Raw genomic sequence first — 60,948 nt, forward strand, 5'->3', positions numbered from 1 at the left:
GGCATTTAACCAACTGAGCCACCTAGGTGCCCCAGTCACCACTTGATGTTCTGATTATTGAAGTGTTCTGTGTCACAGAAATAACTGAATTGCTTTGTCAATTGAGTAATAGTCTTTTGTTATTTACAAAATAAGTTTCACCTTCAAGGAGATTCATAAAAAGGATTTTTTTTTTTAACAAACACAGGTTTTTGATATCTTTAAAATCATAAAACTGAAACAGGCGGAAGTTTCCAGAACTAACAGAAAAGGCTACATTCAAACCAAACAAGAATCAGAAATGTGGGACTAAATAAACTGGAAAAGATGATTATAATTTTGTGACTCTTGTTTGAAACATTGCTGGTTTTCTAACATTTGCTCTTCCAGATTAAGGAAATTTCCCCTTAAAATACATATGACTTACAGAAATGTTATAAAATATTCCCTTGTGAACAATTTGAAGCATTTAACGATTTTCTCTGCCTACACCCTCTGAAATTCAAACCGTCTCAGCAAATATTTTTCCTTTCATGGCAGTGATCATCATTTACATAAGTTCAATGAGAACCTGTTCTCCTTGTAACAGGACACCGTTGGAAACATTGGTTACTCTGCCAAGGCTTTGACTGGAATGTCATATTTGAGAGTCATGCATAGAGTCAGATATGACCAGACAGCTTTAAGGAACTAAGGTTGGCTTTCTGAAACGTGGAGCCATAAAGCCCCTTGGAACTATTGGCCGGATACTTTGCTTACAGAGTTTCCAGCAGCCTCCCCAGGTGATTAAAGAAGGTCACTTCCTGGCAGGTGCAGGAACCTCAGGATGCCTTGGAGACCTCGTGAAGAAGAATTCACCCAAATCTACAAGTATTGCAGGCATGCCTAATGGCGAGCACTTGGCTTGGCCTCTGGCCTAGAGAGCCTACTACAAATTCAATCGAATTTCCTTATAAAAAGTTCCAGCAAAGCAAATTGTAAAAGATTATATAACCAATCGCTATTCTTGCTGAGCTGATGTAAATAATTAGGCCAAGTTCTCTAAAACTGGACCTGTTTTACAAACCAATTAGTCTTGGTTTGGCAATCTCTGAAAATAAGGGTAATCCTGGAGGGAAAACAAATTATGTTTCAATAACACATCTTTGCGGATGTTAAATTCTAGTCCTGATTGTCTTTAAATGTTTGTTCCTTGCCTAAACTAGACAACTTGGGGTAAACCTCAGAGAAATTGTCGCAAAACTCATATATAGACAACCTTTGTGACTGTTGCTCTCTGGACCATCCAGAAGGATCACCACAGACGTTTGAATTACAAACCAGAAAAACCCATCTGATTCCCGCTACCTGTTCCCACTCTATCTGAGGATGCTTCAAGCCTGACATCTAGAAATCTCACTGGCAGCACTTGAGACCCAGACACTCAGTTTATAATTTGCTCTAACCATTAACCTATATGCTTTTGTTTCCATAAAAGTGCCTCTTATTAATTACCTGAAAAAAACAACAACACAATAGTGACTATATGATGGTTAACACCACCTACTACATAATCAAGGTCCTTCAATGACTCTCAAAATAACTTATTATTGAACACTAACTCAAAAGCATTAAACAGTTCTACAAAATGAAATGCCATTAGATGTTTTAACTGCTTCACAAGGTGGAACCTGTGCTCTCATAAAAACAAAATGCTGTATATACATTCCAGATGGCCACGAAAATATTTCTGAGTTTCTAACTGACCAATGCTCACATTGGCACTTTAAATTTTTTTTTTAACGTTTATTTATTTTTGAGACAGAGAGAGACAGAGCATGAACGGGGGAGGGTCAGAGAGAGGGAGACACAGAATCTGAAACAGGCTTCAGGCTCTGAGCTGTCAGCACAGAGCCCGACGCGGGGCTCGAACCCACGGACCATGAGATCATGACCTGAGCCGAAGTCGGACGCTTAACCGACCGAGCCACCCAGGCGCCCCTCACATTGGCACTTTAAAAAGATCCCTCTCTTTCTGTTAATAATTGGTGAAACTCCTGGACTAAAGAAAGATTTTTGTCAACTATCAAAGCACTCTTCCCAAACAAGAATCCAGGGCCATATTCTACCAAACTTTTAAAGAAAAATTAATACCTATTCTTTTGAAGCTTTTCCAAAAATAGAAATAGAAGGAAAACTTCCAAACTCATTTTACGAGACCAGAAGTATCTTGATTCCAAAACCAGACAAAGATGCCAAAAGGAGAACCATAGACCAATTTCCCTGGTGAAAATGGGTGCAAAAATTCTCAAGATACTAGCCAACCAAATCCAACAATACATGAAAATAATTATTCACCGCGATCAAGTGGGACTTATTCCGGGGCGGCAGGGCTGGCTCAATATCCACACATCAATCAACATGATGCATCACATAAATAAAAGAAAGGATAAGAACCACATGATCCTCTCAGTAGATGCAGAAAAGACATTTGACAAAATACAGCATCCTTTCTCGATAAAAACCCTCAAGAAAGTAGGGATGGATGGAACATAAGCAAGATCATAAAGGCCAGATACAAAAGACCTACCGCTGGGGCGCCTGGGTGGCGCAGTCGGTTAAGCGTCCGACTTCAGCCAGGTCACGATCTCACGGTCCGGGAGTTCGAGCCCTGCGTCAGGCTCTGGGCTGATGGCTTGGAGCCTGGAGCTTGTTTCCCATTCTGTGTCTCCCTCTCTCTCTGCCCCTCCCCCGTTCATGCTCTGTCTCTCTCTGTCCCAAAAATAAATAAACGTTGAAAAAAAAAAATTTAAAAAAAACAAAAGACCTACCGCTAATATCATCCTCAATGGGGAAGAACTGAGAGCTTTCCCCCTAAGGTCAGGCATACGACAGGGATGTCCACTCTCACCACTGTTGTTCAACACGGTGTTGGAAGTCTTAGCCTCAGCAATCAGACAACACAAAGAAATAAAAGGCATCCAAATTGGCAAGGAAGAAGTCAAACTTTCACTCTTCACGGATGACATGATACTCTAAGTGGAAAACCCAAAAGACTCCACCCAAAAACTGGTAGAACTGATACATGAATTCAGCAAAGTCGCAGGACATAGAATTAATGTACAGAAATCAGTTGCATTTCTATACACCAAATATGAAGCAGCAGAAAGAGAAATCAAGGAATCAGTCCCATTTACAATTGCACCAAAACCATAAAATACCTAGGAATAAACCTAACCAAAGAGGTAAAAGATCTGTACTCTGAAAACTGTAGAAAGCTTATGAATGAAATTGAAGAAGACACAAAGAAATGAAAAAGACCTTCCACACTCATGAATTGGAAGCACAAATATTGTTAAAATTTGATACTACCCAAAGCAATCTACATATTTGATGCAATCCTATCGTGGAGCTAGAACAAACAATCCTAAAATTTGTATGGAACCAGAAAAGACCCAGGATAGCCAATGTAATGTTGAAAAAGAAAGGCAAAGCGGGAGGCATCACAATCCCAGACTTTAGCCTCTACTACAAAGTTGTAATCATCAAGACAGTATGGTACTGGTGCAAAAGCAGACATGTAAACCAACGGAATAGAATAGAGAACCCAGAATTGGGCCCACAAATGTATGGCCAACTAATCTTTGACAAAGAAGGAAAGAGTATCCAATGGAAAAAAGATAGTCTCTTTAGCAAATGGTGCTGGGAGAACTGGACAGCAACATGCAGAAGAATGAAACTGAACCACTTTCTTACACCATACACAAAAATAAACTCACAATGGATGACACACCTAAATGTGAGACAGGAAACCATCAAAATCCTAAAGGAGAAAACAGGCAACAACCTCTTTGACCTCAGCCACAGCAACTTCTTACTAGACGTGTCTCCAGAAGCAAGGGAAATAAAAGCAAAAATGAACTATTGGGACTTCATCAAGATGAAAAGCTTCTGCACAGCAAAGGAAAAAAATCAACAAGGCTGAAAAGCAGCCAACGGGATGGGAGGAGATATTTGCAAATGACATATCAGATAAAGGGTTAGTATCCAAAACCTATAAAGAACTTATCAAACTCAACACCTAAAAAACAAATAATCCAGTGAAGAAATGGGCAAAAGACACGAATAGACACTTTTCCAAAAAAGACATCCAGATAGCTAACAGACACATGAGAAGATACTCAACATCACTCATCATCAGGGAAATACAAGTCAAAACCACAGTGAGATACCACCTCACACCTGTCAGAATGGCTAAAATTAATAACTTAGGAAACAACAGATGTTGGCAAGGATGTGGAGAAAGGGGAAAACACTTTTGCACTGTTGGTGGGAATGCAACCTGGTACTCCCACTCTGGAAAACATTATGGAGGTTCACCAAAAAATTAAAAATATGGGCACCTGGGTAGCTCAGTTGGTTGAGTGACTTTGGCTCAGGTCATGATCTTGCGGTTCATGAGTTCGAGCCCCACACCGGGCTCCGTGTTGACAGCTCAGAGCCTGAAGCCTGCTGTGGATTCTGTGTCTCCCTCTCTCTCTGCCCCTCCCCCACTCATGCACGCACTCTCTTTCTCTCTCTCTCAAAAATAAATAAACGTTACAAAAATTTTTTTTAAAAATTAAAAATAGAGTTGTTCTACAACTCAGCAATTGCACTACTTAGGTAATTATCCAAAGGATACAAAAATGCTGATTCAAAGGGGCACATGCAGGGGCACCTGGGTGGCTCAGTTGGTTGGGCGTCCAACTCCGGCTCAGGTCATGAACTCATGGTCCGTGGGTTCGAGCCCCACGTCGGGCTCTGTGCTGACAGCTCAGAGCCTGGAGCCTGCTTCAGATTCTGTGTCTCCCTCTCTCCCTCTGACCCTCCCCTGTTCATGCTCTGTCTCTCTCTGTCTCAAAAATAAATAAACATTAAAAAAAAAAACAAAGGGGCACATGCATCCCAATGTTTATAGCTGCACCATTGACAATAGCCAAATTATGGAAAGAGCCCAAATGTCCATCAACAGATGAATGAATAAAGAAAATGTGGTATATATATATATATACATACATAGTATGTGTATATATATATAGTATATATGTATATATGTGTATATATATGTGTGTGTATATATATATACACACATACTATGTATATATGTATATATATGTGTATATATATATATACACGTATATATGTATATATATGTGTATATATATATATATACACATACTATGTATATATATGTGTGTATATATATATATACACACACACACACACATAGTATGGAGTATTACTCAGTGATCACAAAGAATGAAATCTTGCCATTTGCAACAATGTGGAACTACAATGTATTATGCTAAGCGAAGTAAGTCAGAGAGATAAATATCATATCTCATTCATGTGAAATTTAAGAAGCAAAACAGATGAACAAGGGAAGGAAAAATAAGATAAAAACAGAGAGGGAGGCAAACCATAAGAGACTCTTAAATCCAGAAAACACACGGAGAGTTGTTGGAGGGGTGTTGGGTGGGGGGATGGGCATTATGGAAGGCACTAGTTATGATGGGCACTGGGGTTGATATGTAAGTGATGAATCACTCAATTCTATTATACTCTATGTTAACTAACTTGGATTTCAATAAAATTTTTTTTCAACGTTTTTTATTTATTTTTGGGACAGAGAGAGACAGAGCATGAACGGGGGAGGGGCAGAGAGAGAGGGAGACACAGAATCGGAAACAGGCTCCAGGCTCTGAGCCATCAGCCCAGAGCCTGACGCGGGGCTCGAACCCACGGACCGCGAGATCGTGACCTGGCTGAAGTCGGACGCTTAACCGACTGCGCCACCCAGGCGCCCCTTCAATAAAATTTTTTAAGAGAGGATTCTTATTTGGGCTTCTTTTTGTTATTTTAATCATGTTTTGCTGTTTTCTTCCATGTCTCTCCACCTGGTGCCAAGACTCCTTCACTGCAAGGCAAGAAGTTCTACTCAAGAAAACTCCCGGGGCGCCTGGGTGGCGCAGTCGGTTAAGCGTCCGACTTCAGCCAGGTCACAATCTCGCGGTCCGTGAGTTCGAGCCCCGCGTCGGGCTCTGGGCTGATGGCTCAGAGCCTGGAGCCTGTTTCCGATTCTGTGTCTCCCTCTCTCTCTCTGCCCCTCCCCCGTTCATGCTCTGTCTCTCTCTGTCCCAAAAATAAATAAACGTTGGAAAAAAAAAAAAAAAAGAAAACTCCCATATGCTATCAACTCTAGATACAGCTGCCTTAGCCTTTCCTAACTCCTAGTAAATTCTCAGCTGACCAACCTCGACCGGTAGGTAGGGACATCTCTATGCCCCTGTTCAGCAGACAAAGCCACAGAAGGTGAGACGTTCCACCTTCAAAAACCTTTAAAGATTTAAGGGTCAAAGTTGTTGGGGGGGGGGGGGTGGGGGAGGTGTCGGGGAATGATGAGAGAAACAAAGGCAAGAAAAATGTAGTTTAAATAAATCCCTTACGGCCTGCAGCCCACTGATAGATCCCAGACACCTGCAGCTCGTGACATCCCTCGTGACATCCCTCCAGGAATCTGTGGCTGCTTTAATGCCTTAAAGTTTACATGTCATTAAAAACTAAAAGCAACCTTATCTTGACAATAGCTTAATCTTCACGGTCCTCAAAGACCCTGCTTTCAGCATACAGAAAGTCTTCAGAAACTAATTTTATCTCTCTCCCCACCTCCACAAACTTAAAAGTACACAGTCAGTCCTCACAACCCCAGGGCAGCTCTTTCTGCCCCTGGGTCCTGTCCTCCCCTGCTTTGAATAAAATCATCTTTTTGCCCCCCAAAACGTCTCAAGAACTCTTTCTTAGCCCTTTGCTCACAGACCCCATTTCAAATTTCCTCAAGAGGAGAAAGAGTTCCCTGAGCGCTTTTCACAGGACACAGGACAAGGAAGGAGACTTTACTAAGGCAGAAGTGGGGGGCCTGACAGGAAGCACGTTTCTCATGGAACTGCCTTTTTCAGTGTCTGTCTTCCTCTCCCTGAACACCCTTTCTTCTCCTCTCAGGTTGGGTGACTGTTTTAACGAGCCCTCCTAAGTGCCAGGCATTTATCTGGTAATTTCTCAATTCTCACACCACGTGAGGGGGTATATTCTCCCAGATTACAGCTGAGGGGATCAAGGTTCAGTGGGGAGACCACTCTTGAACCCAAGTCAGTGTGTTTTCTTCCCCTACAGATGCTTCCAGAGACCAAGCCCAGCCCCCCTCCTCCTCCCAGGAGACCCCTGGCCTGGCTGACTGTGGCTCCTGGCCCTTGGCACAAACAGCAGTTCTGGGGCCATTATCCCCCTTATCTTTTCCTGCAGGGCCCTTGCCTTTCGCATGCTGTCAAAGACCAGCAAACGTCTGAAGGTGGTTCTGATGACACATTTGCACACGGGTGGGTCAGTGAAACCGGCACTGGCACCCCGCCAGCCGGAAGCAGCCTTCACAGACCCGCTTGAGGCTATGCGCATCCCCAGTGGACAGACTCATGGAGCTGCCACCCCTGTGGAGCCTGGGGACAGCTTGATGGAATGTCACCTAGGCAGGGCAGGCAGGCACCATGAGGGGTGTCTGGGAGAGAGCCCCACTCCGCGGCTCACCTCCCCTCTGGTCACACTGTATGGACTGCCCCTGCTCTGCCCTTGCACCACGCCGGGCCCAGTCCTTGGCACTAACGGGGGTCACCGAAGACGTGCTGGCCATGGCCCACAGGAGCCTTCCACTTAGCGGGGCAAAGGTAGTGGAGAGATGCGGGAGTCAGGGAGACCTGGTTCGGATCCCAGCTCTGCCGCTTCTTCTGGGCATGAGGTCACTTTCCTCATCTGAAAAATGGGGCTGATCCCATTCAGGGATGCGGGGGCCAGGGAGGCTTACATGGAGTGATTTCAACCTGCCACAGCGCTGGCCTCAAAGTGGGACCTCAGCACATGTCACTTCCCTTCCCTTCCCTTCCCTTTCCTTGAGAGCCAAGACCCAGGCACCAGAACTGAGCAGGTTCAAACACATCCCCAGGTGGGGGAAGGGCTTATCTCAGCCACTGACCACAGTGTGTTTGTAGATGAGCCCAAGGTCAGTGACCCCGCCTCTGCCCTGCAGAGCTGCTGCCACACTCCAGTCCTTGAACAGCCTCACCTGACTCTCTCCCCCGCCCACACACCCCCTCCCCGCCCCACCCCTCGCAGTGAGCGAGCTGAGTGCAGATACCCCACCTGGGGACCCAGCAGCAGAGGGAGCAACACATGGAGAGATGGCTACTGAGGCCTCTGCTGAACGGCGTCCCCCCGCCCCAGCCTGCAAGGAGGCCCCTGGCACGAAGGACAGTACCTTGCACTCCCAATCAGGTGAGACGTGTGCATGGGCACAGAGGTAGCAGGAAGGGGCATGGTGTGAGCCCCCTGTCATGATTTCCCCGGCTGTGACCCCTAGCTGGGTGGGTTTTCTTTCCTCCGTAACACCCAGCTGACGTTTGAAGGCACGTCCTTCTCCCTACTCCTCTGTTCTCTCCTCAAAATTCTAATAGAGGACGTGCCACGACCCTGCTGTTGCCATGAAAGGGTGATGGCCGTCAAGGGGGAGAGAGGACTGGCCACTAAGGCACACGGATGTTTCCTATTCCTTTCGCCTGCACAATTGGCTTTTTCCAAAAGCAACTTAGGATAGCTTCGAGCAAAAAAGTTTAACGATGCGGCTGATCGTCAACTTGACACAAAAAATCATGGTCTAGGGGAAAATACGTGAATATGCGTCTGAGTATCCTGGTCCCCACGGTAAAAGGAGAAGATCAGTTACTGGAAAGGAGTAAGCGTACTCATCTTCCATTTCTCCTCTTGGAGTTTTGTATAAGAGGCATTGTTGTGAAGGACAGAGTCAGTTACTCCATATTTATACAAATTCACAAGCAGATTGAGTCAGCCTATTTGATGACTCATAAGAGACTCTGAGAAAGCAAAGGATACGGTGTTAAAGTGCCGCTCAGTAAGGGTGAGAGTGTTGTCTGCTCACGGTTTCTGATCCTCGGCCTTGGCCCTGGTGTTCAAGGAGTTGCTGGTTTCATTTGTCCCAGTCCTTCTCAAACTTGAACATACACATAAGCTCCGGCAGACCGGGTTGAAATGTACTTCTGATTCAGGACTTCTGGGGTGGGCCTGAGACTCGGCAATTCTAACCCCCCACCCCCACCCCTACCCCCAGGCCATCACATGCACCACATGTGGAGCAAGGACTAACTAAAACCCAGACTTCTCCAGCTGTGTGCCTTTGCAACCACCCACCCACAACTGAAAGACAGTGTAATGCTACTATAGATGGATGCTTCTGGGCCCACCGAATGCTCCTACATTCTCACTGACCACCGGTGGTCTAGTCACAAGCCAAGACGCTTCATCTTACACAGAGTTAAGTACCTACTAAGTGCTAGTGACTCCCTGAGAGGAATGGTTTCTCCTGCCCACCCCACCCCCAGTCGTTATCCCCCTCCCCTTTTATTAGCACTTGCCTTTAATTTTTTTTTTTCAACGTTTATTTATTTTTGGGACAGAGAGAGAGCATGAACGGGGGAGGGGCAGAGAGAGAGGGAGACACAGAATCAGAAACAGGCTCCAGGCTCTGAGCCATCAGCCCAGAGCCTGACGCGGGGCTCGAACTCACGGACCGCGAGATCGTGACCTGGCTGAAGTCGGACGCTTAACCGACTGCGCCACCCAGGCGCCCCAACACTTGCCTTTAGAACCTTCTCCACACTCTCGTGCTGGCCAGTGTTAAATCTCCTGTGGATATACAGCTCATTTCACTGAGCTCAGAGGGCTTTTCCTCTTGGGAGAGCCCATGTTTCAACATGGACTCTGGAAGAGTCAGGAAGAGACTGGAAGAAGGCCAGTCTCGGGGCTCCTGGGTGGCTCAGTCCAACTCTTGATTTCGGCTCAGGTCATGGTCTCACGGTTCGTGAGATCAAGCCCCCGAATCCGGCTCTGTACTGACAAAGCGGAGCCTGCTTGGGATTCCCTCTTGCCCCCTGCCCCTCCCCCACTCTCCCTTTCTCTCTCTCAAAACAAATAAATAAACTGAAGAAGAAGAAGGAAGGCAGTCTTACGCCAGAGTACCAAGTTCTGGGGTGCAGGGGTGGGGGTCCCAGTGCCCTGTAAGCCGCGCCTTACAATGTCACACGATATTGGTTCAAAATAAGGTGCCAAGTGGTAACAGTCTGTAAACTTAAATCTGAATTGCAGCCTCATTCCCTCCGTCACGTCGGGGAGCAGCTCTCTGTGCCCGGAGGCTGGGAGGACAGCACTGGTGAGGAGCGCCCTCCCTGGGTCTGTAGCCCCGGCCCAGCAGGACTAGGTCCAGGTGGCCTGGCCCGCAGGCGTCAGAGCACATTGGGCACATAGCTTCTCGTGGCATCTCCTCATAGTCAATTAGGGTGTTTATTTTGTGAAATGGATGGGCTCTGTCCTAGCCTACAGATGCCGGATCGATCCAAGAAGCTGAGAGTGCACAACGTTCTTCTCTCTGGCCCAAGAAGGCAATGAACTCAGATTCTCTTCCTGGATACTGTTGTCTTCCTAGCCCAAGGGCTAGCCTTGTCTTCAGAAAAAAGGGCTACCTCTGGAGGCCGACACCAGGGGCTCTGTAAAGACAATATTTAGCAGCTCTAGGCCCAGACTTCCAACAGTGCATATACCAGGTCTGTCCCAGAACCATGCTAGCTCTGGGGAAGGCAAAGGAGGTGCTCTGGAGCCATGGGGGAAGCTTCCCAGGGATGCTGAAGGAGGTGAAGAAGGGTGAGAATGGGGGTACCTTCACTCAGCAACCCTGCGCCAGGCACTGTTCGAGGTACTGGAAATGCAGAAGTGAATGAGGCAGATGCAACTCTGGGGTGGGGGGGGGGGGCTCGCATTTCTGTGGGAGGGGACAGTTAATGAACAACAAATAGGAAAAGTGTGTTTGACAGCATGTTAGGGAAGAAACACTTTGCATCCGACTTCGGATCAGGCCATGATCTCACAGTTTGTGGGTCTGGGCCCCACATCAGGCTTTCCGCTGTCGGCACAGAGCTGGCTTCAGATCCTCTGTCCTCCTCTCTCTCCGCCCCTCCCCCACTCACATGCGTGCTCTGGGGCTCGCACGGGCTCTATCTCTCTCTCTCTCTCTCAAAAATAAACATAGGGGTGCCTGGGTGGCTCAGTCGGTTAAGCGGCCGACTTCGGCTCAGGTCATGATCTCTCGGTCTGTGGGTTTGAGCCCCGTGTCGGGCTCTGTGCTGACAGCTCAGAGCCTGGAGCCTGTTTCAGATTCTGTGTCTCCCTCTCTCTGACCTTCCCCTGTTCATGCTCTGTCTCTCCCTGTCTCAAAAATAAATAAAACGTTAAAAAAAAATTAAAAAAATAAACATAAAAAAAAGAAAGAAATAGGGCAAGGTACATGGATGAGGGGACGATGGGGTAGATCTCACTGAGATAATATTTCAGCTAGGAACTGAGAGAGGGAGAGAGGGCCATAGGGACGACCAGGGTCCAGGCAGAGGGAACGGCAAGGACTGTGGCCTGCCTGAGGACCCTGCCAAATCTATCTGAGGAAAAGGGAGGAGGCCATCCTGGCAGGATGGGGGTGAGTGGGAGGCGGGGAGCGGAGAAGTAACAGGATCTGCCCAACATCTTGAAAGGATGGCTCTGACTGCTCTGCCCTTGGCCTGACCAGACACGAGGCCGACGCAGAGGAGGTGCTCAGCCAATGCCAACATACCGTCCTCTCCCCTAGATCAGGACAGAGCTCATCTGCTTCCAAAAGTTTGCCTCCCCACCCCCAAACATTCAGGAAACATTTCTTGAACCCTCATCCACACCGGACCCCGTGCCAGATAAGCTTCCACTCAATGTGCTCCCAATCCAGGGGGAGACGGACAAGCAAAGCGCCAAAGGCCGACAGGGTGGGTGATGTCTGTCCACTTAAGGGCATTCAATTACCTACGCCCCGACCCTTTCAGGCCCCTGGGTGTTCTCCCGAGGAAGCGCATGCTTAGGACATTCCTCCCTCTGTAGCCCTCTGCCAGGCCAGCCTTCACCTCTCCAGCTCATGGGGAGCCCCACAAACAGCCCCACCAGGTGTCCTTGGAAGGATGCTGGGCAGATCCAAGGGTCCTTCCAAGAATGGCAGAAGACCTCTGAGTGCTTCCATTTCTCAAGCACGGTCTCCTCGTGCCGTCCACTGGCATTGCAGGAAGGATGCTCAGAGATGGCCATCTGCCAGATACTTAAAGAACACCTAGTGCGTGGGGTCACCAAAGGGGGCTAGGAACTGGTTCCTATCTTCCCAAAGTTTATAACCCACTGCAGCAGCAACCTACCATCCAAGGGCAGGGACCAGGCATGGGGCACCTGGGTCCCTGGCACATGGAACACTGTGTGGTATGGCAGGATTCCCTGAGTGTTGAACGGAAAAGGGACCTTTGAGAACTGCTGCAGGAGCTCAGTGGGTGTTGCCTTGGGGTAGGGCGGGGCAAAAGGAGGTGCGAGAGGATCTGGGCCTTGGGGCCTCGCAGCGAGAGCTGGGGACGCAGGGTATTCTAGGCTGGAGGAAACTATGGAGGCGGGGCAGGCTCTGGCTCTCTGGGGCGGATCTCAGGGCGGGTGGGGGTGGGGGTGGGGAGAAGAGGCCCTTCATAGCAGCCTTCCCACCAGGAGGAGGTCGCGATTCTGCCTCTTCACCCCTCTATTGTGCTCTTTGGGGTCCATTTGCAGGGCTCAGCCCCTTGTGTCTGACCTCGGGGCTCAGATAACTCCTCCCCAGGGCTTATCTCCCCGCCCAGCTTGGCTCCCCGGAGTAATCAGAAGCTCCTTATCAGGAGCTGAAGGAATATGCCCCCCAGGCATATTCTAGACCGAGTCCCAAGGTCTGGAAACCTCCAAGTCAGCCTCCCAGATGACGGACCCTAATGCCAACAGTACCCCACCTAACCAGAGGACCCTCACCTGTAAAGGGAGGGGAATAAACCAGCAGCACCTGCTGTGAAGTCGCAGGTGAGAAAGGGCTTCAGATGGGAGCACCTCTAGAAAGATACCCCTAAGGTATTCTCGCCTTACAGCCACCCACATGGGGGGAGGCCAGTAGACAGTGTTGGGGGCCACCTTTCTCAGGGGCAGGGGATTGTCTGGGGGCCCAGCAAGTCAAGACAGGAAGGCAATCTCCATTGTCCCCAGCAGCTCCTCCCAAGGGCCCTCCACAAGCTCCCAGGCCTTGAAACCTGAGGACTAGGGGCAAGGACCAAAAGTCTGCCCAATGAGTGGACAAGGGACAGAGAAATGCCAGGACCATTGTGCCTGGATGCTGCCTGCCTTGCTGAGAAGGGGCCTCTACTGCCTGCTTCCACTGCAAAAATGACGGAAGCAGGATCCAACCTGACACTTTGGTCTCTTACCATCTGTGCAAACCCGACCTACCACTCACCCCCGGTTATAAAATGGTAATGGATTTGAAGTGTCCCTCCGATTAAGGAAGCGGGACACAGAAGTCACTCTGGTCTCCGCGCCCTCATTGTCCTGGTTAAGTGGTGGCTCGGGAGTTTTGCACACTTGAGCCCCGGCAGGGAGGAGGGGAAGTAGATCAGGAAGGGGGCGGGCTGGCTCTGAACTTCGGGCCCGGGGGCGGAGGGTCGTAGGGTGCCGCCGCCCGGCTGCAGGGCCAGAGCACCCTGCAGCTCCCCGATTGCGCTGCTGGGGGCGGCGGCGGAGGCTGATTAGCAGGGGCGGGCTGGCGGGCGGCCACCTCCCCCGCAGGTCCGGCCCCGGGGGCGGGCGGGGCGCCGGGAGGGGAGGAGCCTCCGGGCCGAGCCACCGCCTCCAACGCGGACCTTCAGCCGCCGCCGCTGCTCCGAGCGGCGCGCCGGGTTGGTGAGTGACCCCCTCCGCCGCGTTTCGCGGGGCTGTGGGCTGCGCCCTGCCTGGGACCCCCCACCCCGCCCCGGCGGCTGCCCCCGCTGCACCCTTGCGCCACCGCCGCTCCAAAGCCGGGCGCCGCCACGCGTCTGCGGGCGACCGGGGCCGCTGGGACCGAGCCACGTGCGCCCGGCGACAGAGAACCCGGATCCCCGGTCCTCCACTGCGCGCCTGCCTTCCCTGGGGACGCCAGCAGCGTGCGCGGTGCCGGGAGACAGGGCCCGGGGACGCCCTGCCCGGGGCGGGACTAGGGAGAACGCGCGTCCGGACCCGGGTTGCAGCCTTGCGGACCGGCCAAATGCTCGGGTCCTCGGTCCCCGAGGCTCCGGCCGGCGGGTCTCAGGGAAGGGCGGGGAGCGGTGGGCGGGACCTTCCCCGCCAGGCCTCCCAGCCGCTTGTCGGCCCCAGAGGAGCAGGCCGACCGGGGCGGGGCGCCCGACCTTGGACTGGAAGGGGCCAGGCTGACCAGTGCCTGCCTCTGGCCACGAGCTCTTGCCTGGGAAACTCAACTCTCCTGCCTATTTCCCCGAAATGTGGGGGCAGGCTGCCCACAGGGGTGTGGTTGGAACTTTGGGCGCTCTGGGTAGATGAAAGGTACACTGAGCTAATGTCTTTGGGGCCCAAGAGGCGGAAACCACGGAGAAAATGTAGGCAGGTCCTGCAGAAGCCGTGGCAGAGGGCACCGAAAGGCCTCCCGGGTGTCCAGGGCCGCCTCTGAAACAGACTCTGGGAAGTGGGGTTCTGGAAATAGCCCCAGGGAAGTATTTCTGTCTATCAGAGTGCAGTGATGATATAATTAATAGCGGACATTTATTGTGCATTTATCTGTGCCAGGCAGCTTGCTATGCATGCACTGTCCCAGTTAATCCTCGGGCCAGGAAGGCACGACTGTCATCTTGTTACAGATGGAGAAACTGAGCCCCAGAAAGCATGGCTATTTGGCAAAGATACGCAGGTAGCAAGTTGCAGAAATAGGGATTTGTACACAGATTTATCGGACTTAGAAGCCCAGAGCCTGCCAGTGAGACCGACAGGCCATGTTCTCAGAGGTGGAAGCCCAAAAAATGCAGTGATGGGGTCCAGGATATCCACAAGGCCAAAAGGGTCTCACAGGGGTGTGCCCCCTCAGCCACCTGCATGGTTTGTTAAAAATACAGATGCCTAGATCCCATCCACCTGGACTGAATCAGAGGCTGCATGACCCTGCACCCAGCCAGAAGCACCTGGAGGACTGAGACTGTCTTAACCCATCTCTGTGCCTGTCTCTATCCCCGGTGGCCTGGGGGAATGGGGAGAGGGGTGATGGGGCAGCTGGGAGCATGTGCTTGATCATTGTCTGATGGAGAAATGGACTTAGGGGGGCATCGGTGAGGTATAGAAACTTTCCTGAAGGAGGCTTTGAATGATGGGCAGGTGGCCTTAGCCAGGCAATCTGGGGGGAAGGCCTGGAGTGACCTCAGAGCCAGCCCAGAGCTCATTCCAGGCCACCTGTTTACTAGGAGGTTGGACAGCCAGTCCCAAGCCTGCTGAGCTCCCCAGGACCTGTGGTCACCCTGGGATCACAGATGTGCCCTCTTCAGTTCATTTCCCTTCCTTGCCCCCTGGCCCTTCCCTCCTTGTGCTTATCAGAGTATTGGGCAGGGCTCCAGGTAATTAAACAGTGAGAGTTAAGGACTATAGTCCAAAGCTGCGCACCTGAGCCCTGGAGGGGGGGGTCAGGCAGCTTCAGCTGCCTCACGGTAAGTGAGAGCCCTTGGCTTTGCAGTCAGATGGAACCGAGTCTGAATCTCAGCTCTTCACCATGTGACCTTGGCCAAGTCCTCAGCTCTCCACACTTGCTTCTTCATCTACCTTGCTAAGGGACGCTGCACTTGATATCTCTATAAGACAGTGACAATAATACCTGCCTGAGGGATTAGTTGTGTGAAGTGATGAGTTTTAGGAGTGCAAAAAATATCAGATCCTTCCCTCTTCCCCCAGGATTTGAGTGTTAATCAGCTGGAGACCTTCTAGGCTCATTGCTCTTCTAGTCCGAGCCCCCTCAGTTCCCTAGAAAAGGTAACTAAAGCCCATAGAGTGGCCTCCACATCCTCTTCTATGTTTCAGAGATGGCTGCAGGGCTCAGGCCTCGAGGCTCCCTGCTTAGTGTCCTGGCCAGTGTCTTCCAGACTGGAAGGAAAAGTCTGTGCCTCCTGCTTCGTTCTCTGACCGGCCTGCCAAAGAACATTTCAGTGGCTGGGGTGATTTTCAGGCAGGTTGGGATGGAGCCGGGGAGCTGGGTCTGCAGGGATGTCTGGGCTCTCTGCGGCTGGGTCTACCCCTCCCTGCCCTCCCCACTGGTGTGGTGGCCACGTCTCCCTTGCCTGGGCGGTCCAAGCTTCATAAGATGAGCACTCCGTGAAATTGCTTTCTAGCATCTGGACTGAGGATGAGCCTCTTGATTTAAAACCAGGAAGCTTGCCTTTCAAAGCAGTCATTAAAACCTAAAGCCAAGCTGGCTCCTTTCCTCCCTGCCGGGGGGGCTGGAGGGGGGTGTGCTTCTTTTCCCACTCATATCCTGTCCTTGCCAACCCCGTTCCGAATCCAGGAGGCTGTGGAGGTTCCAGAACTTGGAGAGGGGAACCAAGGCGTGGGGAAATCACTCTAGGTGGTTTCCAAACATTGGACTACAGAACTCTCATTTCCTCCTGCTGCCCTCTGCGGCTGGGCCCGCCAGCTTTCTGACCTGTCCACACATCTACAGACCAGCCCTTCACATCCTTGGCATGCCATGGGCACTGCTTGGATTACACCTGAAATGACAGTCATCATCACTGAACATTCAGTTCCCCACCTGTCAGGCCCCAAGCGTGACATATCCATAAGCACATTTGAACCTTAGAGTCTCTTAAGGAGATAGATGTAACTTTCCCAAGTTAAACACGAGACTCCAATCCGTTCTTTCTATCCCAAACTTGAGAGACTACTAACTATATCTGCTTGTCCAAATTCTGCCTCATCATTTATTCACTCAACAAAGGGTACTGAGCACCGTCTTGGTGCCAGGTCCTCAAGACTGAGTCCCACTTCTGGTGGGATGAGTGTCCATGGTCATTTCTAACCCAGCAAAACCCCACACTCTCCACTTCTTTGTGTTTTAAGTTTTTATTTATTTTGAGAGAGCGAGAGAGAGAGAGAGAGCATGAGCAGGGTAGGGGGAGAGGGAGAGGGGGGAGAGAGAATCCCAAGCAGGCTCTGCACTGTCAGCGCAGAGCCCAGTGTGGGGCTCGAACTCACAAACTGAGATCATGACCTGAGCCGAAATCAAGAGACATACGCTTAACCAACCGAGCCACCCAGGCGCCCCCCTCCCCCCTTATTTCCAATTAGAAGTGAGGGGGCTCAGCATCATTGAGTCCCAGGTCCCACAGCTAATGAGAGCCAGGATCCAAAACCAGAGACGGCAGAGGGCGGGCGGGAGCAGCCACTGCTAACTTATGCAGGATCAAAAAGGCCTGTATTGTCACTTCAACCCCCTGGGCAGAACCCCCCAGGTTCCCCCTGGGGTGTGGAACCCTATCACCGGAGAATTACCTGCTGCTCGGCTCTTCCCAATCAGTCCGTCCTTGTAAATCACCACAGTCACCTGGCAGAATGTGCAACAGGTGGGCACTAATTGTCCTGCAATCAGGCACCAACTTCTTCCTACCTCGCCCTTCCGCTTAATGAGAGCCAGGTGGGATGGAAGCACACGTTCCTAAGCTTTCTAGAGCTATCAGATTAGGATAGCTCGGATGTTTAAACTGAAAAACAGAGCCCCAAGAGTATAATAAAATCAATCACGGGTAAATGTGAAGGAATTTGGGGGCTGGCAAACGGGCCATCTCAGTTCCCAGGGAAGACAGCGGTGTCCCAAAGCCGGCGTGCTGGGGTCTGTGGTGGCTGACCCTTCCTGGTGCTGTCACCCCCGATGCTTGTGGTGTGGCCATCAGGCCCGTGGGGAAGGTAGGCTTGTGATTTTACTGGAGGTGACAGTATGCCCTGCGGTCCGGGTGAGGTTCTCTCTGAAGGTGAATCATGCAGGCACACAGTGGGAAGGTGTTGGCTGGGACACGGGCCCTACAGGTGGAGTCTGCGCAAAGATGGGGTGGCCTGCGGCGTCAGGAGGGTGGGCCGTTTGGAATCCGAGGGGCCCGTGCGGGGACTGGGTGACCAGCCAGGCCTGTACGTGGGATACAGTGGGCAGGGTGGGGGAGTCGATCACCACTGCCCTGTGAGTCAGCCACAAACAACCTGGGTGCAGGGCTGGGCGGCCACAAGAGGTTAAGACCAGGCGCTTTTTTAAGACCAGATGGCTGCAGGGTGGCCAGAAATAAGGTAGTGGCTGGCCCTGGAAGGGAAGGAAACAGGCCGGTGCTGGGCGGGGCCGCCAAGGATTGTGTGGGGGGTTGGGAACTTCTAGCCAGGAAAGCCCTGCCCTCGCGGTGTTCCTGGATTGGAAGGCTGACAACGCTCTGTTGTGTATTGCCTCTTGGGCCTGTCGTCCTCCTGTAACCTTTGCTACAGTTCTTCTTGGATGTTCTAATCTAGCATGGCTGTGTGTGGCGAAGGGGGAGGGGGAACTCAGGGCACAGCTGAGGGCTCACTGAAAACCCCAGGAGACCGGGAACCACAGCTGACCTGGACCCCTGTGGGAACAGGGGGCGTGCTCCTGTCCACTCACAGCTGGGGGGTTTGCTTTCCGAAGAAAGTGTGAGTTCCTGACAGTACAGCTTCCTCAAAGGGATCAGAGACCACCCAGAAGCTGTGATAGGGACAGAGAGTGCTGAGCCCGCCCGAAGTATGAATCGGGGCAGGGGTGGGGGTGGGGGGGGTGAGAGGGGCCCTCTGGGACTGCCTGGAAATCTGCAGCCTAAGCTCCCCCGCCATCCCGTGTTCACTACGACCCCAATCCGTGTTCACTACCGTTTGAGAACACTGCCTGAGCCCCCGTCGGCCCAACAGGCATCTACGGGCCTCATGGCAGAATTACCACGAGCAGGGCGGTGTGGATGCACAGGGGTGTGGGACACCAGGTCTCAGCCCTTTGGAGAGCTCACAGTCTAAGTGGGAAGCTGAGTGACAATACACAGCACCACCAGGCAGCAGAGGGAGAAGATTCCAGGACAGCATGCAGTGAACGGTCCACAGCAAAACACAGGAAACGTGTAAACCAAAGCCGTCCTGAGATGTGGGTTCAGGGGCTTTCATTTTCACTGTTTTGCTTAATCATCAGAACAGAGAAGGAAAGGAGCCTGCCCAACGTCACACTGCTTACGCAGCTGAACCTGAATTCACACCTAGGTCTGTCTACCTAGATCCTCTGTGAACGCAGAGCCGGGAGAGACAGTTGAGGGGCTATGGGGGCTGGGAGGCGTCCTCAGTCCCCAAGGAAGGGGAATTTGGCTGGACAGGATGTCAAGATGTAAGGTGGAGGTAATAAGCTTTGGCAGAAGTGGGGGGGGTGGGTGGCAGAGACCAGAAAGAAGGGAATGAAAAGTGAGCTAAGGCAAGGGAAGTCTGTCGGTGTGCACTGGCCGACGCTGGACTTGGGAGATTCAGGAATACCCCTGCCCACAGGAGGTTTCTGGTAGAGGAGACAAGGCACTGGGCCACAGCAGTCAGATGGCCATGCAGGCGCTGTTGGGCTTGTAATAAGAGAATAAACCCGCCCGGGGCCCGGCCGTGCATATTCTGGTTATCCAAATGCCCAGGGTGACTCAAAGCTCCTGTTTTCCAAGGTCACCAGTTTTCAAACAAGTTGGAAGTAGTTGCATATACTTGTCCTAAGACTGGGCTTGGCATCATTAATGTCAATGATAAAAAAAAAGCCTCGAAAACTCTGACCTCCGTGTGTGCCGTCAGCCTGGCCCCCAGGGTCACTAGAAGAGCCACCAGCGGCAGGAAGGCACACGCATCCCTGCTTTGCCCTCGGAACAATACTGTCTCCTGTCTGTGGGTCCTTCCGTCTGTCTTTCTCCACACTGTGTGTACCGACAGGCAAATAAAGGCGACCATGAAGTCTTTGTTGGCACAAAATGCTGAGAAAACCATCACAAGCCAAGGACAGCTGCAGTGATTGCAATAAATTACCCCCACAGCAATTGATAAATTGCCACTTTCTGCAGCCATTATGTTTGGCTTTGTAATCCGAAGAATAAACGCACCTCTCTTTCTCTTTCTCTTTCTTTCTCTTTCTTTCTCTTTCTTTCTCTTTCTTTCTCTTTCTTTCTCTTTCTTTCTCTTTCTCTTTCTTTCTCTTTCTCTTTCTCTCTCTCTCTCTCTCTCTCTCTTTCTCTCTCTCTCACTCACACTCTCTCACACACACACACACACACACACACACACACACGGAGGTGGCCCACCCTGCATTGGATGACATTTATTCATTTTATGCATCCTGGGCTCTGCTGGCTGTCCTGCCTCAGTTCCTGTGGCAGAGACGCTGGAGTCTGAGCCACTAATTATTACCAGTGAGGTTTCCTCCCCAAACAGGAAGTATCAACCAGAACTGCTCTCTCCCAGCGCGCTCTGTAACCAAGCATCAGTCACCACTCCCCGGCCAGTCCCTGTGGCCAGGAGCTGGTGTGTAGGCTGAGGGGGGCAGCAGCACAGCTGTCCAAGCCCGGCAGGTCCCTCGCCTGTGAGGGTCAGCCTGAGCCCTGACTTCCAAGACAGAGTCAGGCTGCCCGCACACCGGAGGGGGACCAAGCAAGAAGCTGTGGCCTGGATCCCCGTGGGGCCATCAAGGGACTCATGCATCAGACACTGGCATTGGCCAAATGTCGCATCAGCCCGTTGTTGGTAAGTCTGGTTAGGGCACAGATCCAGGGTGGCGCGGGTGGCGCGTGGGCCTCTCCCACCAGCACCACCAACCCCTGGCCCGCTTACGGGTGCCCCAGTATCTCGGGGAGTCAGAAGAACTAAAGCTTCGTGACCTCGGTTCAGGCACCGCTCATTTGCAACTGGCGGCGAAGGGTGAGTGCGGTGAGATGGATGAAGTTCTTGCCAAAAGAAAGTGGGAAATACTGTCATCGGTACGTGAAGTCAGGAATGTTACTCAGAGTAAAGGGCTCGAGGGTGGATCAGAGAGTGCCTTCAGTTAGTGAGAGCGGCGGCTTTGTGGACTCTGGCGGGTCAAAACAAAGATGTTCGTGTTTATGATGCAATTCCGTGGAAGGCTGGCTCAGTGGGAATCGTAAATTTTACTTATTGGTAACCATTTCTGGGTTGGTTTAGCACAGAACTGCGGCTCTAAGTAATCGAACCGGATTTTTCTAGAATAATTTTAAAAAATCTAGATGTTTGGAAAAAGCCCTATCAATTATTCATTCACTTCTACTTTGCAAAGCGGTATGGCGAGAAACCTCTTTTTCCTGTCAGCCTAAACTTGCACGTAGATATATTTGTGTGTGGATGGGCCTGTGTGTGTGTGTGTGTGTCTGCCTGCCCAAGCTTTTTGTATTCTCTTTTGTAGGAATTCTCAGTCTTTCTTTTAAAAATATAATGATTTTTTTATGATGTCGAAATAACGATTCCAGGCAGTAGTGCAAGAAATACAACAGTAAAATGTTTGTAAGAGTCCATCAGCAAGGAAAAATGCCCACAGAGAAAATAGAAATGTACCAATTAAGACGTGTGCGGCTCTAACCCAGCTTTTAAACCCGGATTTGAGACTGGCCTCCTCTGTCCTGTCCCTGCTGAGGTCAGCTGTGAGGGGTCTGGGGTGAGTGCCTGGACCCAGGTGGAGCCTCCTTCTTGCCTCTCAGACCCCTCAGGGAGAGGGAGACGGAGGGCCTGGGACCCGTGCTGTGGTGGTTTGGAATCCAGGATAGAGGGCAGCCCCAGATTTGCAGAAACAGCTGAGAATGAGAGGCTGGAAAGTGTGAGTCTGGGCAGCCCAGCAGGGCAGACGGAAAGGCGGGAGGAAGGGAGCAGACCACCCCAGAGCCCCATGCAGACCAGGTGACTGGCTATTATTCATGCCCCAGCACGAGCTGCCCGCCCTCACCACCCAGGAGGCAGCTTGAATGCAGGGACTAGCTGGGACTCAGGCAAGAGCCAACTCTGGGACCTTAAGGAAGTCTTAACTGGACCTCAGTTTTCTCATCTGCAAAATGGAAGTGATGATAGCCTTCCGCAGGCCAGACCCCGAGGGTGCAAGTCCGCTGTCAGCATCTCTCCGCACTGTGAGTCTGGCCACACCTCCCAATGTCTGCTGTTCATTTGACGCCTGATTATTGCAAATGTGCCACGTGCCAGGCCCTTGCTAGGTGCTGGGCTGTGTCTGTCCCACTGCCCCTGTAATAGGGTGGACCTCACAGCCCTGGGGAAGCCCGGAATTTCTACACGATGTGACTTTAGGGGCAATCATGTGGAGGGAAGAGGGAACTAGAAGACTTCCTTTAAGCTGCTTCTATTTGCATAGCAAGTATTGCATAACAATACTTAGATTGTTATTTCAGATTCATAAAATGGGAAAGGTTTTACAGAAGCTGTTGTTCATTTCACCAGACTGGGAATTTCAATATGAATTATATTAGTTTTACTATCAACATCTTTTGTCATTTTTAAAAAATTTTTTTTTAATTTATATCCAAATTAGTTAGCATCTAGTGCAACAATGATTTCAGGAGTAGATTCCTTAGTGCCCCTTCCCCATTTAGCCCATCCCCCCTCCCACACCCCCTCCAGTAAGCCTCTGTTTGTTCTCCATATTTAAGAGTCTCTTCTGTTTTGTCTCTCTCCTTGTTTTTATATTATTTTTGTTTCCCTTCCCTTATGTTCATCTGTTCTGTCTCTTAAAGTCCTCATGTGAGTGAAGTCATATGATTTTTGTCTTTCTCTGACTGACTCATTTCACTCAGCATAATACCCTCCAGTTCCATCCACGTCGTTGCAAATGGCAAGATTTCATTCTTTTTGATTGCCGAGTAATACGCCAGTGTGTGTGTGTGTGTGTGTGTGTGTGTGTGTGTGTGTGTGTATACCACATCTTCTTTATCCATTCATCCACCGAGGGACATTTGGGCTCTTCCCATACTTTGGCTCTTGTCGATAGTGCTGCTATAAACATGGGGGTGTATGTACCCTTTTGAAACAATACGCCTATATCCCTTGGATAAATACCTAGTGGTGCAGTTGCTGGGTCATAGGGTAGTTCTATTTTTAGTTTTTTGAGGAACCTCCATACTGTTTTCCAGAGTGGCTGCACCAGCTTGCATTCCCATCGTTTTACTATCCACATTAGCACATGGGGAGGGGTGGTCAGGGACCCCATCACCCTCTACTCCTTAGGGAAAGTACCCACCATTGTATCTGCCAGACCTTGAATTTTGTCATTTGGAGGGAAGGGGCTTTCCAGGCAAAAAGATTAAATCTGGGCCTCACCTGCCCCTGGACACCCCTGCCTCATGCAGACTGGGCAGACTATTCCGAATGGTTGTTCCCTGCTGGGTCAGAAGCCCAGAGGCCCTGGAACCACTGACCCAGCATCCCTGAAGCCCTTTTTCGTGGGTACCCACATACCAGGCTGTTCCCCGCTCTGGCTCACATCTGGTGTTTGGTTTTCCACTTTGGCCAGAGCTGCGTGAGTCTCGTTGGGTTTAAACCCCTCTGTGCATAATAAGTCTTCTGTGTGATTAAGTTTATCAAAGAGTGAAATGCCTGGCCAGGTCTGACAACCTGACCAGGCTGTGGTAGGGATTAGAAATTATGGTAGTATTTAATCACCCCGGGGTATGGGACGGCCCGCTAGGTTCTGAGAACGGCCAAGACTCTTAGATACACTCTGCCTTCAGGCACAGAAACTAGCAGTGAAGTCATTCAAGCTGCAGACATTAACTGAGCACCTAGTCGGTGCCAGTCCCCAGTCTAGGTGCTAGAGACACAGAAACGAGTAAGAAGTGACCCCTATTGTAGTGGGGTGACAGTGCCAGATGCAAAGTGCGTCCCAGAGTTCAAGATCCCCTAGGATCCGGGAGGAAGCCGGGACGTCTCCCAGGGCTGCCTGGACCAGCTTTTTGAGCTCTCAGGGATTCTTGGCAAAGTCAGAGATCTGCCTGGAGCCAGCCCATGGTGGGGGGACGGGTGGGGGACTAATTGCATGACCCGCCCCACAGAGAGCATTTGGAGAGCAGAGGCTGACTTCCAGTGCCCTTAGGAGCCCAGAGAAAGATGCTACTGGAAGTCAGTGCCTCTCAGAAGCTTCTTTGAAAAAGTGGCCCATCAGCTGGGGAAGCGTGCATCCCCAACCAAGCTCAGGAACCAGGCCAGGGAGGCAGGCTGAGCTCCTTGGCAGAAGCCCCTGGAGCTGCCCTTATTTGTCTTGGCTGCTTCTGCCCCTTTCCCTGCCTCCACACCTCCTTCTGCCCAGTAATCGGGGGCTCTGATCTCTAATTCTGCCAACCCACACAATGGCGAGGGGAGGGGGTTGGGGTGGCCACAGACCACAAGGGACCCCTCTTGGGGATTGCAGCTCCAGGTGTCCCTGGAAAGCAAGAAGCCACCCAACCCCAGACGCTGAGGCTTGCAGATTCAGCAGCCGCCGCCTGATAGCCTCCAGCCTGGCTGGATTAACCAGCCCTCAGGGAGCTGGCTGCCCCCGCATGCCAGCGCCCTGACCTCACTGGGCAGAGATAAGCCACTCCCTGGCTCCCCCAGTGCCTGGGCATGCCCTCATGAAAGCACTTTTCTCCTCACCGTAGGATGTAGCTGGCTTTTCCCCTGATTGCCCCAAGAGGCTAGACCATCTTCTGGCCTCCTGCCAGAACACCTCATGAGCACGCAGTAGGTATTCAGGGAATAACAAACCATTTTGCAGACTAGGATTGGTAGGACCATTGCATCAAACTGCACAGGATGTGCACTGCACAACTGTAGAGGTTACTGTTTATGGGGATTACAACGTTGGTGGTGCCCCCGGGGGGTCGTGTAGCATGGGAACCTAAGGGCTTACCATTTTCCCTGCGTCAAGACCCTGGCCTTGGTGCTGACCGTGGGGACTTCCCCCTTCCCCCTGCCAACCAGCGCTGACCACCTTCCTGCCTATGTGCTGGCAGCGGGTGGTAATGAACCGGTCCAGTGAACACTTCTTCCTGGCCCACCTGTCAAATTGTGGTAGTGGACGAGCCCTGGGTATGAAGTCAGGCCATCTGAGTTCTTGGCTATCCAGAAAACTCAGTCCTCCCGGAAGACGTCTCCAGTCAGGGTGTCGGGGAGCTCCTGGGTCGCCCAGGATCTGTGTAGTTGCCCAGTGGTACCCCTCTCTTCTCCCTCAGCCCGCAATGGGCCTGATGACCCACGTGCGGGAGGGGAGAGGCCCTGAGAGCACCTTGTGGAGAGTCTGCCCCACTGGCTCTGGGAGCAATGTTGCCACGGCCCTGATCCCCTTTCCGCTGGAAGGACCCAGCTCTGGGCGGGTCAGGGGATTGGAGCACATGCACCTGCCTCCCATGGCTGAGAGGAGCATGGGGAGAGAGCACTGATACCAGGGGTCCCAGGGCACAGGGAGGACTTAGGGGAGGAGGCAGGCTAAGGGCTGGGCCTGACTTTAACAACCCAGGAAAAAAGTCACATCTGGAGTGGTTCACCCCTTGCGCAGCCCCTTTTATGCTCATCTTCTGAAGTGGTCTTCAAAGTGTGGTCCTGGGAGCATCCGCAGCAGAAATTCTGGGGATGGAGCCCAGCAGTATGTTTTGTGTTGTTTTTTAATTTTTTTAATGTTTTATTATTTATTTTTGAAAGTGAGAGAGACAGAACACGAGTGCAGAAGGGACAGAGAGAGAGAGAGAGAGGGAGACACAGAATCCAAGGCAGGCTCCAGGCTCCTAGCTGTCAGCAACAGAGCCAGATGCGGGGCTCGAACTCACCAACCTTAGAGATCGTGACCTGAGCCGAAGTCGGACGCTCAACCGACTGAGCCCCCGCCAGGCGCCCCTCCCAGCGGTTTGTTTTAACAAGCCCTCCAGATGACCCAGGTGCAGCTCGGGTGTGACCTCATTTGTGCCTGGCCCTGGGCTAATTGCTGGGGTTACAAAAGTGAGTCTGACTCCATTCCCAACCCCGAGGAGCTGAGAGCCCGGGGAGAAGAGAGACGGGAAAGAGAGCAATACCGTCAGTGGGAAAGGGCTACTCTCAGGGGTGTGGAGGCAGAGAGGCAGCCTGTGCAGGTTTGATCCAGGAGCTGGGGATCCTGGTGAGGGAGGGTGGCTTGGGGACACCAGTGGCACAAGGACCGTCCCTTGCAGGGAGCTGGATGTTGGGCTAGCGGTCCCCAGAGAGCTCAAGGGGCCAGTCCCAAACCACACTGGTGCCTCACTCCTGACCACCAACCTCTCCCTGCTGCCCCCCTGTCCGTGTTCTGCTGCCCACCCTTCTTCCACTCCCTGAGCCCCAAAGAGCAGCCAGTCTCTCCCTGCAGTTTGCCTTGGTGCGAAATGTGTGCACAACCTCCAGGCCGTCATCTCAGGGCACATTTTTAGAAAATTACAGAGTAAATGTTTCCATTCAGCAGAGAACGCCACGTATTGATTTAGGCGCGTCTATTTCTGCTTGACACAGACAAAAGGTTTTTAAAAATCCTAGGTAGAGAGGAACAAAATGAAGAGTGAGCGAATTTAACAGGCTCACGTTGTGGCACTTCGCTTGTCCCCCATGATCTTTACTACAACTCATTCAAATGGGTAACATGTGCAGATGAGGAAACTGAGGCTCAGGTAACATGACTCGTCGAGGCCGCCTAGCTAATCAGTGGCAGGGGCTGAAATATGACCCCAGCCGCCTCCACGCCTGTGTTCTTGCCGGCCTACCTTGCAGTTGACTACGTTGACTGATTCTGAGTAAATCCGGAACACCCAGATGTTTTCCTGAACCGACGATCTAATGGCTGCACTCAGGGGAGGCAGCCTAGCCTGGCTGGACAAGCTCCCAGTGCCCACGATGGCTCTCGGGGGCTGATCCTCTGCCTAATTAAGGAGGGGATGAGTCTGGGGGAACGGATGAGACCTCGTGCTAGGAGATTAGCAGCTCTGTGCTAGTTTCCAGCTGTGTGCCCTTCTATAAACCCTCTGTCGTTTGGCAGAGTAGCAGGTGATGCTTCCCTGCCCCTCTCATTGGAGCACATCTGCCTTGCTCGTTGACCCATCCTGGGGGCCAGAAGGGTGGGCCTCGTACCTCAGCACCCTCCTTGCACGCCACGCACTGTGACCCTGACTGGCCGTCTGCTTGCATGGCACGGAGTGCAGAGAACCAGCTGCGTGAGCGGAAGCCACTCGGAAGCTAAGTGGACTAGCCCATGGTGCCATCTCCCCCACAACAATAATTAATAGCGCTGACTACATAAGCCTCACTTTTCTAGAGGCCGTGGGGCTTAGGAACTCAGATATGTGGGAAACAACTAGGGAATAACTTAGAGCCGCCGATGCCAATGTCACAGAATCCACGCATTGAGTTCATGAGAAGCCCTTGGACTCTCACCCAAGGCAAGTGTACTCTTGGTTCACGCACCTCAGTAACAGGCTGTGCTATCTCCACTTCTTTTTTTTGTGTATGTATTTTGAAGTTAGTTATTTTGAGAGAGAGGGAGACAGAATCCCAAGCAGGAACCACACTGTCAGTGCAGAGCCCGGGGTGGGGCTCGAACCCACAAACCTCGAGATTGTGGCCTGAGTTGAAACCAAGAGTCAGACGCTCAACCGACCAAGCCACCCAGGTGCCCCTCAATTTCTCTCTCTCTTTTTTTTTTATAACGACATAATTGAGCTACAATTCACATACCATACAACTCACCCATTTAAAGTATACAACCCAGTGGTTTTTGATATATTCTCAGAGCTGTATAACTTTCGCCACCATCCATTTTAGAATAGTTGCATCACTGGGGCGCCCGGGTGGCTCAGTTGGTTAATCTGCTCTTGATTTCAGCTCAGATCATGATCTCCTGATTCGTTGAGTTCGAGCTCCGCATTGGCTCCACGCTGACCATGCAAAGCCTGCCTGGGATTCTCTCTCTCTCTTTCTCAAGTATGAATAAATAAATTTTAAGAAAATAGTTTCAGGGCACCTGTGTGGCTCAGTCGGTTAAGCGTCCGACTTCGGCTCACGTCATGATCTCGCGGTTTGTGAGTTCCAAGCCCTGCGTGGGGCTCTGTGCTGACGACTCAGAGCCTGGAGCCTGCTCCGAATTCTGTGTCTCCCTCTCTCTCTGCCCCTCCCACCTCACGCTGTGTCTCTGTCTCTCAAAAATGAATAAATGTTAAAAAAAAAAATAGAATAGTTTTATCACTTGAAAAAGAAACCCTGTACCAATGAGCAGTCACTTAACATTTCTCCCACCCCCCACCCCAGCCCTTTTCCTGGCAACCATTAATCCACTTTCTGTCTTTATGGACTTGCCCAGTCTAGACATTTCACATAAGTGGAGAGTCATATGAGCGGCCTTTTTGTGACTGGCTTCTTTCATTTAACATAGCGTTTCCAAGATCCAACGTGTTGTAGCCTGTATCAGGACTTTACTGCTTTTTGTTGCTGAATAATACTCCATCGTGTGGATAGAGTACGTTTTATTTATCCTGCCACCAGTTGATGGACGTTGGGTTGTTTCATCATTTGGGGTATTGTGAGTACCAGGAATCTTGGCATACACATTTTTGTGGGTTTTCACTTCTCCCGGGTATACACCTAGGAGTGGAATCGCATCCACATTTTATATTCTTATTATGTCAACACTGGAGGTGGTTTCTAGAACTTCGAGATCCTCACCAACGCTTACTCTCTCCGTCTTGTTTTTTGACTAAGCCGTCTGGGTGGGTGTATGGTGGCGTCTCGTGGTTTTTTTGTTTGTTTGTTTTTTAATGTTTGTTTATTTTTGAGAGATCAAGAGCGCAAGCAGGGGAGGGGCAGAAAGAGAGGGAGACACAGAATCTGAAGCAGGTTCCAGGCTCTGAGCTGTCAGCACAGAGCCCGACGCGGGGCTCGAACCGCAAGATCATGACCTGAGCCGAAGTCGGGTGCTTAACCGACTGAGCCACCCAGGCGCCCCAAAGGGTTTTAATTTGTGTTTCCCTGGGAGCTAATGACGTTCAGCATCTTTTTGTGTTCCTCATGACGATTTGTCAGCACAAATGATAACATTTTAAATGTATTTAACTTATAAGTAAAAAGCGGTGATAGGAATGCGTCCCAAATTTAATTTTACCGACCAGATAAAATTTAAACCAAGTTTGAAGATAACTGTGGGCCGCTTGAGGGTGAGAGCTGTGCCATAGCCCTCTCTCGTGCCCAGGGCCAGCCAAGGCCAGAAATGTTAGCTCAAGCCCACCTCTGCACAGGAAGGGGTGGAAGGCACCCCGCCTCCATCCAGCTGCAAGGGTGCCTCAGCCAGCCTCCCCACCCCCCACCACATCTGACGCCACCCTGACCCCTTTGTGGCCGTGGACTGCCCTAGCCACTTGAGCCTGAAAGGTTGGTTGCTGGCCACCCAGAAAAAGCTGTAGGGCTGGCTGCCCGCGTCATGACTGGCTACCATTAGTGACCTGCCTGACAGTGGGCAGGAGGGGGCAGGGGAGCCCGCATGGCTCCCAGCCACAAATACAGCCCAGTCATGACCTTGCCGGGAAGTGGGAGGAACCAGGCAAGCCTGGGCAAACACCCAGAGTGTTTGGGACCCGTGGTTTGTGCCAGTTCCCGCACAGCTGAGCCTCAGTGCCCTTTTGTGTTTTGTCCGCAGCTCGGTCCGGGGGTGGGGCTGGGGGGGCAGGTGGGCGGGCCTGTGTGCCACCTGGGGGGCCCCAGCCTGCCACCCCCACTCCAGCTGTAATTTGATCCCCTCCCTCCTCCCTCCTCCCTCCTCCCTCCTCCAGATCTGTAAATAGAACAACCCAGGAGCCAGGACCCAGCCAGGATTAGTCACTCACTCTCTTACCTTTGGGCCACATGGACAGGCAGCAGGGGCTGCGCTGGACCCCTGGGGCCTCTAGGCCTGCTGCCACCTGACCTACCTTGGCCGGCCTTCACGCCTGCAGCAGACTTTGTGCTGGGCACCGGGAGGGCAGAGTGCCGAGAGGCGACCACAGCCCACGAAGCACCTCACAGAACAGTCCATACACAAGCCCACGTGCACACACGCACACGCGAGCACACGCATCGGCCAGAAAAGCTGACTCCGAGGGGCACCTGGGTGGCTCAGTCAGTTAAGGGTTTGACTTCGCCTCAGGTCACGACCTCAGGGGTTCGGGCGTTCAAGTCCTGCGTCGGGGGTCTGTGCTGTCAGCAGCTCTCCCCCTCTCTCTGCCCCTCCCTCTCTCTCAAAAATAAACAAATAAACATACAGTTCTGATGTGACCCCAGCACCATCAGAACTGTAGAGGAAGGAGCTGTCCCGGGATGAGAGGCTTCACAAGGCGGGGTGACAACCCCACATTTTCCTGTCCCGGGGACTGAATCTCGGTGGCAAGAAGCACTCAGGGGTGCCGTGTTTGGTTTCTATTTGGCCTATGACTGAAAGCAGGCCCCTTAGGACATGAAGTCTGAGGCCTTTAATAGGCCGGGATGTAGGCTGCAGGGTTGGGCGCGGCAGCTCGGTTAGAGAAGCCAACCTGAGAGGCTCCGTGACGCTCCGATGTCCCACGGCCAGTTCCGGACACATCTGGGACCACCCCGAGTCCCCCTGCCTGGGCTTCCCTCCTGCTGCTGCTGGCCTCCCGGAAAGGAAGCAAATACCAAGTCAGGTTCTGGGCCGTGAGCCTCGAGCACCAGCCCCAAATACGCCCTCCCCACCTGAGGATGCTAAATCTGGGGTTCAGTGTGGACAGGATTCAAAGACTAGGTGTCGCCGATTCTCCCCCGTTTGGGTTGGTTCCGTGTGCCGCGAGGCCGTAGAAACCATGTGGGGCTCCTCGGGGGCCAGCAGATGCCCTCCCTGGCTTCCATCTGGAAGTGGTGTCTGTTCCCGGGCTCCATCCGCTGGTCCTCTGTGTCCAGGCAGGCGTGGACACATCTCATGTGTCCCCTACCGCACACATGCACACGCACACGATTGTAAACAGTCTGAGAGCGGGGACCGCTCAGTCTGATGAGTCTTTCTCATCGTTTCTTCTCTGAAGGGTGTTCAGCACCTGGTAGTTACTCCAGCGATTGGGGGGGGGGGGCGGAGAGCAAAGGGGACTCTTCTGTCCGGGAAGGACCTACCTGGGACCCTCCAAATTGCTAGCAGATGATCTGGAGGCTTCAGGATGGTTACCCACCCCCTCCCCATAAGGGCCAACCCCCAGCCCCCTCGCCCAGGGCTGGTGTCCCTAGGTGGCTGGTGCAGTGCCTGGGGAAGGTCCCCGTGTATCTGACTGACACAGGGAACACAGGTGTCCCCGTGGAGCGGCTTACATTCACCTCCCCCATGCTGGCCCTGGAGCCTGAGGCCTCCGGGCTGTCCCGATTCTCCCCCCTTGCCCAGGGCCGCAGAGGTGTTGGCAGGATCTTCTCAATCCTTCCTTTGCCTCGCCCCTGCTGCTGGTGCAGTGCCGGCACCGGTATTTGCTTACGACTCCTGACCGACACCCACCGAGTGCCAGCTGTTCTAAGTGCCTTACGTATATTGACTTACTTATTCCCACAACCTCCCCTTAAGGCAGGTGCTGTGATTCTCTCCCTTGTGCAGCTGGAGAGACTGAGGCACTCACAGGCCCAAGGCCACGGGTAGCGAGTGACAGAATCAGAACCAGGCAGGGTTGGGTGCCGAAGGTGGCCTTCAGCAGACGTGCAACTCCGGGCCTGCGCTCCGGGGAGCATCAGGAGCCCCACTTGCATCTACAAAGGGTAGCACATCGCTGTTTGGAAAAATATCCTTGCTCCTAGAACCAGGCAGAAAACTCTCTCCGATTTTGCCGGGGAGGGACCGCGCCCATCAGAGTGTGCAAATGAGTCCCACGTGAGCTGAAGGAGGGGCGGGGTCCTGGCTGCAACGCACGCAGGTCCCCTTCGACCCCACCCCCTCTTCTCAGCCACGGGGTCCCAGCTCTGCCGCTCACTGGGGTAGCTCTGGGCGGGCCCTCTGTCTGGGCTGTAAGACTCTTGGGGAATCTTAGCTGCAGAGGCCGACAGACCTGTGCTCCCTTCTACTTTCCCCGTTACCCTCTGTGCCGCCTGGAGCACGTTCCTCGACCTCTCTGAGCCTCAGTTCCCTCCTCTTCCAGTTGGGAATTCTAACCGCACCTACTTCCTGGGGTTCTGTGAGGCCTAGGTGACTGTCACTGTGGAAAGCCTTAGAGAAGTGTCCGGCACGTGGTAGGTACCCCGTAAATAGGAGTTGCTGCTGCCACCTTATCAAGTGTCCTGGTCACAGTTTTCAAAGCCTTTTAAGATTGCATTATCTGCCATCTCAGAGCAGAGAGGGTGACCTGCATTTACAAAGGTCGAAGCTGGGGCCCAGAGAGGCACAAGGGCTTGTCCGAGGACACACAGCTAGTCCACGGTAGAGCCGAGGCGCAGCCCCCTGGTCCCCCTGCCTCCCCCTTGCATGAGACCTTGAACCCACCATACACACACACACATGCCTCACCCAGGACACTGCTGTGGAAAATGGGAAGACGGGGTTAAAAGCCATCCCCCATTGCTCCACTGGTTTGGCAGTAGCTCTTAGCCCTTGGCCCGAGGATTCGCATGGAACCACAGGCCGGCAAAGCCTCCGAACTTCTGCTTAGAATCATGCTCTTACATACACAAAATAACATAGGGTTACAAAGGAGACCAATTATAGTGAAACCCAGCTCCCAAAATATGTGTTTAAATGTGCAAAAGTACTATGCATGCTTCTTTATGAGTACACTAAATAACAGCTTCTGGTGGCAGGTCTGATATTATAATGCTATTTTTTTCTCCCACCCCTATTGAGGTATGATGGACAAAACTGTATATATTCAAGGTGTACAATGTGATGTTTTGCTATCCATAGATGCTGACGTGATTACCACAGTCAAGGTCATTAACATAGCCACCACTTTATATAATTACCGTTTTTTTCTGTGCATTGGGAACACTGGAGGGCCCCCTCAGCAAATTTCAAGTATATACTGCATATATATGGTATATACGTATATACAGTTATATGACTATGGTATGTGACCATATACAGTATATGCATATATACGGTTATACGACTATACGTTAGTCACCATGTTAGACATTAGATCCCTCAAATTTGTTCATTTTATAACTGAGAATGAATGCCGTTTGACCCACAACTCCCCACTTCCCCACCTCCCAGCCTCTGGTGACCATTCTACTTTCTGCTGCTAAGTTTGGGTTTTTTGGATTCTACATATAAATGAGATCTTGCAGCATTTGTCCTTCTGTGTTGACTTACTTCAGGTAGCGTTAATGCCCTCCAGGCTCATCCATGTTGACACAAATGTCAGGGTTTCCTTCTTTGTTGAGGTTGAATAATATTCCATTGCGTATCTATACCATATTTCCTTTATCCATTCATCATCAGTGGACTCTTAGGTTGTTTCCGTATCTTGTCTACTGTTAATAGTGATGCCATAAACATGGGGTGCAGATATCTCTTTGAGATAGTGATTCTGTTTCCTTTGGATAAATACCCAGAAGATGGATTGCTGGATCATATGGCATTTCTATTTCTAATATCTTGAGGAGCCTCTATGCTGTTTTCTATAATAGCTGCACCAATTTACGTTCCCACCAACAGTGCACAAGGGTTCCCTTCTCTGTACATCCTCATAAACATTGATTATCTTTTGACTTTTTTTTTCAACGTTTATTTATTTTTGGGACAGAGAGAGACAGAGCATGAATGGGGGAGGGGCAGAGAGAGAGGGAGACACAGAATCAGAAACAGGCTCCAGGCTCTGAGCCATCAGCCCAGAGCCCGACGCGGGGCTCGAACTCACGGACCGCGAGATCGTGACCTGGCTGAAGTCGGACGCTTAACCGACTGCGCCACCCAGGCGCCCCTATCTTTTGACTTTTTGATAAGAGTCATTGTAACAGGTTTGAGGAGATATGTCATTGTGGTTTAGATTTACATTCCCTGATGATTAGTGATGTTGAACATCTTTTCCTATAGTCAGCCATCTGTATGCCATCTTTAGAAAAATGTCTATTCGGGTTCTTTGCCCATTTTTTAATAGAATTATTTGTCGGGGGAGGTTGTCTTGTTTTGTTTACTATTTTTTTTAAATGATTATTTTTGAGAAAGAGAGAGAGAGTGCAAGCAGAGGAGGGGTGAGAGGGGGAGACACAGAATCCCAAGCAGGCTTCAGGCTCTAAGCAGTCAGCACAGAGCCCAATGGGGGCTCGAACCGTGAGGTCATGACCTGAGCCGAAGTCAGATGCTTAACCAACTGGGGCACCCAGGAGCCCCTGTTTTGTTTACTACTGAGTCATATGAGTTCTTACATATTTTGGAAATTAATCCTATGTTGGATAGATGGTTTAGAAATATTTTATCCTATTCCATTTGTTGCCTTTTCATTTTGTTTCCTTTGCTGTGCAAAGGCTTTTTAGTTTGATGTCATCCCATTTATTTGTCTTTTGTTGCCTGTGCCTTTGGTATTAAGTCAAAAACCCAAACAAAATAAAATCATTGCCAAGACATATGTCAAGGAGCCTTTTCCCATGTTTCCTTCTAGAAGTTATACAGTTCAGGTTTTACATCCTTTTTGAGTAAGTCCTTAATCCATTTTAGGTTGGTTTCTGTGTATGGTGTGAGGTAAGGGTCTAGTTTCATTCTTTTGCATGCGTATATCCAGTTTTCCTAGCACCATTTATTGAAGAGACTGTCCTTTCCCCATTGAGTATTCTTGGCACCTCAGTTGAAGATTAGTTGACCTTATATGCATGGGTTTATTTCTGGACTCTATTTCATTCCATTGATCTATGTGTCTTTTTATGCCAGTATTACACTGTTTTGATTGCTATAGCTTTGTAATGTAATTTGAAGTCAGGAAGTGTGATGCCTCCAGCTTTGTCCTTCTTGCTCAAGGTTGCTTTAGCTATTGGGGTCTTCGGCAGTTCCATACAAATCTTAGGATTGTTTTTCATATATCTGTGAAAAATGCCATTGGAATTTTGATAGTGATTGCTTTAAGTCTATGGATCACTTTGGGTACTATGGACATTTTAACAACATTAATTCTTTCAATCCATGAACATAGGCTATCTTTCTGTTTATTTGTGTCTTGAATTTCTTTTGTCCTTGTTTCAGAGTTTTCTATATACAGATCTTTCACCTTTTGATAAAATTTATTCCTAAGTATTTTATTCTTTTCGATGGTATTGTAAATGGAATTGTTTCCCTAATTTCTTTTTCAGCTAGCTCATTGTTAGCACTTAGAAACATAACTTGGGTGCCTGGTGGCTCAGTCGGTTAAGTGCCTGACTCAATTTCAGCCCAGGTCATGATCTCACCATTGGTGAGATCGAGCTGTGCTTCCAGCTTTGTGCTGACAGCATGGAGTCTGCTTGGGATTCTCTCTCCCTCTCTCTCTGGCCCTCCCCACTTGTCTCCCTCTCAAAATAAATAAACTAATAAAAGAAACACAACTGATTTTTGTAAGTTGATTTTGTATCCAGCAGCTTTACAGAATTAGTTTCTTAGTTTTAACAAGATTTTTTTTATGGAGTCTTTAGAGTTTTCTATACGTAGGATCATGTGATCTGCAAACAGAGACAAATCTTACTTCTTCCTTTCCAATATGGATGCCTTTTCTGTCTTTTTCTTGCCTAACTTCTCTGGGTAAGATATCTCGTACTATGTTAAATAGAAGTGGCAAGAGGGGCATCCTTCCTATTCCTGATCTTAGAGGAAAAGCCTTCAGCTTCTCACTATTGAGTATGATGTTGGGTATGGGGTTGTCATATATAATTTTTATTATGTGGAGGAATACTCCTTCAATACCAATATTTTTGAGAGTTTTTATCATAAAAGGATGTTTACTTTTGTCAAATGCTTTTTTTCGCATCTATTGATATGACCACATGGTTTTTATCCTTCATTCTGTTTATGGGTATCACATTTTATTTATTGGTTTGTGCATGTTGAACCATCTTTGCATCCCAGGAATGAATCTCATTTGATGGTGCTATAGGATCATCTTTTTTTTTTTTTTAATGTTTATTTATTTTTGAGACAGAGAGAGACAGAGCATGAACAGGGGAGGGTCAGAGAGAGAGGGAGACACAGAATTTGAAACAGGCTCCAGGCTCTGAGCCGTCAGCACAGAGCCCGACGCGGGGCTCGAACTCACAGATCGCGAGATCATGACCTGAGCCGAAGTCAGACGCTTAACCGACAGAGCCACCCAGGCGTCCCAAGTATAGGATCATCTTAATGTGCTGTTAAATTTAGTTGGGTAGTAGTCTGTCGAGGATTTTTTCGTCTGTGTTCATCAAGGATATCAGCCTGTAATTTTCTTTTCTTATAGTGTGCTTACCTGGCTTTGGTACCAGGGTAACACAAGCCTCATAAAATGAACCTAGAATAGTTGGAGAAGGGTAAGCATTAAATCTTGAAATGCTTGGTGGAATTCACCAGGGAAGCCAGCCAGTCCTGGGCTTTTCTTTATTGGGTGATTTTTTTGTTTTGTTTTGTTTTGTTTTTTCACTGATTCAGTCACCTTACTCATTATTGGCTTGTTCAGACTTTCTATTGCTTCATGATTCAGTCTTGGTGAATTGTAAGTTTTTAGGAATGTATTCATTTCCTTTGGGTTGTCTGATTTGTTGTCATATAATTGTTCATAATATGGTCTCTTATGATCTTTGGTATTTCTGTGTTATCAGTTGCAATATACCTTTCATTTTTTTATTTGGAGTCTTCTTTTTTCTTTTTTTTTCTTTTTCTTTATTTTTATTTTTTGAGAGAGAGACAGAGTGCAAGTGGGAGAGGGGCAGAGAGAGAAGGAGACACAGGATCCGAAGCAGGCTCCAGGCTCTGAGCCGTCAGCATAGAGCCTGACACGGGGCTCGAACTCGGGAACCTCAAGATCACCCATGACCTGAACCGAAGTCGGACACTCACCTGACTGAGCCACCCAGGCGCCCCTCTTATTTTTTCTTAATGTAGCTAAAATTTGGTCAATTTTGTTTGTCTTTTGAAAAAAAAAAAAAAACCCAGGTCTTAGTTTTGTTGATCTTTTCTATTCTTTTTCTAGCCTCTATTTTATTTGTTTCTACTCTGAATTTTATTATTTACTTCTCCCTGCTAGAACTTTGGACTTTCTTACTCTTTTTTCAGTTCCTTGAGGTGTAAAGGTAGGTTGTTTGAGAACTTTCTTTTTTCATAAGGTGGCATCAAGCTACAAACATCCCTCTTAGAGCTGCTTTCGCTGCATCCCATAAGTTGGGTGTGCTGAGCTTCCATTTTAATCTGTTTCAAGATTTTTTTGGATTTCCCTTTTGATTTCTTCTCATCAGTTGTTCAGGAGTGCATTGCTTCGTTTTCACTTATTTGTGAACCTTCCAGTTTTCCAGTTACATGCCATTGTGGGCAGAAAAGAAACAGGGGCGCCCGGGTGGCTCTGTCGGTTGAGCGTCCGCCTTCGGCTCAGGTCACGATCTCACGGTTCACAGGTTCGAGCCCCGCGTCCAGCTCTGTGCTGACAGCTCGGAGCCTGGAGCCTGCTTGGGATTCCGTGTCTCTCTCTCTCTCTCTCTCTCTCTGCCCCTCCCCGCTCTCTCTCTCTCTCAAAAATAAGTAAACATTAAAAAAATACAGAAAAGATGCTTTATATGATTTAAATCTTCTTAAATTTGTAGGACTTGTTTTATGACTTAACATATGATCCATCCTGGAGGATATTCTGTGGATACGTGAAGAAAACTTGTATTCTGTTGCTGTTGGATGGGACGCTCTGTGTGTGTCTGTTGGGCTTATTTGGTCTGAAGTATAGTTCAAGTCCAGTTTCTGTACTGATTTTCTGTCTGCATCCATTGTTGAAAGCGGGATAGCGCAGTCCCCTATCGTTATTGTATTGCCGTCTATTTCTCCCTTCACATCTGTTAATATTTGCTTTATATGTTTAGGAGCTCATAGGTACTATGATTTTAAGTTAGTGAAAAGCTTAAATAGTATTTGAAGAACTCTTTCACAATTAAACTTGGGATATGACACCGGCCAGTACTGGTGACAACCTCACAGGTCCTGCTAATACTATTGTGTTTTGCTACGAACATTCATACTTGAGGGAAATTGCAAATTTCAGTTAGAAGTCAGTGACAGGGGAAGCGAGGTGGCCCAGTCAGTTAAGCATCCGACTCTTAATTTTGGCTCGGGTCACGATCTCACGGTTCTTGGGATCGAGCCCCGCATTGGGCTCCACGCCGACACCACGGAGCCCGCTTGGAATTCTCTCTCCTGTCTCTCTCTCTGCCCCTCCCCTGCTCGCACACTCATGCTTTCTCTCACAATAAATAAACGTAAAAAAAAAAGAAGTTGGTGACAACGACAGCAGAATGTTCCCTTACCCAAGTTTACTAGAAGCTTCTGGCCCAAGTCCGGGTTTTCCCCCATGTTCTCTCATATGTCAGGCTCAGTAAAGGAGATCTCAGGGCCCCACTCACTGTCATGTCTCACTCCAGTTCTACCCCCTGAGAGAAGGATTTCAGTGTTCACTCATTCATTCAGCAAACATTGAGCACCATCTCTGAACTAGGCCGTGTGACCAATGGGGAGACCCAAAGTCAAATAAGATGAGGTCCCCCTGCCTTCAAGCTGCTCATCCTCTACTCAAGGAAGAGCACAGAGGCGCCTTCCCAGAACGCAAAATGTAAACAGGCACAAGAACACGTCGCCCTTCCTGGTAATCAGAGAACACCCAGCGGTGGTGAGATGGGGGTCCCTTCTGGGCGGTAATCGTCACATCCTCCTTTGAAAAGAAGGATGGCACTGTGTGGCACCCCTCATGGAAATTCTATACGCTTCTCTCGCAGCACACTTGCAGATTTGTCCCAAGGAAACAGTTCAGGACGAAGGCCAAAGGGTGGAAGGCAGAGGTCCTCCCCTTTCTTCCTGAGTTTGGGCCCTCCCTGGGAAGGCGCTAGGTCTCACCCAGCTTGTCCCCCTGTGCTGGCACATGTTAACACTCCTGAAGGGCTGTTGGGGATTCTTTGACCACCATGTGGTTACAGTGGACAAGAAAGAGGAAGGTGCTACGAAAGACGGTCATCGGAGCTCTCCGCTGATCAAGTTCTGTTTTTCTTTCCAGCCACCAAGATGTCAGGAGAGATGGACAAGCCGCTGATCAGCCGCCACCTGCTGGACAGTGATGGGAGCCTTGCTGAGGTCCCCAGTGAGGCCCCCAAGGTGGGGATCCTGGGCAGCGGAGACTTCGCCCGCTCCCTGGCCGCACGCCTGGTGAGCTCCGGCTTCAGCGTGGTGGTGGGAAGCCGCAACCCCAAACGCACGGCCGGGCTGTTCCCCTCGGCCGCACAAGTGACTTTCCAGGCGGATGCAGTGGAGTCCCCTGATGTCATCTTTGTGGCCATGTTCCGGGAGCACTACTCCTCACTGTGCGGTCTCAGTGACCAGCTGGCTGGCAAGATCCTCGTGGATGTGAGCAACCCCACAGAGCAGGAGCACCTTCGGCACCACGAGTCCAATGCTGAGTACCTGGCTTCCCTCTTCCCCACCTGCACGGTGGTCAAGGCCTTCAACGTCATCTCTGCCTGGACCCTGCAGTCTGGCCCGAGGGATGGGAACAGGCAGGTAGGTGCCAGGGGAATACCTACCATCATCACAATAAATATAAGTGGCTAACATTTGTTGAGGGCCCTCGGTATGCCAGGCTCTTTACGCGCATTATCTCAGCACGCCTCCCGTCGCTGCAAAGTTCCATTTTACAGAGCGGGAAACTGAGGCTCATGAATGTCAATGAACTTGCTTACACCAAGTCCCACAGCTGGAGAGCTGGGTGTGAACCGAGTTCATATGGATCTAAAATCCATGTTCGTTCTTCTGTGACAACTTGATTTCCCAGTGGGCCAAGAGGAAGAGGTTGATGGCTTTCTTTTGACTACTTGGAGTCGAGGAGAGGAGAGACTTTGCTCTGAGAGTGGACTTAGGAAAGTAACACATTTATGTGCCAGGTTCTGAGGAAGCAGGCAAGTCCCAAACTTCAGCTCTTTGATTCCAAGAGCTTCCAAGAACTGAGTCGGTTTCTCAGAATTGTCAATAGTAGGTTTTGTCTAGAGGTGGAAAATGGCTCCAGGAAATGGCCAAAGCTGCATACAGTTCTTGGCAGGAGGGGCTTTTGTGAAGATGAGGTGGTTTTAAATGCCAAGAGGCCACCTCCATTTTCCTGGAGGAAGGACGTCTGGCTCTAGTGTGAGAACCTCTACCAATTTGTCCAGCTCAGATGCCTCCTCTGCCCAGCTCTGTGCCAGCCTGTGGGAGAGCCCACAGGTGTCTCTCTACCCCCGACTGGAGCACCCTACCTACAGCCTGCGTCATGGGACTCCCATGTGTGGATAGGCAAGGGACAGCAGGTGAGGGCTGGGTGGCAGGGCCTACAGGGAACAGAACTGGCAGCTGGCTAGGGCAGACTTCAAGGTCAGCTGTGGCTCGGTCCCGCTTCATGTTGTCAGGTTCAGGGAGCGGGGAGGACGTTCCAGGCTGAGGGGACAACCTGCAAAGGTACAGAGGTGAGAAATGATGCTCCTGGACCTTAGTTTCCTCATCTGAAAAATGGGGACATGCTAACCTACAGGCTTGAGGGCTGCCTGTGTAAAGCCTGGCCCATAGTAGGGGCCGAGGCAGTGTTGGTGGACCAGACCGACCATAATAGTGTCAGCAAGGCCACGGTGTTCAGAGATCTGAGGACGCTAATGTGCCCACGGGGAGCTCATGGTGGGAAGCCGTGGGTACGAGGCTGGGGCTGGCTCGTGGGTTGGCTGAGGGCCACAGGGGGCCGAGGGACACCATTGAAGGGGACACTGTGGACCGAGGGATGCAGCTGCAACCACAGCTGCACGCTCTGGGCCACATGCAAAGCCCAAGTACTGGGCGACCCCCAGAGCAGGCCACCGTTCTCAAAGCACCCGTTCCAGGGACCCCTGGAGGGCTGCCTAGGGGGGGTACGGTGCTTGCGGTTGCTGATGGCAATGAACCGGACGAAATGCTCACTGTCAGGTGAGCCCTGGGTCCTCTCTTTACGTAGGGGCCGTGCTGGAGCAGGGGAGCTGGGAGGCTATAGGGGGCCGAGGAAAGACCCTGGCCCGGGAGTGAGAGACACCTTCTGTGGTTCCCTGGCCTGGGTTCCCTCAGCCGCTTAGTGAGGAGTTTGGCCGAGACGCTCTCGGAGGCCCCGGCCGCCCCCGGGGCCCGTGACCCGATCTGATCCCCCGCCCCCCGCCCCTGCCTCCCCACAGGTGCCCATGTGCAGCGACCAGCCGGAAGCCAAGCGTACTGTCTCGGAGGTGGTACGGGCCATGGGCTTCATGCCCGTGGACATGGGGTCCCTGGCCTCGGCCCGGGAGGTGGAGGCCATGCCCCTGCGCCTCCTCCCGGGCTGGAAGGTGCCCGCCCTCCTGGCCCTGGGCCTCTTCACCTTCTTCTACGTCTACAACTTCATCCGCGACGTCCTGCAGCCCTACGTGCGGGACGGCAAGAGCAAGTTCTACAAGCTCCCCGTGTCCGTGGTGAACACGACGCTGCCGTGCGTGGCCTACGTGCTGCTGTCGCTGGTGTACCTGCCCGGCGTGCTGGCGGCCGCCCTGCAGCTGCGCCGGGGCACCAAGTACCGCCGCTTCCCCGACTGGCTGGACCACTGGCTGCAGCACCGCAAGCAGCTGGGCCTCCTCAGCTTCCTCTGCGCCGCCCTGCACGCTCTCTACAGCTTCTGCCTGCCCCTGGGCCGCGTTAACCGCTACGAGGTGGTCAACCTCGCCATCAAACAGGTACGGCGCCCGCCAGCCACCCTCGGCCGCTTCTGGCCCCGCCGCGCGATGCCAAGGGTCGGGGAGAGTCCCAAAGCCCGTGGCCACAGCGCCAGGCGGGGGAGGCTGAGGAGAAAAGCCAGGCAGGGAGTAGAGTAGAGCACAGCTTTAAAGGTGGGCAGGGGAGGCCTTGCCGAGAGGGGGATGACAGGCGAGCAGAGGCGAAAGGAGAGGGAGTGGCCAGTGGTGGCTGGCCCAGGGGGGTAGCGAGAACAGAGGCCCTCCCGTGGGCGAGCTTCCAGGCGCATTTGGGGAACCTGGGGGAGCCCAGCGCAGGCGGGGTGGGCCAGGCCTGAGATGTTGAAGCCAGACCAGGGAGGCCCCGACGGCCAAGGAAGGGCTTTGGCCTTAGACTCTGGGTGAAACCGGGAGCCGACGAGGGGTTCTGGGTAGGGGAGGTGATCTGTCTGACATTTTACCTGTCTCACTCACGGCCTGTTGTCCGTGCGGCACGGAGAACCACTCTTATAGAGGGGGTCAAAGGCAGGTGCCGAGAGACCCGTCGGGAGGCTGCACGGGAACCCAGACGGGAGTCCGTAGGGGCTTGGAGTGGGGTGGGAGCAGCCGGGGGCACGAAAGTACTGAGAGCATATTTTGAAGCCAGAGTACACAGAGTTTGGAAGCCTGTCGGTTTCAGGGTATGTGGGGTGGTCAGGGATGACTCCGGGGTTTTAGCCGGAGCATCTGGACTGATGCAGTTGCCAGTCAGCGGAGGTGAGGAAGGCTGCAGGAACAAGGTGTTTTGGGGGGCGGGAGGGGCGTGCTCAATTTCATTCATTTAGGAAACCCACGTGGTGCTTTTTTGCCAGAAGGATTCCCGGGAAATGGAGGGGCCCTCAGGCCAAGCCGGGTAGCAACACAGGCAGGGTCAGCTGGCACCCATACCCACAGAAAAGGGCCCCCTGCTGCTCCCTCCTGGTTTACAAGCTCACAGGGCCTGGTTCTGAGTTCCAAGCTCAGGTCTGTAAAGCAACACCGCCTTTCTTTATTTTCCCCCATCTGCTCGATTCGACCTCCAGTCCCCCGCCCCCAGCCAGGGACACGGGTTCCTTCCCACCGTAGGCCACTCGTCACTCAACGGAGTTTGGCCCGAGTGCCGGGAAGATACTTTTCATCCACCTTTCCTTCAGCCCAGGTGGCCCCTGAAGTTTCTGTTGCTGCTTGGGACGCAGGGATCTTACCAGGGCCGGGCCCTTCCCTGCCATGCGGCCACCTCCCCAGAGCAGGAGCTGGAGGCAAGGCTGGGCCGCTTCCAGAGAACCACAGATCCCAGCTTTTATTCCTCTGGGGGCCCCTGCTTCCCTGCTGGCAGCTTCTCAGATGCCATGGTTCTTCCCCACCCACAGACACCTGGCATCATTGTGCCTGTGGGCTTAGGCTTTCCTAAGGGAAAGGAAGAACCCCAGATTTCAGGCAGAGAAGCAATACACCCACTAGAAATGAGAAAAAGGGAAAAAACAATAGTCACAAACCCTTAAGAAGAGCGTGCTATGTTCCAGGTACCATTCTAAGCACTTTACGTACCGTGAATTCATTTAACCCTTATTCCTGTAAGGCAGGGGCTATATACTACCCTTATTTTATGGATGAGAAAAGTGAGGCACAGAGAGGTTATGTAGCGTGACAGAGTCACACAGCCTGGGATTCAGATCCGGCCATTCTGCGGACCCATGCTCATACCCTTCCTGCTTCCTGTGGGGAAAATAAATCCGAATTCACAGTTGAGCAAATGATTTCAGAACTCAGGTCATTCATTCATTCCCTGAGCACCGGCTCTACCAGGCCCTGGGGCCCCAGAAGGGAGTAAGACAGTCTGGTCCCTTGCCATAGCTGACATGGGGTGGCGTGGAGGCCTGAAGGCCAGAGTCCTAAACTCTTGGCCCCCAGCATCACTCATTAGCACAAAGACTTTGACCTTCAGCAAGTCACAGTCCCTCTTTTGTCCTCAAGGCCCTGAAGTCGTGAGGCCCCTCCCAGTGCTAATGTTTTTGATGCTCTTTGATGAGATTTTCTTCTAAAATGAGCCAGCCTGCTCGGCAGGACGCTCTGCATGGCTCCTCGGGGACCGGCACCGTGTTGGCTGCCCGCAAAGGGTGGCAGGTGCTTCAAGCAGTGGGTGGAGAAGAAGGTGATGCCTCCTCCCTCCTAGAGCCCCGGGTAAACCCCTGCGCCCGCTGTACCCCCGTCCACCCTCTGATTGCCACTCTCTAAATTCTCTGCCCCGCCAAGGCTCCGCTTGATATTACGTTAACCCAGTTTTGCCACCGTGCAAATACCAGAGCGCAGAGGGGCGCGTGCGAGGTAATTTTCCCGAGGTCCACAGCCCTGTAGGGCTGCAGGTCCCCGTCGGAGGTTGCCAGGCAACCATCACTCCCATAGGACACGATCACTTGGAGACGGTGAAGGCCTGTCATGCAAAGGGGCCTTACATTGTCCTACAGAGTTCTGGAGGGCAGAGCCAGGGCTGGCAGAGTATGTCGGGGAGGAGGGGGGGGTTAGATGGAGGTGAGGGGTTGACACAGAGCAGCCGGAAGTGGTGGGTCTCCTGAACCTGGGGTTGTTGGGAGTAGAGGCTGGATAGTCTGTGGGTCAGCCACGCCTTCGGGCTCTAGGATGGAGGGCTGAGGGCTGAAGCTGTTCTGCCTCTTGCCTGTTCTTGCCAGGCTCTTGCCTGATCTGTGGCCTTTCCAGCCTGTCCTCAGGGGCCATCCTCTGGGGGCCTCCAGGCAGGCAGGCGGTCACCACCTCGGCTGCCCTACTGGGCCTCTGGAGAAAGGGAGCACGTTAGCCGGGACACGGGAGACTCTGCAGGGGTCCCTTCCATCCCTGGAGTCTGCAGATTTGGAAGCAGAGCTACATCCCAGCTGTAGAGAAAGCCCCCGAGACCGTGTTTGTGGACAGTAGTATCACCTAATAATTAATATTTGCGTAGCGCTTTCTGGTTTGCTTGTGTGGCTCCCAAGGAGTGCGTTTCAAGATCAAAATCGAAGATCAAAATCGAGATCAGAGGAAATGTTTAACCCACACAACTGTTTTCTTCTTCCCCTCGCCCCAAACCTAGTCCAGGCTGTTGGAGAGTCTAAAATTTGCATCTTAGCCGTGTCCCTGCTGAAAAGTGCTCAATGGTCCTGCACTGTCCTCGGGATAATGATAGACTCCTCACAGCACAGCTGTGCTCTCTCCCCGCTGCTCCTGTGACACTCAGGGCCCATGTTGTCCTCCGAGTGGGCAGAGCTCATTCCTCCTGGCCCAGACTCCCCACCCTGGGACACCTTGACAGTCTGACGAACTTTTATTCCTTTATTTATTTATTTTTTTAATGTTTATCTGTTTTTTGAGAGAGAGAGAGACAGAGAGAGAGAGACAGAGACAGAGACAGAGCATGAGCCGGGGAAGGGCAGAGAGCGAGGAAGACACAGAATCCGAAGCAGGCTCCAGGCTCCGAGCTGTCAGCACAGAGCCCGATGCGGGGCTGGAACTCACAAACTGTGAGATCATGACCTGAGCCGAAGTCAGACAGACACTCAACCGACTGAGCCACCCAGGCGCTCCTTTTATTCTTCCTTTATTTTTTTTTAAATGTTTTTATTTATTTTTGAGAGAGAGAGAGACAGAGCATGAGCAGGGGAGGGACAGAGAGAGAGGAAGACACAGAATCCGAGGCAGGCTCCAGGCTCTGAGCTGTCAGCACAGAGCCCGATGCGGGGCTCGAACTCACAGACTGCGAGATCATGACCTGAGCTGAAGTCGGACACCCAACCGACTGAGCCACCCAGGCGCCCCCCTTTTATTCTTCCTTTAACACCCAACCTCTGTTAAGCTCCCCCTGCCTGCCTGTCTCACCCATACCCACCTTTGTAATCTGTTGTATTTCGTCCACACCTCTGGGGTTATTATCATGCACTCCTTTGTAATCACTCATTTACAGGTCTGTCTTCTGCCCCCACTCAGTTCCACGACTGGGTCTTCCACCCCTTGAGGTCCACGGTTCCTAATACAGATTCCCGGTGCATGTCCGTGCCACTATGAAGCCAATACCAGGCATCTCTTAGGAGGAGGACACATTGAGCGTAGGTAGGGCAAGAAGTAGTGTAACTGCCTCGCTGCCATTAAGAGCAACGGCACAGCCATTTATTTTACTAATCACCTACTGTGCGTCAGTCACAGGCTACTCATTTCACAAACATCATCCTTTTTCCCCCTGCAATAAACAAAGTGAGAGACAGCGGTGCGATTAGCCAGGAAGAGACTGTCGACGGTCTCGTGACTGCCCCCTAGTGGCAGCATCGGCAGGAACGCCAGCCTTGAGATCGAAGCCATTCTCCCACTGCCAAAGGCTGCCTTTCACACCCTGCCTCCCCCTTCTCCAAGTTTGGCTGGTGGTCAGCACCACCCTCTTCCCACCCACCGCCCACCCTTGGGACGTGGAGAGGGACTTCAGCCACAGCCTCACTGGTCCTCCTGCCCCTGGGTCCTTCAGGATCTAGCCTTCAACGCACAGGGAAAGGAAACCCCACGTGTGAACGCCGCCATTCCATCCCTTGCTGGCAAGCACTACCCTGGTCATTCTCAAGGTGGCCAACTGGGTTAGCAGTAAACGTGGGAGAATTACCAGGGGAATGAGGAGCTGTCGAATCTATATTCCAGGCAGTCGTGTGTGACACTGGTCACTGGGGAGCCCACCAGATACAGCACAGTGGCCCAGGAGGTTGGTTAAGAATCCCACAGGCTAGGGGGCGCCTGGGTGGCTCAGTCGGTTAAGCGTCTGGCTTCGGCTCAGGTCGTGATCTCGTGGTTCGCAAGTCGGAGCCCCGCGTCGGGCTCTGTGCTGACAGCTCGGAGGCTGGAGCCGGCTCCGGATTCTGTGTCTCTGCCCCTCCCCTGCTCGTGCTCTATCTCTCACAGATAAATAAACATTAAAAAACTTAAAAGAAAAAAAAAATCCCACAGGCTATAGAAGGCAGCCGGGATACAGGTCCTCACGCAGGTTCCTCGCCATCCATTGCTCCCCTGCCCACCTCACCCCTCCGCTTCGCAGAGTCACTGCAGAGTGGAAACATCAGAGGAAAAACACAAGACATTTTGCAAGCAAGTGTGGTATGTGTGTGTAATCATCCAGACTTTGACTTATGACATTAACTGCCTGATTTTACCGAAACGCAGAAAGGAATGACTAATGAGGTGTATCTGAAGAACAAACAACTTACAGGGAGATGACTTTACTCGGTGGCAGTTGTCAACACTGCGAAGGTGTGAGTAAGACTCAGAGCCCGTGACGCAGGGGGACCTCTCCGCCCTCTGCAGGGTAGTAGTGGCCAGACCCTTCCGGCAAATGCTGACACGTGCTCAGGACACAAGCACAGTCGTGGGATTTCAGACGTGGCCTCTTCTAGCCCTCAGCAGAGAAACAGAGACCCAGAGCCGGGATTGCCCAGTCACATACAGCTAGTGGTCAGGATGAGAACCTGGGTCCCCGGACTCCTGGTCCCTTAGTGGCTTAAAGACACCAGCGTGAGCCAGCCTGCCCTAAAATAGAACAGAGGCGATCGTGTTTCTCAACTGCAGGAAAAGCACCGGTGGGGGCGGGGGGGGGGGCAGGGGGAGGATGGCATTTTCTAGGTTTCTTTAAACTTTGTCCTATCAGGTTTTCAGCCATTTTGCTCAGCTCACCAGATTTTTTTTATTTTATTTTTTTTTAATGTTTATTCAGTTTTGAGAGACAGAGAGCGAGGAGGGGTGGGGCAGAGAGAGAGAGAGAGAGGGAGACACAGAATCCGACACAGGCTCCGGGCTCCGAGCTGTCAGCACAGAGCCCGATGCGGGGCTCGAACCCACGAACCGTGAGATCACGACCTGAGCTGAAGTTGGACGCTCAATCCACTGAGCCACCCAGGCACCCCTCACCAGATTCATTTTTAATATTGTCTCTGGTAACTGGACTTGGGTTATTTTTTTCTTTCCTGCTGAAATAGTGTCTCAAAAACCTGTATGAGTCATTCTGTTTTGCACAGCAGAGACCTGCCGGCTGAGGCAGAGTCACATTTCCTGACAGAAAATACTGTTCCTCGGTCTGCAGCTGTAGCGCGAAAGCAGTGGCATTTCGTGGTGCTTCTCAGAGAATACCTTGACTTCCAGGAACTCTGCTACCTGGTCTAGATGGAAAATGACGGTTCTGCTGCAAGGACCTTAACGGAAGCTTCCTCGTGTGTGCTGCTCATGGCGTGGCAGGCATGCGGGCACTCCACGTGGGGCGTTGGTGGGGAGAAGTCTCTGGGCCCTGCAGGCCTCCCTGATGCGTGTGCCCTTTGAGCTCCGTGGGGGATCCCAGAGCTCCGTGAGGGCAGGTACCCTTGCTCCCGGCAGCCCAGGGCACAGCACACAGCAGGCGCTTCATAAGTGCTCACTGCTCGGCGATGGATGTCCATCCCTGTTGCCTGGCACAGTGGTTGAGCCAAAGCCGTATTCCTCGGGCGGAAATGGGGTACAGAGTGGAAGATGGTAGCTGGTGGCTTTGAGTCAGGAAGCGCTGAGGGCTTTAGTGTCTCTGCGTGTCTTTGTGTGCGTGCCCTCAGCGGAAGCCAGTGGCCGGGGCAGCTTGGGGGAACGGGAAGGTAAAGGGTCGAGGGTAAGACAGTCTGGAAGGGGAGCCAGGCAGCAGGGGCATGAACCCATCTGGCTGAAGGGATTCCAAGCTAGCAGAGCTCTTCCTTCCTTTGGGGGATCTGGGGCCCGGAAAACCACGTGATATGGTCATGTTTGAAGGGTCTGTATGTCTTACTGACTTCTCGGACCCCTTGCCGTTAGCTCATGTGACTGTGCTGCTTCACGGGCCCCGGGAAGCTTTGTGAAAGCCGAGACCCAGACTGCCCGGGTCCTAATCCCAGCCTCGCCGTCCACTACCCTGTGTGTCACCTTGGCAAAGTTACGTGATCCTCGTGCCTCATTTTCCCTCATCTATAAAATGGGGATCACAGCGACCCCTACCTTGTGGCGTTGTAAATTGGGGGAGCCGATGCCTAAGAAGCACTTCGAACAGGACCAGGCGCACGTTGAGTGTGGCGGGCACGTTAGCCAGCATGGCGTTTCTCTAGTCCTAAAACCCCAGCTCGCCCACGCCCCAGGCCACTGACCTCTGCCACTGTGCTCACGGTTTTTCTTCCATCTCCATTAGGTCTTGGCCAACAAGAGCCACCTGTGGATTGAAGAGGAAGTCTGGAGGATGGAGATATACCTCTCCCTGGGAGTGCTGGCCCTCGGCACACTGTCCCTGCTGGCCGTCACCTCACTGCCATCCATTGCAAACTCGCTTAACTGGAGGGAGTTCAGCTTCGTTCAGGTAAGGTAGTTCTGCCTGCGCTAGTGAGCCCTAGCTCACTTCCTCAGCTTACGTTGGCCCCGACCCTCGTGTGCAAGCACCTTCCCTTCTGGGAACCGCCTCAGCTTTCACAATGTGTGCAACAGGACAGTTCAGTCAGACGCCAGGGCCTTCCGGGGCCTTGAGGGCTCAGCCAAGTCTCTTGATAAACGGGGTGCAGACGAGGCTCCGTCCTCATGACATCTGGGGAAGCCGGGTGTAGGCGCATGATAAAATCAGACAACAGGGATGCCTGGGTGGCTCAGTCGGTTAAGGGTCTTGATTTCGGCTCAGCTCACGATCTCACAGTTGGTGAGATACAGCGCACAGCCTGCTTGGGAGTCTCTCCCCCTCTCTGTTTGCCCCTCCCCCGCCCCCATCCCTCTCAAAAGTAAATAATTTTTTTTTTTTTTTTAAAAGAAGAAAAATTTAGACGACAGGACACTGAACCCCGGGCTAAAACATTCTCAGTTTCCATAATCCTTGAGCATCTCGCCCGTCTAGCTGGGATCAGTGAGCCTAGCCGGCCACCCGGCAAAATCATCTCAACCTGGCCCTCCTGTCCCCTTTAGGCCCTTGATTCACACAGGGCAAAGAGGAGGTGAACATGAGGTTCACCAGGGTATAGGGGGTAAAACACAGCATTTCCCAAAGGACCACGGTTCCTCTGAAAACTCCAGAGGAAAGGAGGTCTCTTGTCAAATAAATTTGAGAAAAGATTTGCCTTCCCCTAGGAGCCTCACAGTGCACTTTGACCCAGCAGAGATTCTGGTAATGTCTACAAGACACCCACCTTGACTTATTTCACCATTAGCCCCTTCCCTCCCCCGTTTTTTGTTTTTTTCTTTTTTGTTTTTGTTTTGTCTTGTTTTTTTGTTGTGATTTTTCAGATAACGGTAACTTACGCTGCAGCAAACACAGTTGAGGAGATGCCGCTGACGGCACAGGGTCTTTGCACCTGTATTAGTTCAGCAAATACTTACTGAGCGCCTACTGCATGCCAGGCGTCGTGTTAGGTCTGTGATGTGACAGGGAACAAGACAGGCACAGCCGCGTTGCAACTGAAAGGACAACTGAGACGGGGACATTTTTTTTTTTTTTATCTTTCTTTGGCATCTCCCACTGTTCTCTGCACAAAGTACGCGGTCAGCCCCCATGTGTTGGTGGATTAACTCATCCCCTCCGTGGATAGGTGCTGACTAATGCTGGGTTCTGCCATCAATACTGTATCAGGGCAGAGAACAGCTATCATATCCACCCCCATTATCAACAAAAAATCTGTCACACATCCTCTCTGTGTGGCGAGGACACGGTACACGATCCGCAGAGGGATCATAAGAGCGGTGCTCTTACGTAATCCAAATTAATTGTTCCTGACTGGGGACGCTTACATACCCTAGAACAAAACAAAGTTGTGGTGGTTTTGTTTTGTTTTGTTTTTTAAGTGGATGTTTCTGAATCTCCCTGGCTCTGCTCGTCTCCAGAGGTCCCCAGAGGAGTACTCGGGGCTAACGCAGGCCAGCATCGGAGGGGGGAGAAAGGAATTTTATTTATCTGCCGCTAATCCTCATGTGGCGCACACCCAAATCTCGGATTTTCCCGTTCCTGCCCGGAGTATCCTGGGGTGCGGGGTTCATCCACAATTAAAACAGATGGCGGGTTGCCCCCCTCACCAGCAAGTTGCTCCGTTAAGCAGCTGTAGATTACAGGCCCGGCTCTGGCTGCCGGAGAAAGCCAGAGGATTTGATTTTGTTAGCAAAAGGTGCCCGGAACCTTGGCAGCCGCGCTCGACTTTACATATTTAAGAGTTGAAATCTAAATATGGAAGCCCCTCTGTCACCGCAACAGCAGGGGGGTTGCGAGGCCAGGAGATGGGTAGGTAACAATGGCAGGGTTTTACTTGTGGAAGTCAAACGCCCGCGTTCCGTCCAGAAAATCAAACGCTCTGTCTCCCAAGAGTGCACACCGTCAGCACCCGGAGCCCGGGGTCCAGCTCTGCCTCCCCCTGTCCCAGCTCGAGCTGGGGGCCGATGATCCGCGCCCTCCCACAAGCCTCGCTTTACACTCTTAGAAGATGGGGTTAATGCCTACAGAGGTGTCTTGAGCCACCGTGGGGGTGATATGTGGAAGAAAACAAAAAGCATTTTGCTATTATGCTTGGGGCGTGTGGCCACATCTCCACTCTCCCTGACGAAGCTACCAACCACCCATTTCTGAGTTCACGAGATGCCGAGACACTCCAGCCCTGGGGGTCCGAATGATCCAGGGCAGTGTTGGCAAACTGGGGTCGATTCTCACTGGTGGGTCACGAAATCAATTTGGTGGATCGCAACCAGCTTTTTAAAAACGAAATAGGATGTTACAGAGTGTCAGAGTGCCTTGCATGTTTTCCGGATAGATATTTTTTCCAATAGTCATGTTTGCATACGTGGTTGTGTACTGGGCAGTAAAGAAAAATGTGATGGTTCCCGTAAGCCTCCATCACAAAGTTTGGAGTCCCAGAACTCCCTTGGAGAAATAGATACCCAGACCACCCCTGACCTATGGACTCAGAAGCCCGAGAAGTGTGTTTCTATAAGCGCCTTGGGGGACTTAGGTGCACATGATATGTGTAGTAACCTCTGGTGGGGGGTGGGGGGTGCGGGGTAGGTAGGGGGTGGTGGGGGACACACGTTGTAGAGCCAGCAGATCTGGGTTTCAGTCCCAAGACTGTGGCTGCCCCGTGAGATAGTTTCTTAGCCTGTCAGAGCATCAGTGTCCCCATTTATGTCCGTGCCCCCCCTCCTGTGGTCCTCGGGAAGGTGTGAGCTGAGGACACGTCAAATGCGCAATACATGTATTTAGTAGCGGCTGAATGAGTTTTGAGATAAGTTGCAACCTTCCCCATAAGATTAGCACTCCCATCTCCTTCCGCTGCCACACATAACCACCGCAGGGCACTAAGGCTTAGAAACTGGCTGTTGGAGGGGCACCTGGGTGGCTCGGCCAGTTGAGTGTCTGACTCAGGTTCGATCAGGTCATGATCTCACAGTTCGTGAGTTCGAGCCCCACATCGGGCTGGCTGCTGTCAGCACGGAGCCTGCTTCAGATCCTCTGTCCCCCCCACTCTGCTCCTCCCCAGCTTGCATTGTCTCTCTCTCTCAAAATAATAAATATTAAAAAAAAAAAAAGAAAAGAAAAGAGAGAGAGAGGAAGGAAGGAAGGAAGGAAAGAAAGAAAGAAACTGACCATGGAAAGCCATGGTTCTCAATGGGCTTAGCCTGCCTCCTGGGTCTGTGGTTTATTTAGCTAGGAGTCACCAAAACGGTGTGTTGACTCCAGACCAGTGACTTGTGGTGGTGTTTATCCTTTTGTTCCTAGGACTGTTTTCAAAGTTTTGAATTTTGTTTGCTGTTGTTATTGCTTTGGTTTGGTCTCAGCTGTGCTAACTGCTCTAAGCCAGGTAGACGTTGTTAGATGGCAAAATACCCGGAACAGTGCAGCCCACCTGGACAGAGAAATCGGGGTTCTGCTCTTAGAAGCCCAGGTCGGCCCCAAAGGTAGGGGAACTTCCTGTGACCTTGCCCACTCCGGCCACCAGCCTGAAATAATGACAGAGACCAGCTCTGACCCTGGCTTTGTGAGCAGTTGGCCAAAGCCCCTCTGTGCCACAGTAACTGAGTACCAACAAAAGCCACCGACAATCTGGCTGTTTCTTTTTTGCTAACGAGCTTACATATAATATAAATGGCTTTAGCTTGGGGAATACAGGCGTTGTCGGGATGGGGGCAGTGTGTGGGATCTTCACACTGTTCCCAAGGACAGAGAGTTTTAGGAAAACAGACTCGCTGGAATCATCCAGGCATCCCATTGGGACTGGAAAGTCAAGAGGCCCTTTGTTACTGGCTGGTCTTTGACTTTCAGCCCTCCCTGTAAACCGTTAGCCCGAGGCTGGGCCTTGCTGCCATCGGTCAGCATGGAATTTTGGATAGCAAAAGGATGAGGACGTATGAACAGGAGCAGCATCTCTGGACCCTCCCAGTGCATGTACACATGCCCAGCACAATCCATTACTCCAGACTAGGAGCTGGGGGTGGTGGCCCACGTGGGTAGGGAGCTTCAGGGCATGTCACTGAGGGAGACCTGAGGCCTCACTGGGGTTACAGGGGCTAGGTTCCTGGGCCTGGGTGGGTTCTCATTGCTGCAGCATCTGGGGCAGCCCCACAGTGCAGAGTGGGGGCCCATCAAGGCCTCAGTGGATCTTTGTGGAAGGCAGATATAGGGCCAGGTTGACCCTAATCAAATAGCCTGGGCAGAGGGCACACAGGGACTTCTCGACCTGATGCTAGAAAGGCTTGGGTGATAAGAGTCTCCTAAATTAGTTGTTCTTAGTCCTCCCCACACAGGAGCATCATCGCTGAATTTCTAAAAGCTAACGATGCCTCAGCCCCACCCCAAACCAATCTAGTCTGCATTTCCGGGCCAGGCGTGGGCATTCATATTATTCCCCAGCCCCCCAGGCGATCTTACCATGTAACCAGATCTGAAAACCACAGTCCCAGACTCAGGGGTAAAAGGCACTTCCCAGGCATCTGAGCAAAGCCCAGGAAATCCACCTGAGTTAGGGAAGCAACAGTTGGGGGCCGGGGAGCTGGTTGAGGGACCCCACCGTGGCGTCTGGCTTGTTCAAGATTTATTCCTTATGGTCCGTGTTGGGGGCCTTTCCTTCCCCCTCAATTTTTTTTTTTTAATTGTAGTAAAATAACACAAAATTTACTCTCTTAACCAGTTTTAAATGTTCAGTTCAGTGATATTAAGTACATCCACGCTGCGGTGCAGCCCTCCCCACCATCCATCTCCACGGCTCTTTTCATCTTGCAACACTGACCCTGTGTCCCCATTAATCACTAACTCCCCACTGTCCCCAACCCCCAGCCCCTGGCCATCACCACTCCACCGTCTCTGACTTTTACTGCCTCACAGAAGTGCCCTGATGTAGTATTTGTCTTTTTGTGACGGGCTCATTTCACTTAGCATCATGTCTTCGGGGTTCGTCCATGGCAGAGCAGGTGTCAAAACTACCTTCCTTTTCACTTTTAAAAAAAAATTTTTTTTAACATTTTATTTATTTTTGAGACAGGGAGAGACAGAGCATGAACAGGGGAAGGTCAGAGAGAGGGAGACACAGAATCCGAAACAGGCTCCAGGCTCCGAGCTGTCAGCACAGAGCCCGATGCGGGGCTCGAACTCACGGACCGCGAGATCATGACCTGAGCCGAAGTCGGCCGCTTAACCGACTGAGCCACCCAGGCGCCCCCCTTTTCACTTTTTTTAATGTTCATTTATTTATTTACTTTGAGAGAGAGAGAGAGAGAGCACAAACAGGGGAGAGACAGGGAGAGAGAGAGAATCCTAAGCAGGCTCAGTGCTGGCAGCGAGGAGCCTGAAGCGGGAGCCCCATCTCACAAACCATGAGATTGTGACCTGAGCCGAAATCAAGAGTCAGGCGCTCGACCGACTTGAGCCACCCAGGTGCCCCCAAACCGCCTTCCTTTTTAAAGGCTGAATGATATTCCACTGTTTAGAGTGATGACACTTTGCCTATCGATTCATCTGTTGGTGGACGCTCAGGCTGCTCTCGCATTTTGGCTATCGGGCACAGTGCTGGTACCAGCATGGGGTATATACCAATCTCTTCAGGACCCTGCTCGTAGTCCTTTGGGCGTGTATACCAGAAGTGAGAGTGCTGGAGCCCGTGGTAATTGTATTTTTAATTTATTGAGGAACCTCCCTCCTGTCTTCCATAGCAGCTGCAGCCTTTCATATTCCCACCCACGGTGCACGAGGTCTCACATTTCTCCATATACTCTCAACACTTGTTTTCTGGTTTTTTGACGGTAGCCATTCTAACAGGCACGAGGCAACATACTGTGGTTGGATTTGCATTTCTCTAATGATCAGTGATGCAGAACATCTCTTCCATTGCTTATTGCCCATTCAGAGATCTTCTTTGGAGAAACTTCTGTTCAAGTACTTTGCCTATTTTTGAATTGGGTTGTTTGGTTTTCTTTTTCTTTTTCAAGTTTATTTGAGCGTGAATGGGGTACGGAGAGAGAGAGGGAATCCCAAGCAGGCTGTGCACCGTCAGCACAGAGCCTGACGCAGGGCTCGAACTCGCGACCCGTAAGATCATCACTTGAGCCGAAATCAAGAGTCGGACGCTTAATCAACTGAACCGCCCCGGTGCCCCTCTGTCATTTGGCATTCCGTTGTTGAGTTTAGGAGTTCTCTATGTATTGCGGATATTAATTCCAGATATTTTCTCGGTGCTGGAGACCTTTGTAACCCCAGTCTTCAATATCAGTAGATCAGAACTAAGAAAAAGTTGGTGTGGTTCAGAAGTTGCTAAGAGATTTGGCGTTCTTGATAGATACTTCTGGAAGTGACGAGGATTTGGCTGTGACTCGCAGGTGGGGAGCCTTCCACTTGGGGACTGACCATTTTAATTTGACCTGACTGTGGGGAGTAGCACAGATCCAACGATGGCTTTTCCCAACAGGCTGTGTTGAGCCAGGAAATTGTTAAAGATGGGACAAAGACATCCTTGAAGTGGTTAAAAGCTAAGGAAAAACAGAGATGCCTAGGAGGATAGAAACTGGGGGTCTTCCGGCAACTAGTATTTTTCAGGGCTCAAAAATGCTGTACTTGGGAACCTCTCTATGAACATATAGTGGCTAGTCATTAGAAAATGTTTGTTTCTTCATAGAAGTACTGTAAGCAATTCTCCCAAACAATGTTCTTTCGCATACTGAGGTGTCACATCTTGGTGGGAGGAGTGAGAATGAGGCATGGTAGCAGAATTGGACCCACTTCAAGCCGTGCCTGAGGGGTGGGCAGACAAAACCGTCTCCCAACCAAACTCCTGGATCGATGCTGACAAGCTGGGCTGGAAGGAAATCCAGGAGGCCCAATTGTAGCTTCCCCGTGGAAGGCTCAAAAGCAACCCATAAAGAGTACCCTGAGGGACCGTCATACTGCCGCATGTCAATTAAACCCTTACAGGCTCTCCTTGGAGAAAATGCAAATGTGCGCACTGCTTGACAGGTCCCTGCTATTTTCATCCCTTATGCAATGAACACAGGGCTCTCCTGCCCCAAATCTCTCGGTGGTTCCTCAGTACCGCCCAGTGCCTCTCCCCCACACCTGCCACGAAGCCCTAACCCTTGGTGCCCTGTGCTGTCCATCACCCCGGCCTCGTCTGGGGGGCTGCAGAACGCCCATCCATACAGCGCTTCCCCCACATCTCCAGCTTTGGGAAGCACGGACTTCCCACTAAGGCTGATTTAGTGGCTTGTCTGGGGTCACAGTGTCATGCGAGACTATACCACCAACAGCAGACTCTGGAACACCTCATTTGTCGTCCACAAGAACTTGACCTGCCACAGAGTCCGAGGCTAGAGCTACAGATCAGCACTTCCCAGCTATTTACGGGCCGCAGCTTCTGTTTAGGTTTGTGAGTCTCCATCTCTGCACATCCCCTTCCAGGCAGGAGAGTGCCCTAGTGGGGTTTCCCGCTGAGGTGTTCGTGAGTCGGGGCGTGGACGGGAGGGGAGAGACCGGCACCCGTCAAGCCTAGGGCTTCACAAATAGCGTCAGGTGACCCGGCCCGCAGGCCTCTGAGCCGCTCTCACGACTGGTGCCAAAGCCACCTGCCAAGTACGCTTGTCACTTTGTGTTTATCTTCAAATCAACCTAAAACCAGTTCACCATTTTATTTCCCCTCATCTCAGGCAGATTATTATTTGTGAAACTATGGCTTTGGTATGCTGGGAGACACCTGGTACTCTAAGATACGTTAAAATATGAGCAAAACTAGTACGATGTTTTTAAACGTCTTTGAACTGCATTCCACCGGAAGTCCTCTGGTGGCTGGCAGAATAACACAGTTTGGGGAAGAAACCGCCTCACTTTATCAGATGCTCGTGATTCAGTCAGTCCTTACATACCTGCAGGCTGGAGGCATGATTGTCATTTTTCCGTTGGGGAAACTGAGGCTCAGAGAGTTCAGGGAGTAGTAGTAAGATCATGCAGAGAGGGGGTCATGGGGCTGGGACTGGAACCCAGAGTCTTGACTACCAAAGCAACCCCCGCCTTCCTTCCCCTCTGCCAGGCAAGCCGATGAGCCTTTGGTGGAATCGCTGCGTCTGTCGTCCCCCTGGCCCTAACTCCATCCTTCCTTTCTTCCGCAGTCCACCCTGGGCTTCGTGGCCCTCGTGCTGAGCACCCTCCACACGCTCACCTACGGCTGGACCCGTGCCTTCGAAGACAGCCATTACAAGTTCTACCTGCCTCCCACCTTCACGCTCACGCTGCTGGTGCCCTGTGTCGTTATCCTGGCCAAAGCTCTGTTCCTGCTGCCCTGCTTCAGCCGCAGACTCTCCAGAATCCGGAGGGGCTGGGAGAAGGACGGTACCGCCAAGTTTATGCTGCCGATGGACCACGCCCTGGCCCAGAAGACGAGCCACGTGTGAGGTGCCCGCCTCTGGCCCCAGAAACCAGACACAGGCAGGACAGTGCCCCGGGCCTGTCGGGGCTGCTTTTCTCGATCGAGCAGGACGGTGAAATTGTGCACACATTGGTGGTGTGAGATCTGAATTCCTGGGACACCAATGTAGGTGGCAACATTCAGAATGGCACACACGTGTGTGTGTGTGTGATATATATGTTCATGTATATTTCATATATATATACATATATATATATAACAGGATTTGCATTTATACTTAAAGAGTTGAGCCCCTGAGATTTCAACTTGTAGATTTAAAAGCAAGAGCCAGATGTTAGAACAGCAGCTCACACTGTTGTGATCTCTGCAGAAATAGACACACACTCTTTGCACAGAAAAGACAGTAAGAGGCTCGTACCTTGGTGGATTCCATCCATTTGTGTCCCACTCCCTTTTTGCTGCTTTCCCAAGGCTTTTGTCGAGTTGGAGCCCAAAGGGGGCAGATAAGAGCTCTGCCTGGAGCCTCATGGGATCACAGGGTGGAAGGGTCGCCAGCGAGCAGGGGGTGGGCTCCTCCCTCATTCACCTTCAGCGGCAGCAGGAGGTCAGGCGGTTGCTAGGACCCTGGGGGGTGAGCCTGGTGTCTGTGCCCTGGGAGCAAATTAAAGATGAGTCCTTTGCGGGGTTGGGGGGGGGGGCGGTGCAGGGGGTCGGGGCCAAAGCTGTCCCCTCTAATCCTCCTTGAGCTGGGGAGATTTTTTTTTTTTTTTTTCCTGAAAGTCAGAAGTCACCACAGCGGCTACACATTGATCCTCCTGCGGGAGTGTGAAGTCACCTCCGCGTAGGAGCCACTAATGAACCGTCTTGAGAACAAGGGTAATTTTTTTTCCCTCCTTTAAGTTGGTGATGACTGTTCTTCAAACCACTGTGCCTTCTCACCTTTCAGATCATTAGTTTGGATATCTCTTAGGAAGGCCCAGAGCAGGCCCTCTGGAAATCAGTTCGAGGGGGAGGGGGAAACGTAGCAGACAGCCCTCAGCATCACAGCTGAGGCTTTTCTCAGACCCACCCAGGGCACCGAAGGACTGACTGTCCCCGCTGAACTGGTCCTGTGGAAAAACCTTGGGACCTCATCAGATGCCCTCTGCTGCTGCCAGGCAGAGAACCTGCCAGAAAACCTCACTGGCTCCAACTTCCACACTGCTCCAGGGAAAACAGGGAACACGTGGGCAATGGTGACCCCAAGGATCACCAACCCCAGTCAGTTACACTCAGAATAGTTGGGAGGGTCTTTTCTACCAAAGCTGCAAACTCGTCAGACTGCTGCCCCAAAGCACAAGAGGCTGGACCCCAACCAGGGCCGCAGGACACGTGTCCTCGAAGCCCATGCCAACCCTTGCTGGTTCCTACTGAAACTGCTGTGATTTCCCCTGTGGATAAATAGCTGTTCTTGGCTGAGCCCCCTGACCCCAGAACCAGGATGATCTGGACCTGTAGCCACAGAGGGGACAGGGTCCCAACGGAAGACACGAGTGAGACAAACACTGACCTCTGCTCCAAATGGGGAGTGTGGGTCTTCTGGGCCACAGGTATCGTAGGAGCACGGTCAAGCCAGCAAAGGCTGGCGAGACAGCGCTACGAGAAGAGGATGCCCCTGCCTCTGAGGCTTCATGAGCTCATGTCTGCAGAACGCATTAGGGTCCTTTAGTGAAAAGGGGGTGGAAAAAAAAAAAGCCAAGTGCAAGAGTATCTCATTAGGCCGGTGACTGATGGAGGGAAGGTGGCGCAGGCGAAGCTGTCTGCTTCCTGCAGATGTTTTCCTTCTGCTCCTGCAAGGCTGAGCTGCAGAAGTTCGCCTTCCACACGGGCCCCGATGAAGCGGCGCCGTGATCCTCGGAGATGCTCGCTGAAAAGGAGGCAGGCAAAGCACAGATTCCAGCGTTTGCTGAACACAATGAGGGCCCTTCAGAGTCCTGCTGATTGGAAGCGAGGAGAACATGGGCGACTGGGATCCACCAGGATCTCCAACCCCAGGCAGTACTGGTGGCCTTCCTTCTCTGGCCCTCCTCCCTGGACCCAGGGAATTTCCTTATACCAAAGATGCTGACACACGGCAAAATCCAGCATGGTCCCTCCCCTTCCCTGTCCACCTCCTGCTGCAGGTGCTCCTAAGAGAAGAAAATGGTTCCGAGGTGGGGGTGGCAGGAGGGAACAGGTGCAGCAGGGGACCTGGCCACCCACCAACTGGATAGTCGACTCATGAAAGGCGGGGGGGGGGGGGGGGCTGTGTGTTGGGCCTTGATCTGGTGTCTGCTGCTCTTCCCTACCTCACCAGGCAGCTGGCAACAGCACCCCCCATGAGAGTGGGTCATTCCCTTTCAGCCTGGTAAATTCTATGTGCCTCTGGGTACAAAAGTGCCTGAACCAATGTGCTCCAGAAGTCCTAAATGCCATGGTCTGAGGTTTAAAATCAATGCCATTGAAACAGTCTGTGTATTTTGTGTTTGAAACCTTGTAGGGCTTGTCTAAGAAGCAACAGAAATAAACCCCTAACCTTCTGTGAACTTCAGGCTTTTATTTCTGTCCCGCCGATCACCTGCCCACTCATTCGCTCATTGGCTCAGTGAGCCTTCTGACTGGCGCTTGCTCTGAGGCAATATGCAAGGTGAGTACAGAATGATCTGGGCTAGAGCTCACCTCTGAGGAAGGGTAGACATGAAGATCTTCAGCAACAGGCAAGGAAGGACATGGAGGAGATCCAGGTGACAACGTGGTGGCGGTGGCAGGATGCGGAGGAGGGGGATGCGAAAGGAGCATCCAAAGCCCCTTCCTGGAAGGCTTCCTGGAGGGGGCGGCGTCTGTGCTGCTGTCAGAAGGCTGCAGCCTTGAATGCAGGTGAGAGCTGCAGTGCTTCTCAAACTAGAATGTGCACAGGAGCGCATGTGGATCTTGTCCAAACGCAGCTCTGAGTCACGGATCTGGGATGAAGCCGAACCTGTGCGTTTCTAATAAGCTCCCAGGTGCCCTGGATGGTGTTGATCCTCAGGGATCAGGGCTGAGATGGCTTCCTTCGTCCCCCTTGTACTGCGTCTCTGCCTTGTTACCAGCTTCCCCAGGACGTTGGTCCCCTGGCTGCCCTGGAGAGCTGTGCCCCTGCACACTGCAGATGTGGCTGCGACCCCTGTTCTCTGAAAGGCAGAAGGAGCAAACGCGCACCCCACCAGAGCCACAGGCCTGC

General features: G+C 51.7%; 1 protein-coding gene across 2 annotated transcripts; it reads left to right on the top strand.

The window, feature by feature from the left end:
* Nucleotides 1–13,799: 13,799 nt before the first annotated feature.
* STEAP3 (STEAP3 metalloreductase) lies at nucleotides 13,800–58,388 on the top strand. Of its 2 annotated transcripts, none has more exons than XM_047085626.1 (5): nucleotides 13,800–13,860; nucleotides 39,144–39,643; nucleotides 41,305–41,832; nucleotides 49,043–49,207; nucleotides 57,454–58,388. In XM_047085626.1, the coding sequence occupies exons 2-5, from the start codon at nucleotides 39,152–39,154 to the stop codon at nucleotides 57,733–57,735; spliced, it is 1,467 nt and encodes a 488-aa protein (XP_046941582.1). In that variant the 5' UTR covers nucleotides 13,800–13,860; nucleotides 39,144–39,151; the 3' UTR covers nucleotides 57,736–58,388. The 2 variants fall into 2 exon arrangements, with proteins under 2 accessions (XP_046941582.1, XP_046941581.1); XM_047085625.1 differs by lacking the exon at nucleotides 13,800–13,860 and adding an exon at nucleotides 20,515–20,727.
* Nucleotides 58,389–60,948: the final 2,560 nt, after the last annotated feature.

The sequence above is a fragment of the Lynx rufus genome, unplaced genomic scaffold (assembly GCF_022079265.1).
Source record: "Lynx rufus isolate CCGP_SWC_20201006 ecotype Redwood Valley unplaced genomic scaffold, mLynRuf1.p SCAF_2, whole genome shotgun sequence".
NCBI classification, from domain to species: Eukaryota; Metazoa; Chordata; class Mammalia; order Carnivora; family Felidae; genus Lynx; species Lynx rufus.

What these genes read in the sequence shown, in the direction of transcription:
- STEAP3 (XM_047085625.1), top strand. Translation starts at nt 20,706, where the DNA reads ATGTCGCATCAGCCCGTTGTTG. An exon ending in GTCGCATCAGCCCGTTGTTG is followed by an intron (nt 20,728 to 39,143) that starts GTAAGTCTGGTT and finishes TTTTCTTTCCAG; the next exon opens with CCACCAAGATGTCAGGAGAG. An exon ending in TCAACCTCGCCATCAAACAG is followed by an intron (nt 41,833 to 49,042) that starts GTACGGCGCCCG and finishes CATCTCCATTAG; the next exon opens with GTCTTGGCCAACAAGAGCCA.